This window comes from Martes martes (genome assembly GCF_963455335.1).
Source record: "Martes martes genome assembly, chromosome: 17".
Taxonomy (NCBI): domain Eukaryota; kingdom Metazoa; phylum Chordata; class Mammalia; order Carnivora; family Mustelidae; genus Martes; species Martes martes.
In genome coordinates this window covers 56,725,434-56,782,485 of record NC_137905.1, presented here as the reverse complement: position 1 = coordinate 56,782,485, position 57,052 = coordinate 56,725,434, and the positions used below count along the sequence as shown (strand labels likewise).

At 44.4% G+C, this 57,052-nt stretch overlaps 2 protein-coding genes across 2 annotated transcripts; both read right to left on the bottom strand.

The window, feature by feature from the left end:
• Positions 1 to 30,766: 30,766 nt before the first annotated feature.
• On the bottom strand, positions 30,767 to 34,575 carry NCR1 (natural cytotoxicity triggering receptor 1; the record flags this gene model as incomplete). Its single annotated transcript, XM_080828626.1, has 7 exons — positions 30,767 to 30,948; positions 31,072 to 31,119; positions 31,861 to 31,911; positions 32,180 to 32,458; positions 33,956 to 34,240; positions 34,423 to 34,458; positions 34,542 to 34,575. 7 exons carry the CDS (start codon positions 34,573 to 34,575, stop codon positions 30,767 to 30,769), a joined length of 915 nt encoding a protein of 304 aa, XP_080684752.1.
• A 10,902-nt stretch (positions 34,576 to 45,477) lies between these two features.
• On the bottom strand, positions 45,478 to 54,638 carry FCAR (Fc alpha receptor; the record flags this gene model as incomplete). The annotated part of the gene is given in 6 exon segments (XM_080828625.1): positions 45,478 to 45,530; positions 45,533 to 45,545; positions 45,549 to 45,706; positions 47,408 to 47,695; positions 50,250 to 50,534; positions 54,605 to 54,638. Coding segments are annotated over 6 exon segments (831 nt in total).
• Between the last annotated feature and the right edge of the window lie 2,414 nt (positions 54,639 to 57,052).

Sequence of the window (57,052 nt, the reverse complement as noted above, 5' to 3'; positions counted from 1 at the left end):
AAGGAGGGAGCCCAAGGACAAGGTCTAGTGAAAAAGAAAACCCAGGATGCGGACTCCAGTTGAGTCGAGGAGAGAGTCTTTGTCAGTGCCTGACTTAGGATTCTGAATTCCTCCTGAGCCTGGTGGGGTCAGGGCACACCTTGGGAGCCCCTGCAAGATGCCAGGTACTGCAATCAGCCCTTTAGCCTCGGCTCACGGAATCCTTACAATATTTCCAAGTGCTCTATTCTCCCTGTTTCAGATATTGGTACTAAAGCGCCAGAGAGGTCAGATAGACCTTTCAAGGTCACATGACGGCCAAGCGGCTGATGGACTCTGACCGGACAGAATGAATAGCTCCAGATTTTAATCACTCCACAAGGATGGTGGTTTCATTTCGGCACAGTTGTGGAGAACTAAGCGAATTACATCTTTGAGAGAAATCAGCAGTTTCTAGACACAGAGGGAGGGAGGGAGGGAGGGAGGGAGAGGACGAGGGTGTGAGAACCCAGCAAGCACCCAGGATAGGGGCACCCATCTGAGCTGGGCTCCTTCCGCTTCTGGCCACCTGGACTTCCACATGCCCTTCCCAGTGAGGAAGGGGTTGGGTCTAGGGTTAGGGTCAAGAACACCCCCTCCACTGTGCTCCGGAGGTGCAAGCCCACTCTACTTGCTTCTTTGTCACCAACTCCGTTCACAAAACCATGTTTCAGCCAAGGGCGGCCAAGGAACATTGCTGGCCAATGAAGTCCACTTAAGTCTTTTTGGTGGGGCTTTTAAGGATATCATTTCTGTCCTGATGAAAAAGGGGGCAGAAACAGCGGAGTGGCCTCTGACCTTTGTCCCTCCACCCTGCCAGGCATGTGGAGAGAGTCCCCGCAACTGGGAAGTGGCAAGAGGGAGGCTGGACCCTGTGGGGTTGGCCTGCAGCTCCTGCGTCTACTCCAGACCTTGGGGTGAGGGATGAAGTCAACGGGAGCATCCCAGGGGTCCACATCCTACTCTACAAACGGGAGACGTGTCCCACCGTCCACAGGCATCAAGCCTGCTGGACACAGCTAGTAATTCTGTTTGAATTGGGTTTGAAACAAATCCTGTTGGCCACTCAACGTTTTTATTCCCCCATATAAACATATGTTTCATTTTTTTTTAAAGATTTGAACAGACATTTCTCTTAAGGAAGAAGACATGCAAATGGCCAACAGACACATGAAAAAAGGTCCATCTTCAATAGCCGTCAGGGAGATTCAGATCAAAACCACAATGAGATACCACCTTACACCAGTTAGAATGGCAGAAAGATCTCATTTCTCTTAAGATAAAATTCACATAAAACTAACCACAGCCATTTTAAGTGAACAGTTCAGTGGTACTTAGTACACTCACAGGATTGTGTAACCACCACCTTGGATGAGTTCAGGCACTTTCATCCCCCCCAAAAGGACAACCCATACCCATTAAACAGTTGCTCCCCATTCTCCCCTCCCCGCAGCCCCTGGACACCACCGGTCTGCTTCCCGTCCCCATGGATTTACCTCTCCTGGAAAGTTCCCATAAATAGTCACGTTATGTACAAAAACGAACGGATTAAAGGCCTGAATGTAAGGGGGAAAAGCACCTCACATTTCAAGGTGTTTATGAGCTGCTTGAAGCCTTACAACAGCTTAAGAAAAAGGACATTTTTCTAGTGTTTCTTCCCATAGTAATAGACAACTATGATCCTCCCTCCCCACCTCCCTTCCCCCTGTAAAGGCCGAGAGCCACTGCTTGAGAACCTCAACACCTCGATCCACTCTCCTCCTGCTCTACCCCCCATGTCTTCAGAGTCCTTCTTGGCCCTACAGTCTCCTCAAATTTGACCCCAGGTCACATTTACCAACAAAGGTCATGGATCTTCCTTTTTCAAAAGGGATGATGGCAATGTCCCCCGCCCAAGTGCCATTTATAGGCCAATCAGGTCGGGTGTGTAGCATACAATTGAGCCCTGTTGAAAGAATTGGATGGGGTCATTGGGAAAAGAGGATCCTTCAAAATGCAGAGAGGGGTGGGCACCTGCGTGGCTCAGTGGGTTAAGCCTCTGCCTTTGGCTCCGGTCATGATCTCGGCGTCCTGGGGTCGAGCCCCACATCAGGATCTCTACTCAGCGGGGAGCCTGCTTCCCCCCCTCCCCCCGCCTGCCTCTCTGCCCACTTGTGATCTCTTTCTGTCAAATAAATAAATAAAATCATAAAAAAAAATAAGATGTGGAGAAGGGGAATTTACAGTGGTTATGTGCCAGTTCTCACCCTGCTGTCAAGTGTTGAAGCCAGTATTCTGCTCAAAGCAGTCTTATCCCAGAACCCATGATCTTGATTCCTCTGATTCAAATAGAGGCCACTCTAAAGGCTCCAGTAATTATACAGAAAAAATAAGGACAATTCAGAAGAGTAAAGCGAACCAGCTAAACACAGAATATTCCGTTAAGCCAGCAGACAGATTCAGCAAAGTGTGTCAAAACCTGATGAATTTTCAAGGCTGGTGATCATGATATAATACTCACTGTATGATTACGGTGGAAAGAGAAAAGTTATACTTGCAGTGGTGTTTACAATGGCTGCAACAGAGAGTCTTTTTTTAAAAATATTTTATTTATTTGACAAACAGAGATCACGAGCAGGCAGAGAGGCAGGCAGAGAGAGAGAAAGGGAAGCAGTCTCCTTGCTGAGCAGAGAGCCCTATGCGGGGCTCGATCCCAGGACCCTGAGACCATGACCGGAGCTGAAGGCAGAGGCTTAACCCACAGCACCACCCAGGTGCCCCTGGGTGGTAAGAGAATCTTACATGGAAATGGTATACATATACCCAAACATTCACAGCTGTATTTGCATTACAAAGCAATGGGGGGGCCTTACTGCCAGCCTTATCTTAGTCTTTAATTAGAATGCATTTTACCTGTAGGAGGACATACTTAATAGCAAAACAATTTGGCTACATTTTGGAGACTTGTCAGAGAAGGACCAAAAAATATCCTTCACATGTAGCAGACAAGATCTTAAGAAGATCAATTTCAGGAGACCAGTAGGACAAGCAGCTAGACTGCAATGAATAAAAGCATGCCTAAAATCCTTGGGGATATGGGTGTAGAACGCTACTTCTAGAGACTCAATTCGGGAGAGAGAAAACTTTGCACAGAGAGGAGTTTCACTTGAAATCTCAACAACCCTTCAAAGGTGTGACACCCAAACATTCAAAGGGAGGGAAGAGGAGTTTTTATTGTAGAGACTTAACAAGTTGAATAAAGAAACGGAGAAATGAAATAAGGAAGCAGGGTACTTACTCACCTCCCCTGCACTGGACCCCCTCTCCGGCTGAGTGCCACAGGTACAGAGAGCCTCCTATAAAGGCGTTCCTCCCACCCCAAGCTCTATGATTGGCTCTTGGGACCAACTGCAGAAAATTTCCTCCACCTAGCAGGTGGAGACCATTTCATGAAGGTGAGCCACGCCTTCTCCTAGACTAGAGGTTGACCCCACCTCCCTGGGGCATCATTTCAAAGTATCCATTCCTAGAGATTCTGATTTATGAATCAGATGGGGGCTGCTCAGATGTCAGGGTTCTTTAAAGATCCCCAGATGGTAACTGGGTGATGGACATTAAGGAGGCCACGTGATGTGATGAGTGCTGGGTGTTATAGGCAACTGATAAATTGAACACTACATCTGAAACTAATGATGTACTGTATGTTGGCTAATTGAATTTAAATTAAAAAAGAGCCCCAGATGATTGTAATTGCAGCCAATCTTGAAAAGCACTGCTCAGAGCCTTCAGCTGTGAATAGCTTCCCCTTCTGTCAAACCAGATATTTAAAAATTCACCCACATTTCATGTTAAATATAAGTGACACATAAATACAAAAAGTTCATCAATAGCCAAGTTCATCGGTTCTACACTGACAATATTAATTTTTGTAGATATGTAAATAAGACTTCAAAATGTTGGAGTTCAGAGTTTTCGTGTTTTAGAACAAATATATATCTACATATCTCTTTCACCTATCTGATCAAATTTGAAGAGTCTCCAGGCCAATACAATTTACTACACAACAAATGGAACACAATAAAATACTTTAATACAATAAAATAACAATATGCATGGATTATAAATCACATGTGTGATTTTAAATTTTCAAACAGACACATTAAAAAAAGGGAAAAGAACAAGGTAAAATTAATTTTTTTTAAAGATTTTATTTATTTATTTGACAGAGATCACAAGTAGGCATAGAGGCAGGCAGAGAGAGAGGGGGAAGCAGGCTCCCTGCTGAGCAGAGAGCCCGATGCGGGGCTCGATCCCAGGACCCTGAGATCACAACCCGAGCTGAAGGTAGAGGCTTTAATCCACTGAGCCACCCAGGCACCTCAAGGTAAAATTAATTTTTATGATACTTTACATCCAGTATATCCAAAATATTACTTCAACACATAGTCGATGTAAAAATAATCAGGATATTTTACATTCAACATTTTGTGCTAAGGCTTTGAAATCTGGTCTGTACTTCACACTCATAGCACATTTCAGTTTAGATGACCCACATTTCTGGTATTCAATAGCCACCTGTGGCTAGTGGCCACCATGGGTTAGGTCTAGACCCAAGGACAGAAAGTGACTGCTCATTTTAAAAAGGAGGATCAAGAGATTGAAAGGGTTGGTTTCCTGGCATGAGTTTATTTTTCCAAGGCTCTTGATTTATTTATCAAGAGTCCCTTAGTAAGAGGAGGTAAGGAGGTTTCCTAACTCTGTGCCTCAGTTTACTTATTTGTAAGATGGGGTTAACAACAGCAACTGGCTCAAAGGAGAGGAGTATTTTCACCACATTCCTCAGATGAGATAAGATACTGGCAAACATCCCCCTGACAGAAAAAACAAAAGGGTAAATTAATTTTTCTTCACTTCTGTAGACTTCTGTTGTACCTTGATCCTTCTCTTCCAGACTCACTAAGATACAGTAGGTTGGGAAGAACCACGGACAAGCTCCTATGTCCCAGAGACCCCATGGACTCAGCAATGCTGTTTTTTTTTTCTTTTTTAAAGATTTTATTTGTTTATTTGACAGACAGAGATCACAAGTAGGCAGAGAGGCAGGCAGAGAGAGAGAGGTAGAAAGCAGGCTTCCCGCTGAGCAGAGAGCCCGATGTGGGGCTCGATCCCAGGACCCTGGGATCATGACCTGAGCCGAAGGCAGAGGCCTTAACCCACTGAGCCACCCAGGTGCCCCCTCAGCAATGCTGTTTTATGAGGAAGAGACTTCTCTGGCAAGTGACACAGACCCCCAGGAAGTGTGAGAGTGACCCCACTCCCAACAGGGAGCACAGGCAATCCACATCCTCTTTCCTCCTTCTTCCTCCTCGGTGGGGAGGAGCCTCCCAGGATTACCAGACATCACGAAGACTTAATCATCTGAACTTCAAACTACACTCAGTCTAATCTGATTCCTATTTCCTGTTCCCAAATTCCATATCAGCTTTTCAATCTTTATATATAATGCAAGGGTTACCCCTTTATCACAAGATAAAGAACAAAAAAGAAAGAATTTCCAGTCCAAGCCCTGCTCTGAAATACTGCCAACTCAAATACCGTGAACCCATGCTTCTTAATTCTGAATTCCCTTCTTTATATACAAAGTGCAAGGAGTGATAATGAGTTTCTGAAAAGCTACAACCACACAGTATGCAAATGGGTCCAAATAGACCTTGCTAGAGGCAGTAGAGTAATTATTATCCCTCTCACACTCTGCTTCTGTCTCTATTCCCAACATAATGTCAGCATTGACTCTGTCCATGTTGTCAATGTTGAACCTAAAGATACGTGCATTCGGTTGAATCACAGCTTTCTTCTTGAGCGTTCTCACTGGCTGAATCTCCCTGAAGAGCTGGGCCATCTTTTCTCCTGGATAAACATGTAGTGATGATTTAAAATCTTCCCCCGTTATACCTCCATGATGCTATCTTTGCAAAAAACCCAAAATAATGTATAACCAATCTTTTATGAGTTTTCATTTCACTCCAGACAGGCACATTACACGGAGCAGGTTTGCATTGAGTCTTCACAAAAAGGTCGGTAGTTTGTGTTATCCCCAATTATGTGGTCATCCCTGTAATCATACTGTGGATCTATCCTTTTCCAGTTGGACTCCATCAGAACATCAGAACTACTGTGAGTGATGTGGAACACAGGCTTTATCACGGGGATTAGAATTTATGTACCTGTGGTTGTAGATCCAACTGGTAGTCACCCTGATGCCACTGAATGTCAGCCAGACTGGGTGTTGGAAACAAAAGCTGGATGTGGTGTGGAGCAGATCAAGGGCATGCTAGAACCTTCAAGAGAAATCAGTGTCAGTCTATCATCCCCTCCAACCTCAATGACCTTCAATAGTGATGGTGCAGGTGCCAGTGGGTATGGTCATGGGCTAACACCCATGGGTAAGCCATGGGTCCTATGAGACACGTGTGGGCAGCAACACAACAGACACCACACTTCCTACATGTACCACCTGAGGGCCAGCAAACCTGTGACTTCCCTTCCAACTTCTACATCTTGTGCCAATTTCTGTTGTCATCCCTGACCCAGAACAACGGAGGGAAGAAAATTCTAGGAAGCATAATTCGTGCTTAGCTAAACTGACGTGGTGCAAAGCCACCAGTCTGCTCCTCATCACCTTGGTTTCCAAACACAAGCCTTTTAACCATACTTCCTTCCCAAAAATGGCAACAGCAAAACCATGGTTTTACTTGATGTGATGATAATACTCTTCATACAACTAGACATGTGTGATCCCCTCTCAGGTAGAGGGGACAGAGGTCTTTAATCTGTCCACTGAGGTTCATTCCTTTCCTAGCTGAATCATGTTCTTCTTTCGATAACCTGTCAGGTAGATCACTGAGAAATGACATTAATGGCTAGTAAGCCTTGACTTCACAGTCAACGGGAAATTTGGTCAAGTCTCTCTCTCTCTCTCTCTCTCTTTTAAAAAATATTTATATATTTGAGAAAGAGAGTGCTTGATGTTATGGCAGCCAAACTTGTGCTACCATTTACTTAGGGATCACCTTTACCTACTTAAAATACTTCCACGTTTAAGCAACTTCATCATGCAAAGACTTATATTCTCTTTGACCTTGACCACCTCTTGCCAAAGTCCCTAACGCTGGCCCACACACCCCATAGCCACAGCTCTTATTTTATTTACTTCTGTGGCCTTTGTAGACAGTGATAGAACCATACATAGTTCTTCAATTTCAGAAATAGCCTGTGGCTAAGGAGAAGGGGTTTCCCCAAGGACTGAGAAGGGAATCCAATATTCCAACTCAGAGGAAGAGGAAGACAGGTCAAAATGGTTAGACAGGGTTTCCTTTCTCTAACACTAGGGGAAATATCCATATTCATATCAATTAATCAATCAATCCACCAACATCTTCTCTCTCTTTACACACACACACACACACATACACACACATCATGTATGTATCATTCATCTACATCTATCAAACTTTGTCACTCTTATATATCCATCCATCCATCCGTCCATCCATCCATCATCTATGTATCTAACAGTCATATCTATCTATCTATTCTATCTGTATCTATCATTCATCAATTCTATTATCTATCATCTATCAATCCTCTATCTATCTATCTCTCTATCTCTCTATTCATCTTCTGTCATTTGTCTATCATCTGTCATTGTTGTCTCCTAGAGCCACAAAGGGAGACTGTGAGCACAGCATTCACTTTTTTTCTAGTAGAACCATTTCCAGACACACTCCTTAGCATTTCTTTGCTCTCAAGTTGTTTTGGTCCCAACTTTTTGGACTACAGTCCCTAAGACTGAATTACTAAGTCCTTAAACACACTGTTTTTGTATGCCTTGAGGGCTAAGAATGATTTATACATTTTAAAGTGGTTGAGAAAAATAAAACAAAAATTAGTATTTTGTGACCCAGGAAACTGATTAGAAATTGAAATTCAGTGTCCATACACAAACTTTAAGTGGAACACAGCTGTGCTCATGTATTTATGCATTGTCTTCACTTGCTTTTTGTTGGAACAGCAGAACTATCTGCAAAGGAGACCAAATGTTCTGTAGGTTAGTGTTTGGCCTTTAGTGTTTGCTGATTCCTGACTTAGAACATGACAGTGATAGCTAGCAGAGTCTGAGAAGACATTTGGAGAAAACATCCTAGAAAAAGTTATGCATATGCACAATTCAATGATTTTTAGTAAATTTACCAGTTTATGCAACCATCATTACAATCTAGTTTTAGAACATTCTATCACTACCATCCAGTTTTAGAACATTCTATACCCCCAATAAGATTTCCAATTCCCCTTCATGGTTTATCCCATCAAAATATTCATTCATTCATTCATTCATCCATTCATTCACTCATTTTAATCCCAGTATAATTATCATACAGTGTTATATTAGTTTCAGGTGTACAATATAGTGATTCAACAATTCTACACACTACACAGTGCTCACCCCAGTAAGTGTGCTCTTAATCCCTTTGATCTATTTCCCCCCCTCCTCTCACCTACCTCAGTTTGTCCCACCTATTTATTTATTTATTATTTTCATTAGTCATCATTCAGTTAGCCAACATATAGTACATCATTAATTTCTGATGTAGTGTTCAACGATTCATTAGTTGCATATAACACCCAGGGCACATTCCAACACGTGCTTTCCTTAATATCCATCACCTAGTTACCCCATCCTCCTACCTCCTTCCCTTCTGTAACCCTGTTTGTTTCCCAGAGTCCACAGTCTCTCATAGTTTGTCTCCCTCTCTGATTTTTTCCCTTTCAGTTTTCCCTCCCTTCCTCTGCTCTATTCTTTATGTTCCACATAGGAGTGAAACCATATGGTAATTGTCTTTCTCGGCTTGGTGAGGTTGTGGAGAAGGGGGAATCCTCCTACACTATTGGTGGGAATGCAGGCTGGTACAGCTGCTCTGGTAAACAGTGTGGAGGTTCCTCAGGATGTTAAAAATAGAGCTACCCTATGACCCAGCAATTGCACTATTGGGTGTTTACCCCAAAGTTACAGATTTAGTGAAAAGAAGGGGCACATGCACCCCAACGTTCATAATAGCAATGCCCACATCAGCCACACTATGGAAGGAGCTGAGACGTTCTTCAACAGATGAATGGATAAAGAAGATGTGGTCCATATATACAATGGAGTATTACTCAGGAAGGATGAATACCCACCATTGGCATCAACATGGATGGAACTGGAGGGTATTATGCTAAATGAAATAAGCCAAGCAGAGTTTGTTCCATTTCTACCTCCATTTCCAGGAAATCTACCTTGGGTCTCTGCAGGTTTGACTCTCTTGGGAGTTCTCTACGGATGAACCTCATGGTAAGAGGTGTTCTGCATCTGGCTCCTTTCCCTTGGCATAGAGTTGTCAAGGTTCACCCATGTTGTAGGGGTTTCAGTACCTCCTTCCTTTTAATTTATTTTTTGTTGATTGATTGAGATGGAATTGACATATTACACCATGTAAGTTTAATGTGTGCAAGCCTGTTGACCTGATACATTTATTTTTAAGAAATGTTCGCTAATTTTTTTATTTGAGTGTAGTTGATGCACAATGTTACATTAGTTTCAGGTGTACAACATGGCGATCCCACAAGTCTAGAGGTTATGTTGTGCTCACCGCAGGTGCAGCTGGCATCTGTCCCATCACATCACTATTGCAGTATCATCGACTGTGTTCCTTATTCTGTGCCTTCTCTTCCTGTGACTTATTCATCCTGTAACTGGTAGCCTGCATCTCCTGCTCCCCTTCACCCGTTTGCCCATGCCCCACCCCCTCCGCCTGGCAACTGTCAGTTTGTTCTCTGTATTTACATTGACCTGATGCATTTATATATTACAATATGATTGCCACCAAAGCATTAGTTAACACCTCCACTGCGTGTGTGTGTTTGGTGAGAACATTTATTTTTTATTTATTTATTTATTTATTTGACAGACAGAGATCACAAGTAGGCAGAGAGGCAGGCAGACAGAGAGGGGGAAGCAGGCTCCCTGCTGAGCAGAGAGCCCGATGCGGGACTCGATCCCAGGACCCTGGGATCATGACCTGAGCCGAAGGCAGAGGCTTTAACCCGCTGAGCCACCCAGACACCCCGAGAACATTTATTTTTTTAAGATTTATTTATTTATTTGAGAGAGAGAAAGAGAGAGAGAGGATGCATATGAGTGGGGGGGAGGGGCGGAGGGAGAGAATCTCAAGCAGACTCCTTGCCTGATCTTATGACCCTGAGATCACGACCTGAACTGAAGCGAAGAGTTGGACGCTCCGCTAAGTCACCCAGGTGCCCCAAGTGAGAACATTTAATACCCACTGTCTTGGCAACTTTCAAGTACATAATACCATATTGTGTGTTTTTTGGGGGGGACAGTATGGGGCCCAATGTGGGGATTGATCTCATGACCCTAAGATCAAGACCCAAGCTGACAGTGAGGAGTCTGCTGAAGGATTCTCTCCCTCCGCCCCTCACCCACTTGCTCACGCCCTCGAAAATAAATAAAATCTTTAACAAAAGGAAAGAAAAAGAAACCTGAGCTGAAATCATGAGTCAGACACTCAGCCAGCTGAGACACCCACGTGCCCCCATAGTGCCATATAATTAACTGTCATCTCTATGCTATTAGATCCTCATTCATCTTACAACTGGAAGTTTGTACCCTTTGACCAACATCTCCCATTTCCCCCCCCACCAGCCCCTGGCCCCCACCACTCTAATCTACGTTTCTATGAGCTCACCTTTCTTAGATTCCACATAAAAGTGAGATCTTACAGCATTTGTCTTTCTCTGTCTGCCTTGCTTTACTTAAAGAAACACCCTCACAGTCCATCCACATTGTGGCAAGTGGCAGGGTCTGGAGAGCCCATTTAGAAGATGGTGGAGGCAATTTAAAGGGTGAGATTTCTTTCTCCCTCTGAGGATGACAGTCCTGCCTTGTGCGGAAGAGACTCATGGCTTGGCTCAGACAGGTTCTAATGGCACTGGGCATTCTGTTGAATTATTTTTGAATCGTGGTTTCTTATCAGTTCATGCAGTAGTCTATTCTGGACACACATTTCCTCTTTTACAAACTCAGCCAGCTCCGCAGGCACTGTCTGCCCCCCATAAAACTCACTCACTCCAACAGAAGTCTGCTTCAACCCAACCTTTTCCCCTGCTGCCCATCAACTTGGGGATGTTACTTAACATTTCTGTCTCAATTTCTTCATGCATAAATGAGGATGTTAAGAGCACATGTACCTCACAGAATTATAGGATGATTAAGTGAAAAATTGTAATGACTAGCTCATGGTGCATATTTCAGGGATGTATGTGGGATAATTTCTTTCTAGTTGATTTTCTGAATCCTAAAGTGCATGTGTGTGTGTGTGTGTGCGTGTGTGAATAAAAAGCACACACTTCGTGCATCTGGTTTGTTAGCTAGCTAGTTATTGGGCTTTGTTCTAGTTCAAGGCAGTGGTGGTCATGCCATACTATCTTGCTTTGAATCCTGGATCAGCAACTTATAATCCTCTAACTAAATGGACATTAGCTTTTTAAAAAGATTTTATTTTTTTAAATTTGAGATGCAGAGAGATAACATGAGCTGGGGGAGAGGGGCAGAGGGAGAGGAAGAGTGAGAAGCAGACTCCCCGCTGATCAGGGAGCCTGATGCAGGACTCGATCCCAGGACCCTGGGATCATGACCTGAGCCGAAGGCAGATGCTTAACTGACTGAGTCCCCCAGGTACCCCTGAGCATTACTTTTTAACGTCAGTTAAACTGAAACGTTAATCATACCTCCTTCAAAATTAATGCACATAAGAATTAATTCAAGATACAGATGTAGTGAAAAGAAGGGGCACATGCATCCCAATGTTCATAGCAGCCACGTCCAAAACAGCCAAACTGTGGAAGGAGTTGAGATGCTCTTCAGCGGACGAATGGATAAAGAAGATGTGGTCCACATGTACAATGGAATATCACTTAGCCATCAGAAAGGATGAATACCCCCCATTTGCATCAACATGGATGGGACTGGAGGGGATTATGTTGATTGAAGTAAGTCAAGCAGAGAAAGTTAAAATCATATGATTTCACTCATATGTGGAGCATAAGAAATAGCATGGAGGACATTAGGAGAAGGAAGGGAAAATAAAGGGGGAGAATCAGACTGGGAGACAAACCATGGGAGACTATGGACTCTGGGAAACAAACTAAGGGTTTTTGAGGGGAAGTAGGTGGGGGAATGGGTTGGCCCAGTGATGGGTACTAAGGAGGGCACAGGTTGCAGGGAGCATTGGGTGTTATACACAAACAATGAATCATGGAACACGGCATCAAAAACTAACAATATATTGTATGGTGACTAACATAACATAAAAAAACACAAACCAAAAAACAAAACAACCAAAAATAATTAATACAAAATAAGTCAAACGAATACACATTTAAATGTCAACATGAATCAACACCATCAACTGTAGAATGACTGTTGACCATTATGATGGATTTTGGTTAACAGACTATGGATGGATCTTAATATACTTGGTGTGAAGGCAGGAGGTGGCTAATTAGAGTTAATCAGTGATTCTCAACCAGGGGTGATATGACCTACCCCTCCAGGGGACATTTGACAATGTTTGGAGACATCTCTGGTTGTCAAAACAGGAGGGTGGTATTGACATCTAGGAAGAGGGGTCCAAAGGTGCTGGCAAACATCCCACAGAGGCGTGGGTTGGTCCCCTCAAAGGGGGCAAGGAATCACCCATCTCAAAATGTGGATGGTGTGGAAGTTGGAAACCATGATCCAGACGGTCTAGGACAGAGACTGCACATTAGAACTGCCTGGGGAGAGTGTGAAGCCCCCTGCTTCCCAGAAGGCCACCCCAGACCAATTCAATTAGGATCCCTGAAAGCGGCCCCAGGCAATTTCAATGTGGGTCCCGTTTTAAAGATTGAAAACCACCCCTTGGTATCATAGTGGGAGCCCTTCCACGCTGGAAAGGAAGATCTGCCCTACTCAGGGTCCCGCTGGCCAGTCGTGGAACGTGGGCCAAGAGAGAGTAACTCTTGTTGGAGATTTTGTTTGCATAGAATACCCTTGGGCTGCAAGGAAGCCGATCCCAAGAGAGGTGACTGCCAGTTCTAATTTTCTCTTAACTTATGATATTTTTCCTTCGCTTTATCTGAGTATGGTTGACACACAATACTATGTTAGTTTCAGGTGTATGACGGAGATCCACAAGTCATACACTACGCTGTGCTCGGACCGTATCGCTGACATAGTGCAGCCCTTGTACCTGTTTAAGTGAATAGCAGCGCTTGGTTGAGTCTCTACCACAGAACCCTGTAAGCTTAATGGGGTGGCCTGAGGATTTTCAAAGGGTTTTTGAGATCCCCCCGCTGAAGTCTCCGAGTATGAGAAAGCAGATTTGGAGCAGACAGATGCTAGTGATTCCAGGTGTAATTTTTTCGTACATTATTTGAAGTGTCCACTGAGGTGTTGCTATCCTGTGAAATCCACCCATTTTAAGGAAACAGTTTTTTTTTTAAAGATTTTATTTATTTATTTGACAGAGATCACAAGTAGGCAGAGAGACAGGCAGAGAGAGAGGAGAAAGCAGGCTCTCCATGGAGCAGAGAGCCCGATGTGGGGCTCGATCCCAGGACCCTGGGATCATGACCTGAGCCGAAGGCAGAGGCTTTAACCCACTGAGCCACCCAGGCGCCCCTAAGGAAACAGTTTTTTAAGGAGACTTACGGAGCTGTGCAACCGTACCCACAATCCAACGTGAGAACCTCTCCCTCACCGCAAAGAGCACCTTCATGCCCAGGTACAGTGTCCTTGTGTTGCCATGGTCACTGTGGACAGGGCAACCCACCTGGGAGCCTCGGTCTTCCCTCTGTAATCTGGGACGACATCCTTGATTCCAAAGACCGGTATGGTGTCAACCATTTCTATAGACTGAAGGACCACCGTGTGCTCATGCAATTTACGGGTATTTCCCCCCAAATACCTGTGGTGACAGCGTCAGGGGTGGGCTGCTGCTAATCATGCATGTGGCACCAGCAATTCTGCAGTTGCAGGGCACAGCCTTGCTTTACTCTGCATCCAGGACGGAGCCCCTCAGGCTAGGCAGGCTCAGGACAGGAAGCCTGGTCTTCCTCCTGTATCACTGACCCCTCCCTAAAAAAAGGCCTGCCCTCCAGGCTGGGGTCCGACCCACCCTGGGCCCATGGGGATTCGGCTCCTCAGCCAACCCACTGGCTGTTCTTTCTCCAAGGCTGCCTCTCAGGGGTTACTTTTATCTGACTCTGCACATTCCCAGCTTCCCAGCCGCTGACCCCCTAATTTTCCATGCTCATTCCTTCTGGAGGGGGGCAACCTCTCGCACAGTGGCAACACTGAGGGTGTGTCTGCTGCCGTGATCAGAGGGCATCTCACCCAGGGAAGGAGGCTCTGTTTTGGCAAGGCTCCCCCCGAGGCTTCCCCCTCCCCAAGTTCCCAGAAGATGCAGCTGACCTGAAGACCACACTTGGGGAGCCACGGCCCGAGGCCTCAGACGCACCACGAGAAGCACAGATAATAGAATTTACACGATCGGACTGTTGCAAGGATTAAATGGGATCTACGGAAGAGCCTGTAATGGTCCTCAGCAGACGGAAAATACTCAGACGTTAATGATCATCATAGCTCCTTAAAAAGACAGGGATTACAGAAACATGTGAAGGAAACCGTCCAGTCAGAGGGGTTCCATTTATAAGGTGAACATACAGTGCAGTCATATTTTGCCCTTTGTTGAATTCTGTCACTTTTTCTTGCATTAGAATACAATTTTATTTTAATTTAAATTCAATTAGCCAACATATAGTACATCCTTAGTTTTTGATGTAATGATCAATGAATGATTCATTAATTGCCTATAGCACCCCATGCTCATCGCAACACGTGCCCTCCTCAATGCCCATCACCCGGTTACCCCATTCCCTCCCCACCCACCTCTGTGACCCTCAGTTTGTTTCCTGGAGTCCAGAGTCTCTCATGGTTTGTCTCCCTCTCTGATTCTGTCACTTCTGAGTCAAAAAGCTATGCTAATTTCCTCTAAAGTTTTGGAAAATATGTTTGCATTTCTGTGCATGTACATATAAATCTCTAGCCGTTTATACACATTAATATCAGCCATCATAAGTTTTTAGAAAGATTTTATTTACTTGACAGAGAAAGAGCACACTCGTTACACAGGGGAGTAATGAGGCAGAGGGGGAAGCAGGCTCCTGGCTGAGCAGGGAGCCTGATGAGGGGCTCAGTCCCAGGACCCTGGGATCATGACCTCAGCTGAAGGCAGACACTCAGTGGGTGAACCGCCCAGGCGCCCCATATCATTAGGCTCCTAATTTGCATTTCCCTCAGGTCTAAAGGGGTTGAATGCCTTTTCTGTGTGCTTATTGGTCATTCCCTTTTTTGAGGTGCTTTTTCCAATTTTCTGATTTCTTTCCATGGAGTTTTATTTTGTTTTAACACACACTCGCTACAGTTCCTTACATGTGTTATGTTCCTTCTGAAAATATATATTTCAAAATATATGTATTTTGAGTGCATATCCTCCCAGCTTGTAGCTTGCTGCTGTCCTTTTAGCTTTCATGCTTCTTTCTTTCTTTTTTTGGATAAACCTAAGGTCCCCATTTATTTTATTTATTTATTTATTTATTTATTTATTTATTTGTTATTTTTGTTTTTTTTAAACTTAATTTTTTTCAGTGTTCCAAGATTCATTGTTTATGCACCACACCCAGTGCTCCATGCAATACATGCCCTCCTTAATGCCTACCACCAGACTCACCCATCCCCCCACCCTCTCCCCTCCCAAACCCTCAGTTTGTTTCTCAGAGTCCACAGTATCTCATGGTTCATCTCCCCCTCTGATTCCCCCCAACTCCCTCCTCCTCTCCATCTCCCCCTGTCCTCCATGTTATTTGGTATGCTCCACAAATAAGTGAAACCATATGATACTTGACTCTCTCTGCTTGACTTATTTCACTCAGCATAATCTCCTCCAATCCTGTCCATGTTGATACAAAAGTTGGGGATTTGTCCTTTCTGATGGAGGCATAATACTCCATAGTGTATATGGACCACATCTTCCTTATCCATTCATCTGTTGAAGGGCATCTTATAAGGTCCCCACTTAAAATCAAATTTGGGTGATCAGTTTTTACCTTTACAGTTGCTACATTACCTTGATTATTCCCAAGAATGGGGATACTCTGTATTTTTCATTTTTTATGAGCTTTATTGACTTACCTCTCACAACTGAGATTATAATCAGGCTCTGATTCATTGTGTGTGCTGTGAGGCAGGGATCCGAGTTTATTTTTTGTGGACACACAACTGATGGAGCACCGTCTATGGAGGACGACTCTTTCCTGTGGCTCTGTGCAGTACGATGCTGACCGTGCATCTCCAGTGAGCTGGTCATTCTGTCTCACGGGTTCTTTTTGTACCTTACACTGGTTTCCTGTCATCTGCTCTAAGTTATAGTAAATCTTCGCCAGGGTCAGTACTAGGGTAGAGGAAGTGTGTGTCACCATGTCTCCTCCCAGTCTGGGCCCTCATGTTTATCTTGGAGTGACTTCCAACTTTTTTTTTTTAATTTTTAATTTTTTAAATTTCTTTTCAGTGTACCAGAATTCATTGTTTATGCACCACACCCAGTGCTCCATGAAAAATGTGCCCTCCATAATACCCACCATCAGGCTCACCCAACCTCCCACCCCCTGCCCCTTCCAAGTCTTGTTTCTCTGCCAGTGGCTTTATATCTTTGCATTTCCACATAAACTTGAAACTTACATAGATGAATCTGTGTATTTTACATCTTTTCATTTCCACATAAACTTGAAACCTAACAAGTAGATAAATCTACAGAAACAGAATGTAGATTAGTGATAGACAGGCCCCAGCTAAGGGGGAATGGGCAGTGACTACTTCATGCGTCCGGGTATCTGTGTGGGTGATGGAAATGTTCTGGAACAAGACAGAGGTGATGGGTGCACAACACTGTGAATGTTTCCAAGGCCAGTGAATCGTACACTTTAAACTGGTTAAATATTTTATGCGTATCTTTACCATGATAAAAATGAAATAGACTAAAGATATTTCAAGTTCTCTTAATCTACAATAATATATGATCTACAAAGTACAGATAACCCCGTGGGTCAAGCTTTCCTCCGTGGGTTATTTTCCAAAGTGCACAAGTGGAAAAAAGATTGGATGACTGGAAGCTGGGGGAAACCAAGGGGGACTTCTGGTTAGAAAAGCCAGGTAGGTCAGCTCTGTCTCAGCAGGCTGGTGTTTGGTAGTGTGCAAGATAACTTCCTGTTCTTGGTGTTCTCATTGCCGGCCCTTTACAAACTGTATTTTCAAGGTCAGTTATAATCAGTGGCAACCCCACTTTGTCCCATCCCATATCACTACAGGTGAAGAGGAGTGGGACAGAAAGGCAGGGGAGGAATCTTCTATCCGGAAGACCTTTTGGCCAGGAGAGGGGATGAGTTTCACTACAACATCACCCAGAGAAGCCAAAGGTTCATATCTTTCTTGAATCCCCAAACACCCACACAGCTAATGCCACACACGGTGGTGCTGCACGGTCTGGCAGGCATGGGGAAGACCTCCGTGTTCGATGGACACGACCTGCTCAGGCTGAGCATGCACGAGTCTGACCTGTGCACTTTCTTGGACCGGGGCGTCCTCCAGAAGGACAGAGACACTGGGGGCTGCTACCGCTTCGTCCACCTGAGCGTCCAGCACTTCCTGGCCGCTGCGCTCTGCGTCCTGGGGAGTGAGGGCTCTCAAGATGCGGGGAGCCCCAGCTGGCACGCTGGGGGTGTGCAGAGGCTGCTCTCCAAGGAAGAAGGCCTCAAGAACCCCCAGCTGGCCCCCGTGGGGCGCTTCCTGTTCGGCCTCACCAATGAAAAGAGGGCCAGGGAGCTGGGGACCACCTTTGGCTGCCCAGTGTCCACGGAGTTCAAGCGGGAGCTGCTGGAATGCACAGTGCGGTCCCCTGAACACAGACCCTTCTCCTTGGTGACGGACATGAAGGAGGCCTTGTGTTGTCTCTATGAATCCCAGGAGGAGCAGCTTGTGAAGGAGGCCATGGCCCAGGTCACAGAGGTGTCCCTGCACTTGGAAGATACCTCGGACCTGGTGCATGCATCGTTCTGCCTCAAGCATTGTGACCTCTTGCAGAAAATGTGGCTGCGGGTAGAAAAGGGGGTGTTCCTGGAGAACGATACTGCATGGGGATCAGAGGCTCAGGCTGATGGGTAAGGACCTGCCCTGTTCACTTTTAGTGCCCCGGCTTCTGCCTCATGCCCTGTTCCTCTTCAGTTCCTCTGCACTTTTTAAATCAATTTCTAAAATTGGGTTGTATGAGATCTTTATATGTTTTGGATGCTAACCCCTGTCAGATGTATGATTTGCAAATATTTCCTCCCATTCTGCAGGCTGCCTTTTCATTTTGTTGGTGGTTTCCTTCGGCGAATAGTGTACCAATTCCTGTTACTTTTCCCGTACATGCTTTTCTGTAGATGCTCTGTCCCATCCCTTCCCTCTAGGTCACAGCACGACCGTGTCTCTCTCCATCTCTGGATCCATCTCTGCTCCGTGTTCAGTTCAAACAAGAACCTGCATTTCTTGGATGTGAGCCAAGCTTCCTACGTCACTCCTCAGTGAGGATTCTTTGTGAGCAAAATACCCGTGTCACCTGTCATCTCCAGAAAGTGGTGTAAGTAGACACTACTCCTGTAACAATGATTCCCAGGCTTTTTCTTTCTTTCTTTCTTTTTTTTTTTTTTAACACGGTAGCAGTATTTGGATGTTCAAGAAGCCTCTGACCCATCAGGAGCTCAGAATACAAAGAATCGAAATGGTTCCTAGTGGGCGAATCCAACATAGCATTGAGTTATTGTGACAAAATTCGGCCAAGCATCTGGATGTCTCCATGTATCTGCTATGGGCATATTTGAAACTCAGCCTGTGGAAAACATAGGTACATGCATATCAGAAGGAGAACTGGTGGGAACTCGGGAACTATTCCAGAGAGCACAGTTTTAAATACATGAATAAGAACATGTCGGCGACACAATGGTGAGTAATAACTAGTGTGTGGAACAGGTCTGAGAAAGGAGTCTGAGTAAGGTAGGTCGGCGCAGAAGCAAATCATGATGGAGCCATCTGGGCAGGTCACGGTTAGGTTTTAAAAGGTTAAGTTAACCCATGTCCAAGCGATAAACTCCGTAAGTTCTGTTGAAGATTACAGACACATTACTGAAATTCCCCCTACCTCCCCACACCAGCATGTCTTACAAAGCTTAATTAAGGCCCTGAAAACATGCTATTTGCTTGGAAGAAATAGCTATGCCCAACGTCAGTTGACTTGCTGATCTCAAAATGCCATGGGGCTTGTGCATCTGAAGCAATTAAATCTGACACACGTTGGTGCCAGAAAAGATGGCAATGTCTTCTGTATGACCTTGAAAGTTTACATTGCTCTGTAATCCTCGAGGCATTATGTGAGAAACAAGAAACAGAAGATACCTGTAATTTGTTCTGCTAAGTGTTTAGGACAATGTAAGCAGGGGTTCTGAAAGGTTGGCATCCCTCTTACTCTGACTCTGTGCCGAAAATTTCATTTGAAGCCTCTTTTGGATAAGCTGCAGGGAACAATCATTATCTGACAACGAAGGGTCATGGGTTATAAGACCAGCTGTGGGTTTAGGAAGAAGTGAGGGGTTGGGAGAAAATATCCACTCCCCCAACAGGGAATGTAGTGCCAGGTTTGGAGGTACAACGTAAAAACTGGTGAAGGTCCCTTCTGACTGGTGTGAGGTGGTATCTCATTGTGGTTTTGATTTGTATTTCCCTGATGCCGAGTGATGTGGAGCGCTTTCTCATGTGTCTGTTGGCCATCTGGATGTCTTCTTTGCCAAAACATCTGTTCATGTCCTCTGCCCATTTCTTGATTGGATTGTTTGTTCTTTGGGTGCTGAGTTTGATAAGTTCTTTATAGATTTTGGATACTAGCCCTTTATCTGATGTCATTTGTGAATATCTTCTCCCATTCTGTCGATTTTCTTTTGGTTTTATTAACTGTTTCCTTTGCTGTGCAAAAGCTTTTGATCTTGATGAAGTCCCAATAGTTCATTTTTGCCCTTGCTTCCCTTGCCTTTGGCGATGTTCCTAGGAAGAAGTTGTTGTGGCTGAGGTCAAAGAGGTTGCTGCCTGTGTTCTCCTCAAGGATTTTGATGGATTCCTGTCTCACATTGAGGTCCTTCATCCATTTTGAGTCTATTTTTGTGTGTGGTGTAAGGAAATGGTTCAGTTTCATTTTTCTGCATGTGGCTGTCCAGTTTTCCCAACACCATTTGTTGAAGAGACTGTCTTTATTCTTCCTTTCCTAATTTTTATTTATTTTATGCTGCTAGGGATTCAGTGGAAAAAAGACAGTCTCTTCAATAAATGGTGTTGGGAAAATTAGGCAGCTACATACAGAAGAGAGAACTCGAAGAATGAAACTCGACCACTCTCTTACACCGTACACAAAGATAAACTCAAAATGGATGAAAGACCTCAGTGTGAGGCAGGAATCCATCAAAATCCTAGAGGAGAACATAGGCAGTAACCTCGTCGACATTGGCCACAGCAACTTCTTTCAAGACACGTCTCCAAAGGCAAAGGAAATAAAAACGAAAATGAACTCTTGTGACTTCATCGTGATAAAAAGCTTCTGCACAGCCAACGGATTCAGAATTTTGGAAAAAAATTCAGCCTTTATCTCTTTCTGTATTGTCCCTCTTCCATGTTCTTGTACGTTCTCATTTCATCTTCCTTGTCTGTTAATCTCTCTCGTGCATTTTTCTCTGTGTCGTTTTGTGGGTTACACATCACACTAGTTAGTTGAAAGAGAACTAGTCGGCCAGAAGTTACAGGCCACAGATGAAAACAGGACTCTTATCACTACCTCAAGGGTGGCCTGGTGTGGCTTGCTTAGCCACTGGGTGGCACCAGGAACGACCCGGTTTCTTCTACTGGTTGGCACTGCAGTCTCATCAGGAGAAACATGTTCGCGCGCTCACGGCTGCATAGTATTTGGTGTTCCACTCAGGGAATATAGGCTTGCTGGGTTTTTGGATGACCCTGTTTGCCAGGATGTGGACAGGTGAGGATTTCAGGAAGGTGTGCGGTGAAGGAACTGAGTATGGCTCAGGGGAAGGGATCAGGTTCTCGGAGGTGGGGCTGAGGTCTTTATGTGGATACAAAGCATTAAAAAAAAGATACAAACATACAGGCAGTGGGTTGTGGTTAAGAATGTCTGGGTCAGACCTTATTTGGATATTGGGTATTTAAAATACACGTCTGTATTTAGGAGGACACGGGTTGTGATAAGCTTTGGGTGTTATATGCAACTAATGAATTGTTGAGCACTACATCAAAAACTCATAATGTACTATATGCTAATGGAACATAATGAAAAAATTAAAATACATGTGTGTTGAAACTCCGCAGGAGTCCCCCAGCCCCCAAAGTTCCTATCATTTTACCTATCAATAAATAAGGGGACCTAATGAGAGGGTTCAATGGTTTGATAAGACATAGCATCTAGGAAGCATGGACTTGAAGCCAATGTTCATCAGGTGGTAAAGTCTAGCTCCCTTTGTGCAGAAATTAAAAGGTCTTAGGGATTTGGGGGCAAAACAGCACAGAGTCTTAGTGGTTCTCAGCAGGAGTGACTTGCCATCCATGGGACACTGGGCAATGTTGGGAGATATTTGTCAGAACAAGGGGGTGTTCCTGGAATCTAATGGGCAGAGCCCAGTGATGTGCTAAACATCTACAACATGCAGGACAGACCCACAGCAAAGAATGGTCTGGCTCGAAATTTCAGTAGGGCTAAAATTAAGAAACTCTACAGTCTCTGCATCCATTACCACAGAAAATTTGACCTCAACCAGAGGACACTTGGCAATACCTAGAGACTTTTTTTTTTTTTACTCTGATAAAGCACACATAACATCAAATTTACCATTGTAATTTTTTAAAGTCTGAAGTTTAGCCACACTGAGTGTATTCAACACTATGCAAACATCCCCAGTATCTAGTTTCAGAATGTGTTCTTCACCCCAAAGGGAAGCCACATGCCCACTAATCTACTTTCTGTCCCTCTGTGTGTGACTGTCCCAGATTTTTTTGGCTGCACCTCGTTGCTTCTAGCGGACAGAGACCCAGGGTGCTGCTGACCATCCTACAAGGCACACCACAGCCCCACAAAAAAACCCCAAAACAACAGAAACAGGCTCATCAACACAGAAAACAAACTGGTGGTTGCCAGAGGGGAGGAGGGGTGTGGGGAATAATCAATCAAATCAATAAAAATAGGTGAAAGGGGTTAAAAGGTACAAACCTCCAGTTATAAAATACGTGTCATGGGGAAGAAAAGCACAGTATAGTGAATATAAACGATAATATCATAATAACATAGGGTGACTAGACTTAAGGTGAGCATTGTGTGTAGAATTGAATCATTATGCTTTACACCTGAAACTAATGAAACATGGCCAACTATATGTCAATAATGATGATTAAAAAAATTCCATCATTCTGGGGCTGAACACCCTACAGCAGGTGGACAGCTGCACGGCTTCCTGCCTGATCCTGTGTCTTCAGGCCACTGCGCCCTGCTGGGGGAAAAAACCCCTAGGGGGAGGAGTCTACCCTTCCTTCTCTCTACCGTCCACAGGGCAGGTGCCGGAGACCTCAACCCCCTGGGGTTAGTGGGTCCCACTCTCCACATCTGTGCCGCCACGAGACGCTCCCCACCGCAATCGCCCCTTACCAGTTCAGCCCTGCCGGTGCACGTGGGCTGGGGACTGGCCATCGCGCCTCCTGAACTCTCCTACCCTGCTGAGCCTGGGGAGTCCAGAAAGAAAGTGCCGGGCCATCCTGTGCCCAGGATGGGACAGAATCCCTGCAGGTGTGGGTGATCTTACTTGGGCTTGTCGTCCAGCGCTGTGTCCAGGCCCAGGGGCCCCGAGTCGGAGAATCTTGCCCCCCACCTCATGCCTACTTGACCTTCTTCTTGGTTAGCAGAGGGTGGCTGGGGAAGACAGATGTGGGGTTTTCAGCTTCCTTCTCCCATAAAAAGCCTCAGGATAGAAGATGGCCTGGAGCCCTGAATACAGGAAGACTCCGTGCTGGAACCGGCTTCCCAGGCACACTCGCCGGCCCTTCTCTCGCGGGTCTTCCCGATTCCGTGACTGCAGGTGCGCGGTCTGCAATCGCGAGCAGGTGGTTGGGGTCAATCCGTGACAGGCTCCGGGGAGCCAGGAGTGGAACATTCCATCGTGGATCAAGGTGGGGGGAACCAGAAGTGGAAGGATCCACCAGAGATCCAGGGGGGAACCAGAAGAGGAACGATCCACCATAGACGGGGGGGGGGGGGGGTTTGGTAGGGGAGGGGGGAACCAGAAGAGGAACGATCCACTATAGACCCATGGGGGAACCAGAAGTGGAATGATCCACCATAGACCGGGGGGGGGCGGTAGGGGAGGGGGGAACCAGAAGTGGAACAATCCACCATAGACCCATGGGGGAACCAGAAGTGGAATGATCCACCATAAACTCAGGGGGGAACCAGAAGTGGAAGGATCCACCAGAGATCCAGGGGGGAACCAGAAGTGGAACAATCCACCATAGACCCAGCAGGGAGCCAGAAATGGACCGATCTACCACGGGGGGGAGGGGTAGGGGAGGGGGGGAACCAGAAGTGGAACAATCCACCATAGACCCAGCGGGGAGCCAGAACTGGAACAATCCATCATAGACCCGGGGTGGGGGGAGAAGTGGAACAATCCACGATAGAGCAAGTGGGGAGCCCTCACACTTGGGTAGAGAAAAATCTGCAGTGTCCAGAGGACAGGCACAACAATGCACACCTCAGAGATGGGTCCAGATAGACTAGGGAAATACCCTTCTTCCTGCAGAGACAGAGGACCCTGGACAGAGCTCAGAACCAGGAGAAGACGATGATGGGTGATGGGTGACTGGAACCGGCAGGGGCAGGGCTGGCTGGACTCTGCAGCAGATTCATTGCCCAACAGCCCATTCGACATGTCTGTCTGTCTCTCCCTCAGAGCTTGCTGACGTCCAGCTCTGACGCTTAGACTAGCCTCCTGGATCTCTCCCCAGACCCTGTGGTCCTCAGCGTGGGGTGATCCTTCTCCCACCCCCGTGATGTCCAGAGACATTTCTGGTTGTCAGCACTGGGGGAGGGGGAGCTACTGGTGTCCGAGGAGTAGAGACAAGATGCTGTTAAACATCCTGCAATGCTCCAACCACAAACAATTGTCTGGCCCCAAATCTCAGTAGTGCTGAGGTTGAGAAGTGCTGGCTGAGATGATTCTCTGCCAGAAAGCAAGAACCACCTTCCACCCCTCAATTTGGAGTAGATGTAGGGTTCCAATTCTAGGGCAATTCCCCAGACTCAGCACTGAGTAAGACATCTCTGTTTTTTAGAGAACTGGCATTAGGTTTCATGTCTAACCTGGCCTTGCTGACCCAGTCACCCCCCTTCCCGGAGCTCACCCGCTCTAGCCATGCTGGACACCGCTATTTTCCCAAGCACGCCCCCTTTGGCCTCCCTTCCTGTTCCCTCTGCCTGGGGGGTTGGTAGGGGCTCACATGGTCACCAGCTGTCCCCAGGCCGCACCTCATGCCACTCACTACTCCCAGTGCCCTCTTTATATCCTTCTAGGCCTGAGGTTCTTAACCAGGGGTGATTTTATCTCCAAAGGGACATTTAGCAACATCCAGAGTCAAGGTTAAGGGGGTGCACTTGGCATCTCTTGGATAGAGACTGAATTGTAACCCCCTCCCCCAGTTGCATAGGTTGAAGCCTTTGCTACTGGGACTGTATTTGGTTCTAGGGCTTTTAAGGATCATAATTTATTTTTTTTAAGATTTTATTTGTCAGAGAGAGAGAGAATGCACATAAGCAGGCAGACTGGCAGGCAGAGGTGGAGAGAGAAGCGGGCTCTCTGCTGAGCAAGGATCCTGATGTGGGGACTCAATCCCAGGACCCTTGGGATCGTGACCTGAGCTGAAGCCATCGGCTTAACTGACTGAGCCACCCAGGCGTCCCGGATCATGAGGTTTTAATGAGGCCGTACTGGTGGGCTCCTGATCTTATAGGATTGGTGGTCTTTTCAGCATCTGTGCCCGCACTGAGGAAAGGCCATCTCCCCAGCAGGAAGTAATCCTTATTGAGGAGCTGAATTGTCGGGCACCGTGATCTTGGACTTGCCAGTCTCAGGACTATGAGAAAATAAATTTCTGTTGTTTAAGCCACCCAGTCTATGGTATTTTGTTACAGCAATTGAGCTGAGAGAGGCAATTCCCCCACAATACAAGATCATCTGGCCCCAGAAGAGAGGAGTGCAGAGGCTCCCCTAACACACTGCATTTGAGGGTCTCAGACATAGATGTGCAAGCAGAGATGTCCCAGTGGGTGTCTGATTGGCAGGCAGCTGACTGTCCTAGTGCTTCACACTAGCCACGATGTACATAATAGTTACATTAAGTTGATTGTAAAGTTAAACAACTATTACAGTGTGGACATATGATGTATGCGTGTATGTGAGGAAATAGCTAATCTAAAGACAAAGACGTTTGGTGGAAAGATTGAGGACCTTGTGTTGGGGTTTTTGAGGTCTTTTAAATGGAATAGAGGAAGAGAGGTCAAAGGCATTTACCAACAATGACACATAAATCAAAGTGTGAGTTGCAGTTGATACCATATATCAGAAGAACACTGTGATATGAATGTAGCTGAGGAAATTATACCTCCAATATATAACATGTACTATATATATTTTAAAAAACTTATGATGTATTATATGTTGGCTAACTCGACGTAATGAAAAATAAAACATTAAAATAAATTTAAAAAAAGACAATCTTTTAAAAATGTTTATTTATTTTTGTAGATCCCATGCCCTGCATGGAGCCCAATGCAGGGCTTGAACTCACAGCCCTGAGATCAAGTCCGGAGCTGATATGGTGATGGGCATTAAGGAGGGCATGTGTTGGGATAAGTACTTGGGGTTATATGTAAGTGATGAACCACTAAATTCTCCCGAAATCAATACTACACTACACGTTAGCTTGAATTAACTAACTTGAATTAAAAAACAACAACAACCAGTCAGGCACTTAACTGACTGAGCCACCCAGGTGCCCCTAAAAATATTTATATATAAGATCTTTACCTGATTGAACTTCCAAAAGGCAAATGGCCAAAGGGACAGTTGTTACGAGAAATAATAAAAATATCTGGGCGCCTGGGTGGCTCAGTGGGTTAAAGCCTCTGCCTTCGGCTCAGGTCATGATCCCGGGGTCCTGGGATCGAGTCCCGCATCGGGCTCTCTGCTCGGCAGGGAGCCTGCTTCCTCCTCTCTCTCTCTGCCTGCCTCTCTCTGCCTCCTTGTAATCTGTCAAATAAATAAATCTTTAAAAAAAAAAAAAGAAATAATAAAAATATCGATCTCTACCCACAAGTATGTAAATGACAAATGTTCCATTACCTGCTAATTTGTACGGCACTTCTTCCCGGCAGTGATCAGAGCACAAGCATAGGTATAGAAAAGAGAGCAAAGCTGGGAGTTTTCCAAATGAGAAGAACAACTTTGGTGGTAGGAGGATGATGAGTCCAGGTTGGTTGGAAGAACCTGATAAAATAATCCAAAGTTCCAAAAAAAAAAAAATCCCAAAAAACTAGGGTTCAGAGAGACGGACTTGACTTGGGCATCCGTCTTAGAGAAATTGAAACCATGGCATTAAATGAGATCTACCCAGCTTGTGTCCAGAGAAAGGCAGGTCTACCATGGGAACCACAAGCTCTGGTGGTGGAAACCCTGCAAAACTGATAGTGCAGGATAGTCAGAAAACGAGCGGAGGAGGCCAGCTGAAGCCGACTGTTTCAGGGAGGAAGTGGTCATACAACCAACACAGGCACAAAGGTGAGACGAGGCTGAGAAGCATCCACTGTGAGTTCTAGGAAGCCATAAATGTTTATCACAAAAACACCTTCAGCGGAAATGTGTGTGGGGGGAGAAACCACCTCCTGGTGGGCTGACACCTGAGTGTGAGAGACAAAGCAGAAAACTGGTCTTCAGAGCCGTGGACCAGCCGTGGACCTCCAGTAAGAGTAGAGGGGATGAAGGTTTCCCCACATACCTGTCCGTGTTCTAAACCTTGAGGTCCCATTCGTAACTCAAAGGTATTTTCTAACTGGGACAATGAATATCTACAAAAAATTATAGCAATGTGCTTACTCAGTGTAAGACATTAAAAATATTCCCCATAATATTGGTAATAAGAAAAGGATTCTTGCTATCCATTAATGTGCTAGAGGTTCTAGCCGGATAGTAAGACAATAAAAAAGAAATCAATTTTACAAAAAAATCCTGAGCATTTTTTAAAGCTAGAAATAATCTAAAACTGTTAAAATTAAGATGTGAACTCTGCAAGACCACTGAGTACACATTCGGTAAACAAGATCCAGTTTTATTTTTATAACACCAGCACAAACAATGGCGGTAAAATTATTTAAAGAATGATACCACTTGCAAAATAAAAGTCACGTACCTAGGGATCTATCTGGGGCTGATAAAACTGGAGGATCTATCTCACGGAAATCTAACAAAAGATGTGCACATTCTGTACATAGAGGACTGCATGATATTATTTAAAGAAATCAGAGAACATATAAACACACAGTGAAATATAACACATTTAGGGTGCAAGCTTTTATGGACTGAAAGATTGAAGAGATGATAATTCCCCCCTAAATTGATCTGTGGCTTTAGTACAATTTCATGCACAACCCAGACTGGTCTTCCGTGACAACTGACATCTTAAAGTTAATATTGAAATCTAAAGGGCCCAGAATAACGTAAGCAATCCTGAGAAATAACAAAACCAACAAATATTACCAGTCTCAGGACCAGGACCCATCACCCATCGCTGGACCTCCCTCTGGGTTATCAATACCAGTCACCCCCTGGCTGTCAACTCCAAAACCAGGTGACATTCTCAACTGTGCTGTTTCTCCATGGTTTTGTTTTCTCCTGCGTATTCCCTCCTCTCTGTCACTGGAAGGGTCTTTATGCAGTGCACAAGTCATCCTATTACAGCCATGATCAAAACGCTCAATGAGCTCCCTTAGCCTGAAGGAAGAAATGGGCATTTAAGATGTGGCTTCCTTGGCTGTGCTTGGCGTGGTGCACCCGGCGCCACCCAGGCTCAAAGCTCTACTTACACGGCGTGCTTTCACCGTCTGTCCTGCCTGTGAGTCTCAGCGTGAATGGGTGCAGACACCTGCCACCGTCATCCCCATTCCTCATCTGTATGCCCGCCTCAATGTCTCTACAGAATGGAGTTTTGCATAAAAGAAGCTCCACTATCATCCTGTAGTTCTTCGATCCCAACTTAAACCCTTTCACTGCATTTACTCACTCTCTTGAAGATCTGCTCTCCTGGACAATCAGCCCAGGGATGTGGTCCTTTCACCAGTGCCCAGCACATAGTAGGGTCTTGTCAAAGAGACTGCTGCTGCCTATCACAACTCTGTCACGGCCGTCCTCACTCCATTGGTCATAGGAATGCCACTATTTATCTTATCACAGAGACGCCTGAAATAAAAGCTATCTTTCTTAGCCTCCCTTGTATCCAAGTGGGGCAAGCTATTAGGTTCTAACCACTGAGAAATAAATGGAAGTGTTTTTGAGTGTTTCCAATAAATCTCCATGACAAACAATTGGTCAGTACTTCCTCCGCCTTTCCCTCCTCCGTCCCTCCCCATGCTTCATTTTGCTGTCTGGAATACAAACTGGGTTAACATTTCAAGAAGAGTAATGTTCTACTTAACCACCTGGTCTACTCCTGTTGGCCAGTTTTGGAAGACTTTGAGTGAGGGGAACAGCCTTGTGTGGAAAAGACCCCCCCCACCTCTCTGAGGAGGCTCTCAGGCCCCTGCACTTACATCTGGAGACCCAAAATCCTTCTACCTTACACCCCCCCCCCCCCCGCCTTGAAACTGTAGGTTTCCTACCACAGGTTAGAATATGGAAAATCTGGGATGTCATAAACACACTCCGAAGAAGTCCGTCATGTCTTGGGATAAAGAACGTTATGATTTAGTATCAACAGATGTCCTTGGTCCGTGAACACCTAGCAGATGAAGAACAGAAAGCAGGATGTTCAGTGCTGGCCCACTGGTTTTGAGGTAGCAACTGGTATGGGTTTCAGTTCCCTGTAGTACTCAGGATAGTCACAGCTGCCGTGCTTTGGGTTAACTTCCATGGGTCAGAGCCTATGCTGGTTTCTTGACATTCTTTATCTCGTTAAACAAGCATGTCACCCCTTTGAGGTTGGAATTAATGTTCTCTGATGCGTAACAGAAAACTCAGATTTAGAGAATGGATTTGAGCTGTGTGAGGCATCGGAGTCTTGACGGGGGAAGGGACCCACATCGTGGTTATACTAATGGGTTGATCCAGTAGAAGTTCTCAAGGAACAAAGGGTCCAGACAGCATTTCGAGGACAATAGTCAGGAGTCTCAAGGGCTAAGTTGCACTACTGCCCCATCTGTGTACCGACTGACCTGACATATATTTCTGGAGAGCTCTCTTAGTGGCAGGAGCTGTGAGCACAGTCATCAGACCCAGCACAGACTTAATTCACACACGTTCACAGTAGAGATGGGAAAATGGACATGTATGCAATGTTAGAGTCCCGGGGCTGTTATAGATGAACAGAAGGTGCTTTGGGAGCATGGAGGTGATATCTGATGTTGAGATGGAGGGTTTGGGAGCTTTCTTGGGGGAGACCCGAGGAAGAAGGCAAAGTCTGGGTAAAGAAGCAAGGAAGACAGAAGCCTGCAGTGGTGTAGGACGGAGGGATTGGGGCAAGGCTGAGACCCAGCCAGGACACATTCAGCCATACGTGTGCTCACAGTCTGTATCTCCTTTGACCTGTTGGTGCCTCACTGGCCCCTGTTGCTTTTGATAAATGCCTATTCTGTACAGGTTATTATTATTATTTTCTGTACTGGTTATTATTATTATTTTCTGTACTGGTTATTATTATTATTTTCTGTACTGGTTATCATTATTATTTTCTGTACTGGTTATCATTATTATTTTCTGTACTGGTCATTATTATTATTTTCTGTACTGGTCATTATTATTATTTTCTGCACTGGTTATTATTATTTTTTTCTGTACTGGTTATTAAATATCTTGAATGACATATTGCGGCAACGGAAAGAAGAACTAGGGATGAAGACCAAAGCAGGAAGGAAATATCTGTGGCCATGCTGTTAACAAAGGAGACATTCTGGGGGGAAAACCAGGGTGCTTAAAACTTTGGTTCGCATCAGGCAGGCACAAAAATGCTTACACCCCGGGAGAGACAAGAGGGTCTGTCTGGAGGGAAATTTAGCTCTTTTGTCCCACCCTGCCCAACTCCTCCTGGAAGATTTGCCAGGCTCCATGCAGCTGTCCCTCAGTGTCCTGCAGGGAGCCCCCCTTCGTGGCTACAACACAGAGCTCGCTCAGCTCAGGGTCAAGGCCAGCGTTCAGCTCTACCTGGGACCAGCACATCTCTTGGTCATTCGTTCAGGCGTCTCTGTGTTCTGAACCTTCTCCTGCGTTCCTGACTTGAAGCTTTCTCTTGTGCCCTCTTCCTCCAAAGCCAGTCTTCAGCCAGGAGCCACACGAGTGCCACCAGGACCAGGAAAGCCAGAATGATCCGAAGGAGATTCTGGGCAGTGTGATCCCAGGGGGCAAGGTCTGGGGTCAGAGAACAGACTGATGACTGGCAGGAATGGGTGGACACACCTCGCCCCGCCTCCCTCCCTCTCCCCATTCTAGATCACACTCCTTCACAGTCCGCAGCGCCTGCTGCTTGCCTACCTTGCTGGAATTCTGCCTCTGTGGTTACCGAGTCAAGATCCCAACGGTCTGCGGATGAAAGGGAAGTATAGCAGTGAGAAAAAGAGAGAGCGTTGGCCACCAGGCCACCTCTCCTTCCTAGGATGGACCCCATGGCCTTGTGCAGCTTTTCCAGGTCCACACCCCACCCTCCAGGTCCTAGTGGCTTCATCTGTCTGGTGAGAAGACCCAAAGGACAGGTGAACCTGCGGGGAATTCAGCTCCAGAACCTCATGCCAGGCACGTTTTCCTTCTGGCCATCAGCTTCCTCATCACCTCGGTCAACATGGCTTCTTCCTCACACGTTGGACGACTCACAGTCTCCCCATTTTCTTCCAGGCTCTAAGCCCACTCCCCATCCCCACTAACACGCATGCAAGGTCACTCCCGGTGCAGGGAATTACTCCTGGGGCTCGCCCTCCCGCTGCCATACGCAGTGGCCACTCCCTCTCTCTGGAACGTTCTTTTTTCAGGTAGCCACAGAACGAATGTCCTCAGTTCTTCAGGTATTCGCTCCGCTGTGAGGCCGATTCAGACAGTTCTAATATTGCCACCTGCCCTCTCGGTCACCCTGACCCCATTTGTTCTGCTCTGTCTTTCCTCCATACCACTGTTTGCTCCCCCTGTGCTATATGCTGGGCTTATTTCTCTGACTTTGACTCACGGTCTGTTTCCCACTGGGATACAAGTGCCGCAAAAGCAACATGTTCTTAGTGTCACTGGAAGGCTCGAATCACCGCCCCCCCAAGTTTAGCGGTAACTGTTACTCACCAGAAAAAGAGGTGTGCTCTGTGGGTGCAAGGTTGGTGTCCCCCAAATCTTCTAGTAGTGGAAACAAAGAAAACCATAAGGGTTTTGGGTTTCCTCCAGTCTTCCCACCGAGTCCTTGTGTCTTCCCCCTCCTTGTTCCTCTGGCCTTCTTCCTCAGGAACAATCAGATGGGCCTCCCCAAAATGCATGTGGGGGAGGGCACTGCAGGGAGGTGCCTGCTGCCTCTTCCCACCCATCCCTTTGCTGTCTTCCTCATCACTGGTTGGGGTTCACTTGGGGTTCTGGAGAGGACGTGGGGGAAATCTGGGGGTTTCCTCACCTGTGACCTGGAGCTTCACAGGTTCACTGGGGAAGGACCATGCATGGTTGTTATAAGAGCCAAAACATCTGTACACCCCTCTGTGGGCTGTGGTCACAGGACCTATGGGGAACTCCACCTGGGTGTTCCCGTATCTGTGCTGAGGGTGAGGGGATCTTCCCTCCTTGAGCAGAAAGAACTTGTTTGTTGCAGTGCCTAGCCGACAGTAGAAGCTCACGTTCTCTCCAGAGGTCACCTCAGGCCCAGGATGGACAGAGAGGGTGGGTGTGTCATACAATTCTGTAGGGGGAGGAGACAGGTAGTTTAAGAGAGTCTTTATCCCACCTCCTATGTGTCCTTTCCTCCTTGGCCTTAAGACTGGGATGTCACTCCCCAGAATCTCTGTCTCCTCTGCTTTGGTCATGGACACGCCCTCGCTGATCTCACCCTTCAAGACTGAGACACTCATTCCTCTAGCCTTCTCTCTGTGAGGATTGCCTGACATCAGTGGTTCTCACAGTTCTCACAGAGATCCTTGGGGCCAGTGACATCACCATGAGCTGGAAGCTTATTAGAAATGCAGATTCCCAGGATCCACCCCAGACCCACTGCATCAGAAACTCAGGGGTAAGGCAGCCAACTGTGTTTTAAAAATTGTTATTGTTTTCCATTGCTATGACATACATGACACATAAAATTTACCATCTTAACCAATTGTATGGGGACAATTCAGTGGTGTTGACTACATTCACATTGTCATGCAACCATCACCACCATCCATCTCCAGGACTCTCTTCATCTTACAGAACTGAAACTGTCCCTGCTACTTAGCGCCCTCTCTCCATCCCCATCCCTCAGCCCCTGGCACCCCACATTCTGCCTTCTGTCTCTACGAATTTGACCATCCTAAGTCCCACATGGAAGTGACCCCTACAGTATTTGTCCTTCTGTGACTGACTTATCTCACTTGGCATAATGCCCTCAAGGTCTGTCCATGACATAACAGGTGTTTGAGTCTCCTTCCTTTGTAAGGCTGAATAATATTCCCTCGTGTGGGTAGACCACATTTTGTTTATCCATTCCTTTGTCAGTAGACACTGGGCTTGTTGCTAGCTTTTGGCTATTGTGAACAATGCTTTCATGAACCTGGGAGCACTAGAGACATCCGTGTTTTCCAGATGATTGTGATACCTGCTTGAGTTTGAGAGCCACATCCCTCAGCTGAAGGCAACCCCTGTACCTGAGACTGCCTTCCCTCCCAACCTCATTCCACGCTGTCTGTTTCCATATCATTTACTCCTCAGGTGCCCATGATGGACTGATTTGTCCTGACTTAGACTCATGGTCTGTCTTCCCCCCGCTAGGGTACAAGTGCCACAAAAGCATGGATGTTTGAATGGAACCTCCTCCCCAGGAGGGGCTGACACTGGTGGGTACAGAACCCCTAGCCTCATCTTGAGATCTTGAGACCATGCAGAAGGACCATCCCAAGTCCAGAACTCCGTTGCTCGGCTGAGGTGTCTGCTGAAACTGCACCGTGGTCAGCTCCTGCCTTTTGCCTGGCCAGTTCCCCTCACTCCTCATCACCGGGGTCACTTTTGAGGATGCCCCCCAGCCCCCCCCCCGGCCCCATGCACACACACATCCATCTCAGGGCCTCTCACCTGGAGAACCTGACCTATGACCAATCTGCCTCTAGGTCACAGACAACCACAAAGAGAGGCTGAATGACACCAAAGGTGATTAATAAATACATGACGACCCTCCCCGGATTCAGGCCGAGGATGGGACAGTTACCTGTGACCACCAGATCCAGAGGGTCACTAGGGTTTGACCAGAGCTTCTTGCTTCGGTAAATGCACTTGTATTGCCCTGCAGTGAGTGGGGTCATGGCTGGGATGTGGAACATGGCTATGTTCCTCCTTCCAAGTTGCTTTGGGTTCTGCTGAAGAAAGAGGTGTCCCTCGAAATACAGCTGGTACTTCACAGCCTCAGGAGTCCCCTGGCAGAAGATAAGCGCCTGCTTTCCCTTCGGAATCATGAAATCTGGCTTGGCCCAGATGATGGGTTTTGAAAGATTCTCTGGAAGGGAATCAGAGGTTGGAGTTCCAGATATAGCCCCTTCCCACCCAAATGTCCACCCGTTGCTGGCACCAAGACTTCCTGGAAAGCCAGAGGCTCTGCTCTCTCCTCTGGTGGCCCCTACGTGCACACTTCGTCTGGGTCTAGTAGAGAGACTCTGGGGCTCTGAGGGACGGACTCACGCTTCTCGGTGCTGACGGTCTGGCTCAGGAACAGCCCTGGAAGATAGGAACAGTGAGACAGGCTGCCCCATCCACACCCAGACCCCTGGATGCCATCTCTCTCATGTGCAAGAACTCACCGAGGTAGAGCAGGGCAGTGAGTGTAGAGGTCATAGCACTGATCCTACCAGCCGAATGTGGAGCAGCTGGGTGGAGACTGAGTCCAGTAGGGCAGGAAGGTGCACAGGATGTGGTGGGTGAAGCCCAGCACTAATCACCATGGGGCTTTCACACGGACTTCTTACAAGAAGATTCACAGTCTTCCTTCTACCTCTGACCACGAGGCATAAAGACAGGTCATGATCCCCATGACACATCTGATCATCTCTGTGCTCTAACCAGATCCTCTGACAATTGTCTGCCCCACCTGAAACTCATATTAGGGTCCTCTTCTAATAGGTCAAAATTTGACCTATTTTGAAATGTGGACATTATGCCCAGGAAAGGGATAGGGTAGTGTACAGAGCAGAAACCTTAGAATTATTTTTAAATATATGTGTTTAATCTTGGCTCCCCTTTGTTTGGTATGCATATGCTTGGGTCAGTGGGTTGGCTTCAACAGAATGAAACGATAACACTATCTTTTCCAAGGATTTGTTACAATGTTTCAACAAAATGCATAAAGAAGAGGTGGTCCATACACACAATGGAATATTACTCACCCATCAGAAAGGATGAATACTCACCATTTACATTGACACGGAGGGGACTGAAGGAGGTTATACTGAGTGAAATAAGTCAAACAGAGAAAGTCAATTACCATATGGTTTCACTTATTTGTGGAACATAAGGAATAGCATGGAGGACATTAGGAGAATGAAGGGAAAAATGAAGGGGGGGAACTGGAGGGGAGACGAACCATGAGGCACTATGGACCCTAGGAAACTGAGGGCTTTAAAGGGGAGGGAGTGGGGGATGAGTGAGCCTGGTGATAGGTATTAAGGAGGGCATGTATTGCACAGAACACAGGGTGTTATATGCAAACAATGAATCATGGAACACGACATCAAATACCAATTATGTACTGTATGGCAACTAATGTAACATAATTAAAAAAAAACATAACAACAACAAATTGAACTTGAAACAAAATGTTGTTTCTTACATAAGTATATTCCTTTAGTCTGTTATAAAACAGAAATTAAATATTAAATCTTAATTATTTGAATATATTGTAAAACTCAAAATGTGTTTTTAGGGGCGTCTGGGTGGCTCAGTGGGTTAAAGCCTCTGCCTTCGGCTCAGGTCATGATCCCAGGGTCTTGGGATCAAGCCCTGAATCGGGCTCTCTGCTCCGCAGGGAGCCTGCTTCCCCCTCTCTCTCTGCCTGCCTCTCTGCCTACTTGTGATCTCTGTCTGTCAAATAAATAAATAAAATCTTTAAAAAATGTTTTTTTATCCTCAAAGGGTCTAAACAATTATTGAAAATGAAATATAATGCCAATTTATATTCTGCCTTACATTCTATGAGGAAATCTCCCCCAACCTGTTACCTTTGTTCTTATTTCTTGATTTTGTGGTTGAATATATTCCACCCGCTTTCTTATTTACATTTAGTAAAACCCACTCATTTCCTGTTCAGTTCTATATGAGTTTTGATAAATGTATATAGTCATGTAACCAACACCTAAGTCAAAATATAGGACAGATTTGCCCTCGTATTAATGGTATTGTTAGTGTTTGTTCTTGTGTGTCTGACTTATCTCACTTAGCGAATGCCCTGTGGGTTTATTTCTGTTGTTGCAAATGATAGGGTTTCTATTCCATTCGTTTTTGTTGCCTCCAATCCTTGGCTCCAAATTCCAGAACCCCTCTTCTCCAGCCAGCCAACAACCCTCCCCACGCCCCCCACCTGTCTAGATGGTCTCCACCAGAATGTCCTTCTATTTTGAGAGAGGGCATCGTTCTCATGTATCTATAGCATCTTTCTCAGAAACCAGGCTGGAGAAGAAAAGCTCAAGTGAGATGGTCACTTTTGATTGAGATCATAGCTTGTGCATCTACTCCTGGGAGTAGATTTTAGACCTAAAATCAGAAGCTCTGCTCTCCCAGTATAAAGGGCCATAGACTGGATTGGTACTGTCTTGTCCTCCCCATTAAGACTCACCAAGGATACAGCAGGGGGTTTCTTCCAGCTGAATTCCTGTATGCATCATTTAGGAAACTTAGCCTCAATAAGCTTACAGGAAATATGGGTGCAGAAGAAGTAGTGGGTGAGGGCCCAAGGCCACCCACTGGTGTTTTTTTAATGTTGACCACATTTCTAGAGAGAGGGCACACCCAATGCATGTGAGAAACCTGGTTATAAGCTATGGTTTTGTTGTGTTTTGTTTTATGTTTCTTTGTTTTTTGTTTTTAAAATCACATTTGACCTATGGAAACATGTAGATACCAAACCACGGAGGAGGAAGGCAGTGGTTCAAAGGAGACAATGAGGCAGGCTTGCCTGTAGATGACCAAGGTGTCTCTGGGCCAAGAGGGCATCTTGTCTCACTTCTCTCCCATAATACATCTTAATTTACTCATCATTGTCAGCCTAAAGCTCATTCATAGCATGAAGGTAAGGTTCCTAGTGAGCGGGTTCCTACGTCAGGAAAGAGCTGGTTGTCCTTTGGGGATAAAGTGACCAGGGGCAGAGAAGTAGTTCTCTTGGTATGGTGAGAAAGATCTGCTACTTATCCCTTCAGAGAGTTTGAGGGTCTATTCAAGAGGCTGGTTGCCTGATAACATGTTCCTGTGAGACTGTTTTAAAAGTTGGAGAAGATCCTTGGAATTCAAGTCAGCCTCCTGGCACCAGAAAGGATCAGGCTAGAATCTTTATGGCATGGCCCTAATTGGGGTTGGGTCTGTACTTTATTGTCTATGTTGATAGCCGCTAGCTCTGTTACAAAACGTCCTTCCTCTGTATTTTTCTTCTGTTGCAGATTCCTCCTCCTAGTCATTTTGGTGAGAGATGACTGGACAGATGTAGCTGGATGTATCGACCGTGGTGCAGTCAAGGTACACCCTGGAACGCTTCTGAGCAATCAGGATTCCCCACCCAAACGAGAGAAAAAAGAAAAGAAAAAGAAAAAAGAGAGAGAGAGAGAGAGACAGGAAAAAAAAGGAAGATAAAAGAGAAGATTCAGCCCAAATGGGACCCAAGGTAAGATTTATGAAGTATACAAACAAAAACAGACAAACAAAAAGACTGATAAAATTATATGACAAGAGAAAAATATATATAAATATATAAATAAATACATATATTTATTTATATATTTATACTTATATTTATATAATATATACTTATATATATTATATTTATGTATATTTTATTTGTATATATTATATATTTATATATATAATATATGTCATATATATAATATATATGACAAGGAAAAAATATATAAATATATATAAAATATATGTATTTTTAATATATATATTTATATATTTTTATCTTGTCATATAATTTTATCAGTCTTTTTGTTTATATATATATATATATATATATATAAAAGCAAAAGAAGTAAGAACCTTGTCAAAAAGAACTCCAAGTATAAGATTTATATACTATCAAAAAACAAAAAAAGATTTATATACTATCAGGACAAACACAAATACACAGAAACACTGGTGGAAGAAAAAGATGGGAGCGTGGTTATAGATTCTCAGTGTGGGCGAGGAAGGTTATTTTGATTCTTCCTGGATGTATCTTGATATCTTTGTTAAAGGACTCAACTTTCCTAAGATAAAGGGGGATTAAAAATTGGTTTACCTATAGGGGTAGCATTGATTGGAGAAAGGGGGTTACCTTGAAGTTTAACTCTATATGAATATTAGAAAATAAAAATAAAAAAGGAATAAACTGGACTAAACTAAACTAAAAATTAAAAAAAAATTTAAAAAATAGAAAAGCAAAAGTATCATATGGTTTCAGTTATTTGTGGAGCATAACAAATAATATAGAGGACAAGGGTAGATGGAGAGGAGAAGGGAGTTGAGGGAAATTGGAAGGGGAGATGAACCATGAGAGACTATGGACTCTGAAAAACAACCCGAGGGTTTTGAAGGGGCGGGGGGTGGGAGGTTGGGGGAACCAGGTGGTGGGTATTGGGGAGGGCACGGATTGCATGGAGCACTGGGTGTGGTGAAAAAACAATGAATACTGTTACGCTGAAAATAAATAAAAATTAAAAAATAAATAAATAAAAAAACTACTGAATACTCAAAAAAAAAAAAAAAGAAAAACACAGTTGTATGTATCAAAAAGTTCAGGTTAGAAGTTTATCATGGAATTTGATGTACTGGACATCTCACTGTGATGGTAAATAGGTTAAAAAATTATCTATATAAAAAAAGAAAAAAAAATGAACCAGAATAGTGGGAATGAGTTAAAAATAAAAGTTGTATCTATGAAGTAGTGGTGGTTGTTCTCTTGTAGTCTTTTTTTTTTTTTTTTTTCTTTCCTGGTTTGTTTTCTGGGGGAGGGGCCTGCCACGTGGGTTTTCAGTCAATGGTGTTCCCTGAGTTAAGTCCTCCCGCCCCCCTCAAGGGGGTGGGCTCTGAGGAAACCGTTTTTTCAGGCTTTTGTTCTCTGGAGGTTTTATGTTTGTTCACTTCTTTTCTCTCGCCTTGACAGCTTCTGATGGTTTTTGGAGGTTTAGAGGAAAGCAAACTGCACCCCGACCCCCCTCTCAGAGAGAAGCCTCAGTCTGCTCCCCTATGGGGGCTGCAGAGCCCATATAAATTCCCCCCTTGGCCACTGGCAGAGCAGGTTCCAAGTCACGGTCCCTAGGGACGCAGGATCTCCTGCTTGTACGCAAAACCACGGCAGCGGTGGCTGTCTGGGCAGCTCCAGACCGCCAGAGAGGTTCCAAGCATCGATTGCACGCTGAGATTTTCCCACTGGCCGGGGCTGGGAGTGCCTGGACCTTTCCGGGTCTAAGACGCCGGGCTTGCGAGCACCTCTCCCAGGGGAGTGTGTGGGGTGCGCGCGTCTCAGGCTGATAGCAAGGTGCGCATTCTGCCATCTGGCACGGCTCCCAGCCCCTCACAGGAGCCGGACTCCACGCGTTCTCGGGCGCGCTGGCGGCTCAGGGACCAAGACCTGGTTTCTCCGCTGCACTCTCTCTGGCTCAGCGCCAGGGGAGTCTGTCCTGGGTCCTGGGAATTAAGCCCCTGTCCCTAGGCGCCCCGATTCCCACAATCCCCCGCCCCCCTCAATCCTTTGCTCTTTTTGAGTGCTTTCAACCAGGCTCCAAGTTAATGCTGGTCCCCAGATGCAGGGCACTCTCGTATTGGGGTATTCCTTTCCAATCGGTCACCTCTGGTGGCTCCCTCCCCCTTTTGTTTATCTTCCATATCAGTCCAATGTTCCCACTCCGCTTTACCTGCCCACTGGCGTCTTCTGCCCCTGTAGAGATCCAGACGTGTATAATTCTGATCTCAGGCTGATTTCATGGGTGATCGGAGTTCTTTAGTAGGTAATCAGCCTACTTTAGGGTACAGGTTGAAACGGTGCCTCCTCCTACTTCCCCGCCATCTTGTCTCCCCCGGGTCTGTACTTTAGAGAATGGGTCTAATCTTGCTTCCCTTGTGGCTTTCTTCTCTAACTACTATTTTATTTTTTTATTATTATTTTTAATTTTTTATTTATTTTCAGCATAACAGTATTCATTGTTTTTGCACCACCCCCAGTGCTCCATGCAATCCGTGCCCTCCCTAACACCCACTACCTGGTTCCCCCAACCTCCCACCCCCCACCCCTTCAAAACCCTCAGGTTGTTTTTCAGAGTCCATAGTCTCTCATGGTTCACCTCCCCTTCCAATTTCCCTCAACTCCCTTCTCCTCTCCATCTCCCCATGTCCTCCATGTTATTTGTTATGCTCCACAAATAAGTGAAACCATATGATACTTGACTCTCTCCGCTTGACTTATTTCACTCAGCATAATCTCTTCCAGTCCCGTCCATGTTGCTACAAAAGTTGGGGATTCCTCCTTTCTGATGGAGGCATAATACTCCATAGTGTATATGGACCACATCTTCCCTATCCATTCATCCGTTGAAGGGCATCTTGGTTCTTTCCACAGTTTGGCGACCGTGGCCATTGCTGCTATAAACATTGGGGTACAGATGGCCCTTCTTTTCACTCCATCTGTATCTTTGGGGTCAATACCCAGTAGTGCAATTGCAGGGTCATAGGGAAGCTCTATTTTTAATTTCCTGAGGAATCTCCACACTGTTCTCCAAAGTGGCTGCACCAGTTTGCATTCCCACCAACAGTGTAAGAGGGTTCCCCTTTCTCCACATCCTCTCCGACACACGTTGTTTCCTGTCTTGCTAATTTTGTCCATTCTAACTGGTGTAAGGTGGTATCTCAATGTGGTTTTGATTTGAATCTCCCTGATGGCTAGTGATGATGAACATTTTTTCACGTGTCTGACAGCCATTTGTATGTCTTCATTGGAGAAGTGTCTGTTCATATCTTCTGCCCATTTTTTTTGATATGATTATCTGTTTTGTGTGTGTTGAGTTTGAGGAGTTCTTTATAGATCCTGGATATCAACCCTTTGCCTGTACTGTCATTTGCAAATATCTTCTCCCATTCCGTGGGTTTCCTCTTTGTTTTGTTGACTGTTTCCTTTGCTGTGCAGAAGCTTTTGATCTTGATGAAGTCCCAAAAGTTCATTTTCATTTTTGTTTCCTTTGCCTTTGGAGACATATCTTGAAAGAAGTTGCTGTGGCTGATATCGAAGAGGTTACTGCCTAAGTTCTCCTCTAGGATTCTGATGGATTCCTGTCTCACTTTGAGGTCTTTTATCCATTTCGAGTTTATTTTTGTGTACGGCGTAAGAGAATGGTCGAGTTTCATTCTTCTACATATAGCTGTCCAGTTTTCCCAGCACCATTTATTGAAGAGACTGTCCTTTTTTCCACCATGTATTTTTTCCTGCTTTGTTGAAGATTATTTGACCATAGAGTTGAGGGTCCATATCTGGGCTCTCTACTCTGTTCCACTGGTCTATGTATCTGTTTTTATGCCAGTACCATGCTGTCTTGATGATCACAGCTTTGTAGTAAAGCTTGAAATCAGAGAAATTAGAGAATCGATTCCACTCACTATAGCACCAACAACCGTAAGATACCTGGGAATAAACCTAACCAAAGAGGTAAAGGATCTGTACTCAAGGAACTACAGAACACTCATGAAAGAAATTGAAGAAGACACAAAAAGATGGAAGACCATTCCATGCTCTTGGATCAGAAGAATAAACATTGTTCAAATGTCTATACTGCCTAAAGCAATCTATACTTTTAATGCCATTCCGATAAAAATTCCACCGGTATTTTTCAAAGAGCTGGAGCAAATAATCCTAAAATTTGTATGGAATCAGAAGAGACCCCGAATGGCTAAGGAAATGTTGAAAAACAAAAAATAAAACTGGCGGCATCTAACTACTATTTTAATAACTTACATAGGTATATGACAGTTAGATATCTCAAGTCCCTTAGTATTGCTAATTCTTTCATTATATATTGGGGTTTCTTTGTTTTCTTATGAAGTTTACAATTTTTAATTGCTGGTCATTCACAGTGAGTTTTCCTACCTATGGGATTCCAATGTATATTGTTGTGTGTACTTGTGGTGAAAGTGTTGCCTTCTATTTGATTCTTCTGGAGGGCCCAGGTGTCTCAGCAGGCTGTAATCAATCTTACATTCACTTATGGTTTTGGTCCTACATGGCTCAGAAGTGGAATTTAACCTCACACTCTCGTGGAAGATATCAGGTTTCTGATTTTTCTTAAGTCTGCATCCAGACTTGCAGACAGGCAGGTTTGCATGTCATTTTCTGAGATGTGATAGGAGCAATTCTAGAGCCACTTTTTCTAAGGGGGAAGTCCTTCCAAAGACTTGACTTTGTCCACATGTTTTTCTTTTTCTTTTTTTAAAATTGTAATTTATTTATTTTTATTTTTATTTATTTTATTTTTTATTAATTTCTTTTCAGCATAACAAAATTCATTGTTTATGCACCACACCCAGTGCTCCATGCCATACGTGCCCTCCATAATACCCACCACCTGGCTCCCCCAACCTCCCACCCCCTGCCCCTTAAAAACCCTCAGATTGTTTTTCAGAATCCATAGTCTCTCATGTTTTTCTTGAGCCCATTTCTGTCTTAAGATCACACTTCTGGGACTACCTCTGTTTAGAGACTGTAAGCCATGTTGGAGATGATGGATTTCAAGCCATCACTCAATCTCTTAAAGAGTGAGCAACTCTGAGGATGTCACTAACAATTTATTCGCTTGGTACTTGAAAAAAAACTTCATTGAGATATGATTTACATACCATACAATTTACCTATTTATATAATTCAATGGTTTTCAGTATATTCACAGAATTGCTCAACCATTACCACCATGTAATTTTAAAATTTTTTCACCACCACAAAAAGAAACCCAATGCCCACTGACCATCATTGCCTGTTACCTCCCCCTCCCACCCCCCCAGTTCTGCAGGATCCAGGCAGCCAGTAATCTACTTTAAGTTTCTACAGACCAAAACGAACTTTTCACAAATTGTGGTAAAAAAATATGTAACTTTTTTTTTTTTTACCATTTTAACTATTAATTTTTTTTATTGTAACAAAAAACGCATAACATGAAATTTATCATCTTCAGCAATTATACATTAGTGTGCAGACATTCACATTGTTGCTCCAGAACTTTTCATCTTTCAAAACTAAACTCTATACCCCAAAAGACAGTTGCTCCTTGACCGACATAGGGTTTCATTTTAACCATTTTTAGTGTATGGTTCAGTGGCGTTAAGCACATTTACATTGTTGGGAGACCATCGCCGCCATCTGTCTCCAGAAATTTCTCAGCATCCCAAACTGAAACTCTGTATCCATATATTTGTATCATTATTCAAATCATAACATTTTTAAAAGTTTTTTTTTTTTCAGGTAATCTCTGCACTCAGTGTGGGGCTCAAATTCACAACCCCGAGATCAAGAGTCCCATGCTTTACCAACTGAGACAGCAGGTGTCCATCAAATCTTATCATTTGTGAGCATGTTTGCTCATGTGACAGGTGGATTGAATAAAATAAAATTCACATTGGGTTGCATTATGCTCCTGCAAAGAAGTGACTAGAAGTCCCCATACTCTGTCCCTAAGCCAAGCCTTACACCTAACCTAAGTCAACCCAATATATGAACTGTGTAGGCCAATGCACTCACCATTCAGTGCCTGGAATAAAAAAGACAGACTGGAATTTATTTTTACTATATTAAGGGAGAGTTATGCTGGTATGCTGGCCAGATGGGATGTCTCTGAGACTCTGAGCAGAGCCTATAGATGATCCTAGGCATGGTTTTTGGGACTCTCTGGGCCTCTTGGGGTTTGGAATTATTGTCAAATATGTTTATTTAAAGGGGACTTTTGAGTGGCTATCACTCACTGGAGTGCTTACTGGAGTAAACCTGTTTCTGATTGGCTGACATATAGAAGCAAGGAGCTGAGGGGTTGAATGGCCAAGGTGTTTTCCCTGAGGCGAGTGGTCATTGTTGATGGGTGAAAACCCAGTTCTGGTGGCTCCTTGTCACCATGGCTACAGGATAATATAGTATTTTCCTAGGATGGGAGGATCTTTTTATTCCCAGGGTTACAGCATGCTTTTCCAAACAAGCCCCTGGTGTGGATAAAACCATTTGTGTGAGGTTAATCTTTTCCCTCTGTCAGGATCAACCCCGCTTTCATCTCTTGGGTCCAAATCCTGGCTCTGATGTAAAGTCTCTGATTTGCCCTCGTCTGAAACTATGGCACTTCCTTGTAGTTTAACTGGCCCAATCTCTAACATTTCCTTCATCAACTTACTTATTCATAATCTCAGTAAATATTTCTGATATTTTGTGCCATGTAGACCTCATGAGAAATGCTACAAAGAGACGAATCAACAGACTAAGCAGTATATTGAAAATTCCCGGAGGAGATGCTTGTTTGGGTTGTTTTCGCCAGTCTATTGACTTTGCACTGGAGGCATGAGACATTTTGAAATGTTTCATATGTACAATGGAATATTACTCAGCCATCAAAAAGAATGAAATCTTGCTATTTGCAATGATATGGATGGAACTAAAGGGTATTGTACTAAGTGAAATAAGTTAGAGAAAGACAAATATCATATGACTTCACTCACATGTGGAACTTAAGATACAAAGCAGATAAACACAGGAGAAGGGAAGGAAAAATAAAATAAGACAAAATCAGAGAGGGAGACAAACCATAGAGACTCTTAACTATAGGAAACAAACTGAAGGTTGCTGGAGGAGAACGGGGGGTGGGAATGGGGTAACTGGGTGATGGGCATTAAGGAGGGCACTTGATGTAATCAGCACTGGGTATTATATGCAACTGGTGAATCACTAAACTCTACCTTTGAAACTAATGATACACTATATGTTAATTAATTTATTTTAAACAAATAAATAAAAAGAAAAAAAGAAACGTTAGTTTCAAAAGAACAGGAGTCTTCTTAACTATGGGGAAAGCATGTGTTAGTACACAAATGTCAGTGTAGGGAAAACTAGAAGTATACATGTCATGGAATATATGGTATGTTGAATGGACATTATTAATAATAAATTAGTAGCATTAATAATTTATGGAATTCTAAGTGTTAAGGTCTTACCTAGAAGGCAGTGAGGATATCTAGTTTTGCTGATAAATTCAAGACAGAGTGAAATTTTGAGCCAGACCTTCTGTAGAGGCTGGGAGAAAAACAGTCAGCAATGAGAACTGAGAATAAATTGCATGATTTTTTATCACAGGAATGTGTTAAGCCAAGACTATACCAAGAATTTTATCACCAACATCTAGAAAGGTGGTGTACAACTATATCGGATATGTATAAGAAAATGCCATTGGTTTGAAAATGGATCCAAAATTGTTAGTGCCTCTTTCTCTCTTTTGTTCTCCCAGTAGCTCTGCAGAACTCCCCAAGTGCCGACTCATTTCGAATTCAGTGATAAGTGTCTACCTTGTGGCTGTTTGGAGTTTGTCCAAAGGTCCACATGTCTGGCATTTCTGTTAACTCCAGCTCAGCTCAGGAAAATCTGGTCTGTCTTCCTTGTTTAGAGTCTGATGGCTGTGCCAATTTTCAACCAGTATGGCCAAGAGAGCCACAAGGACCAGCGCTGCCACACTCATTCGGATCAAATTTCCCATTGTGTAATCTTGTTTCATTATATCTGCGGATGCAATTCAAAGGAGATAGCAATCATTGGTCATGTTCCATTTTCTCCCAACCCAGAAGCCTTGAAAAGGAGATCATTTCCCTATTTCTTTTATTTTTTAATTTTTTTATTGTGTTATGTTAGTCACCATACGGTACATCATTGCAGTCAGAACCCCTCCTCAATGAGATCATGCATTCACGAGCACCACACCTAATCTTTGAACCTGGGTCAAAGGGGAGTCCTGTGAACAGGAATGAGGTGCTTAGGGGAAGTTGTGTTTGCTTTTCATTCCCTCTTCATTTCCCTCGAAGTCTAGTCATATCCTTGCAACACCTCCATACACTTGGAAGGCTTCATTTTTTCCTCCACACTTTCTTCACCCCACATAACACCCTGTGTTCCTCTTTCATACATGACAAAGGATACAGCACTGTTGATATCTGGGAAGTAGCTCGGAGAAAATTCTCAGATACTCTTAGGTAAATTGCATCTCCACTATTGTGTGATTGTTCAGTAGACATTGCTGTTCTCTGAATCTTTAAAAAATTTTTTTTCATTTGTTATATGGAATTTCTGGGCCCATGTTTCTTTCAAAGATGTAATAAAATACTGTGAAATGACAATGCTCAGAAATCATAGTAACTCTTGTTAAAATTCAGAAAGTAATTTCAAATGGATTTGGAATTTCAAATTAGTTCCTACTTACAAAATGCAAAATATTTTGAGTCTGAGTGGATAATAGAGGCTAGTATTGTCCAGACACTGGGATAGATGATTTCTAAGACAAAATACAATGACTATCAGCTCTAAAGAAAAAGACTAATAAATTCACTCCTCCTCCATTGATGCCCAGTTATCCATGCACTGTTAAATGAAAAGAGCACTCGAGCCTGTATGATCTTACAGTACCATGACCATTATACGTGCTCGGCTTGTACAGTGACTGGACAAGGTGGGCACAGGAGATGACTGTGGTTGGCTTGCTCAGCAGTCAGCACTTGCTTTCTTTTTCTGTAACTTGTCTTCTCCTGCTTAGTAGAGGGATGCAACCACTGTGATAATGGGGCTCATGTTAGAGTTTTTAGAGTTCTTCCCATCAGCCATAAGCTTCCAGCCAATCACTCAGAGCAGACACTAGTACAGAAGGTCAGTTCAAGGGTTTCCAGATGCAACTAAGGATGTGAAGAGAGATGGGTTAGTCTTTGAAGTGCTGCCTGAGGTCTATTGTCTCAACAATACCCCTTAACATGATTCTGAACTTTGGCTGCTCCATTCTCAACAGACCATGTGGGAGATGAACCATGAGAGACTGTGGACTCTGGGAAATAAACTGAGGGTTTTAGAAGGGAGGGGAGTGAGGGGATGTGTGAGCCTGGTGATGGGTATTAAGGAGGGCATGGATTGCATGGAGCACTGGGTGTTATATGCATACAATGGGTACTGCATCAAATACTTATGCATCAAATACTAATGATATACTGTATGGTGACTAACAGAACACAATAAAAAAAAGGCAAAGAAAAAAAGATAAAGGGCACCATCTGGAGAGCTCTAGGAGATGATGTGAAACTCTAATGGGGTGTGGGTTAAAGTCTTTCTCTCTTCACAGTCTCTACTGCCCCACTGTTCTTTCTCAGTGATTCTCTTTGTATTCCTGCCTGAGGCCAAGGCCCCGGGGGAGGAGGACACAGGGCTGGGCTGGGGTGCACCTACCTGTGACCTCAAGCCTCAGGGCGTCACTGGGGGCTGACCACACATAAGGGCTTCCACTGTACCAACCATAGCACCTGTAGTTTCCTGAGAAGCTTTGGTTCACAGGACCTAGAATGAAGTCACCTTGGTGTCCCCCAGTTTTGTTCTGTGACAGGGCAGCTCCTCCTTCCTTGGTCAGTGAAAATCCATCAAATGGGATGTGTGCTGAACTGCACCGCAGGGAGATATTCTTCCCTAGCATCACCACAGTACCCTGGTCAGCAGCGAGGAGGGGTTTGTTGTAGGAGCCTGAAAGAGAAGAGAGTGAGCTCTTAGCAAGATTTTTCTTCCTTTCCCGATTATACCCACCACTCCTATTGGAGCCATGGTAAGAGAAGGGAACACGCTGATGGTCCCTGACCCAAAGGAGTGGGAGCTGGGAACATCCCATTTCCCTGCCCCAGGACCCATACTCTGTCCCAAATTATTGCAGACAGAGCTGAGCAAACGAGCAGCCTCTGGGGCTTGGATGAGACGCCATCTTCAAGAGATAGAGATCTTGTTTCTAGAGCCATAAGACCCATGTGATTCTATTCCAAGTACAGCATGTGGGGTTCCCCCCCACACCACCAAGCAATCCTGAGACACCCAGGGCATATCCCATAATTCAACTTAATTTTGACACTATCTATCTGGAGACAACATCAGATCCCGCAGGTTAAGGGCTCAGTCCTGAGACTGCTCCCACTTCAGACACCAATCACAAGCCCCCTGTGTCACCTGTGGTCCTGACAGAATGGCTGTAAATCAGAAGTTCCCACAACGCCTTCTTTGGGTTCATTTGATTTACCAGAGCTTCTTACAGGCTCAGGAAATCAGCTTACTTGCTAGATCCCTGGTTTGTTGTCAAGGATACAATCAGGGACAGCCAGATGGTAGGGATGCATAAGGCCAGGTGCCCTCTTCAGGTGTGCTGCTCTACCACGTGCTCCCCAACCTGGAAGCTCTCTGAACCCTGACCTTTTGGGTTCTATGGAGGCTTCATTACCTAGGTATGGTTGATTAATTCTTTGGCCATTAGCCATTGGTTCAACCTCCAGCCCCTCCCTGCTCCCTTGAGGTGGGGTTAAGTGGGATGGAAAGTTCTAACATTGTAGTCACATGACTGGTTCTCCTGGCAACCAGCCTCTGTCCCTACTGTGGGGTCCAATAGTCACCTCATTAACATAACCTCAACTACGGTGGGAAGGGGTTTGTTAGGAATGTCAAAACATCTTTACCGTTCTTAATCATTCAGGAGATTCCAAGGGATTTAAGAGCTCTGTGCCAGAACAGGAGCAAAGACCAAATATATAGTTATTATTATAAATCCCAATACCACAAGCCATATTTGGGGAAAGTGGGGGATAGTATCCAAAGAGTTTGAGGAGCTGCGTCAGAGGCTGAGAGAGGCAACATTGTGTAAAAAGAACGTTAACAGGTGAAAAGACCGGGAAATTCAGAATGAACACTTCTAGAAACAAACTATTCTAGAAACACAGGGTCAAGCCACCCTGAGGACAGAGAGCTTAACATCTAGGGCTGGACCTGTCAGGGGAGCATAACTTCCCCCTCCTTAGGCACAGGCTGCCTTTACTGATTTCTTCCCATACAGGAAGGGTCAGGGAGAGAGACCTGCATGTGCTCTCTCAGCCAGGTGCTCAGACTCAGCACCAACAGCTGTGTTCATGTGTATGGTGTGTACCATAATGTGATGTGGTGAAAATGGCACTGTGCTTCTGTGGTCTTCCTCCAAGATGCCCAGGACCCCTGTCTCACCACGAGAGAAACATCAGACAACTTCCAATAGTGGGACATCCTACGAAATGCCTGACCAGCCCTCCTCAAAGCTGCCACAGCCAAGAGGAGCCCAAGGAGATATGACGACTGCATGCAGTGTGGGATGGGATCCTAGGGCAGATGAAGGATGCTGCATAAAAGCTAAGAAAATCTTTTTTACATTTTATTTTAATTAATGAATTAAATTATGTTACATTAGTCACCGTACAGTACATCATTAGTTCTTGATGTAGTGTTCCATGATTCATTGTTTGTATATAACACCCAGTGCTCATCACAACACGTGCCCTCCTCAATACCTATCACCAGGCTCACCCATCCCCGACCCCCTTCCCTCTAAAACCTTCAGTTTGTTTCCTGGAGTCCATAGTCTCTCATGGTTCATCTTTCTCTCTGATTCCCCACCCCTCCTTCATTTTTCCCTTCCTTCTCCTAATGTCCTCCATGCTCTTCCTTATGTTCCACAAGTAAGGGAAACCATATGATAATTCACTTTCTCTGCTTGACTTTTTTCACTCAGCATAATCTCCTCCAGTCCCATCCATGTTGATGCAAAAGTTGGGTATTCATCCTTTCTGATGGCTGAGTGATATTCCATTGTGTATATGGAACTCTTTTAAATTTTTATTTAAATTCAATTAGCCAACATATACTACATCATTAGTTTCAGATGTACTGATCAATAATTCATCAATTGCCTGCCACACCTAGTGCCCATCACATCAGGCACCCTCCTTCATGCCTCCTTCATGCATCCTCCATCCCCCATCCTTATTAAGGAAACCTAAATAAACTGCACTCTGGCACATGCTAAGCTATCCAGAGTGGTTCATTAATGGTAAGAAAAGTGCCATACCAACAGAGTGTCAACAAAAGGGGAGAGTGGGTGATAGGTATATGGGGCTGCTCTGTCCTATCTTCTCAATTTTTTCTGAAACCTGAAAACCTGTTCTAAAAGTCAAGTCTATGAAAAAATAAGAAAGAAAAAACACCCGAGGACTGGAGACCCTGGATGTGTCCTCACCTGTCACCACCAGCTCCAAGACTTTACTGTGCTCCGACCAATGGTCCCGTTTCCTATACTGGCACTGATAATGCCCTGCAGTGTTTGGATTCATGTGTTTAATGAGGAATTCAGCCTCATTCTGAAATCCCAGTTTCTTCTCTACCACCTCGAATGTGGAATTTCTCAGGATTTCCAGTTGGTACAAGTAAGACTCAGGTGTCCCCCAACACAGGATCTTCACAGACTCATTCCAGGGAATCACAGAACCAGGTGTGGCAGATATGACAGGAGTAGGAAAATCCCCTAGAAGAAAATAGAGCCCAGACTCAGGGGGTCTGCTGTGGAGAAACCATACTTCTTTCCTTATCTGTGGGCAGAATACAAATAAATTAAGGTATGAAGGACCTGCAATTCTTTCTTTTTAAAAATCTTTCTTTTGGTATTTTCTAAATGTAGTAAAATATACATAATGTAAAATTCACTACTTCAACTTTTTTTTTTTTAAATTTTTAGGTAATCACCACACTCACCGTGGGACTTGAACTCCTGACCAAGATTGAGAATCACATGCTTACTGACTAAGCCAGCCAGGCACCAACCCAACCCCCCATGTTAACCATTTTTTTAAGTGAACAGTTCAATGGCATTAATTACATTCATTGTATTGTGAAAACATGACCTCTATTTTCAGAATTTTTTCATGACTCCAGATGGAACCTCTATAATCATTAAGCAGAAACTCCCCTCTCCCTCTTTCTTCAGCCACCAGTAATAGCTGATCTACTTTCTACTTTCAAGGCACTCCATATCAGTGGAATAATACAATATTTGTCTTTCCATGTCTGGCTTATTTCATTGAGGATAATATCCTGAATAAGGTTCACAAATGTTGTGGCATGTGTCAGAATACCCTTTGTTTGAATGGCTGAATAACATTGCATTGTCTGTGTAGACCACATTTTGATTATCCACACCGGCCAATGGATATCCGGGTTGTTTCCATCTTTGGCTATGGTGAATAATGCTGATCTGAGCATTGGTGTACGGGCATCTATGCGAGTCCCTACTTTCAATTCCTTTGGTTATATACATAGGAATGGAACTGGTGGGTCATATGATAATTCTGTTTCTCCTTTTGAGGAAACAAACTTCTTCCTTTTCATGTTAATTTTATTTTTGAGATAAAATTCACGTAGTGTATAATGAACCACTTTTAAAGAGTATGATTTGGTGGCATTTAGTTCATTCACAATGTTGTCCAACCATCACCTCTACCTTGTTGCATTTTTATCACCCCAGAGGAGATTTTGTACACACTAAGAGGTCACTTCCCACTCTTTCTTCCCACAGCCCCTCCCTTAGCAACCGTGAGTCTGCCACAAAGTCTGAGTAGTGTTTTGTTGCCATGGAAATCCTCCTCAACAACTCACAACCTGCTCGTTCCTTTGTCGAGGTAGATCATCTATTTTAGACTTGATAGTGATGTGCCCCACTGCAGCTCTGTGAAGGAGGAAACACTCTGCCACGCTCAGGAGGATTGCCATCAAGGATGACCAAACTACTCCCTGTGGCCATGGAAGGTGTTGACTGTATTTACCAAAAATTGCAGGATTTCCTGTTATTCAGTACTATTCATTCACCAATACAACTGTGCTTTTTTTCTTCCAAAGTATATGGAGCGATGTCTCCATTAATGCAGACACAGAGTTCATTTAATACCATGACCTAAACCAATGGTTCTCCACTGGGGGCAATTTTGCCTCCCAGGGGACAATTTGGCAATGCCTGGGGACATTTTTGGTTGTCAGAAATGGGACAGGAAGCACTGTTGGCATCTACTGGGTAAAGGCCAGGGGTCTTACAATGCACAGGACTTCCTTCCCAACAAAGGACTATCTGCCCCTAAATGTCGGTAAGTCTGAGGTTGACAAACCCTGATCTACACAACTGGGGTAAGACCTTTAAGGGAATGATGATGTGGGAAATGTCAGAAAACCCAAAAGACTCCACCCCCAAACTACTAGAACTCATACAGCAATTCAGTAATGTGGCAGGATACAAAGTCAATGTACATAAATCAGTGACTTTCTTATACACTAACAATGAAAATACAGAAAGGGAAATTAGAGAATCGATTCCATTTACTATAGCACCAAGAACCATAAGATACCTGGGAATAAACTTAACCAAAGAGGTAAAGGATCTGTACTCGGGGAACTACAGAACACTCATGAAAGAAATTGAAGAAGACACAAAAAGATGGAAGACCATTCCATGCTCTTGGATCAGAAGAATAAACATTGTTCAAATGTCTATACTGCCTAGAGCAATCTATACTTTTAACGCCATTCTGATCAAATTTCCACCGGTATTTTTCAAAGAGCTGGAGCAAATAATCCTAAAATTTGTATGGAATCAGAAAAGACCCTGAATCACTAAGGAAATGTTGAAAAAGAAAAACAAAACTGGCGGCATCACGTTGCCTGATTTCAAGCTTTACTACAAAGCTGTGATCACCAAGACAGCATGGTACTGGCATAAAAACAGACACATAGACCAGTGGAACAGAGTAGAGAGCCCAGATATGGACCCTCAACTCTATGGTCAAATAATCTTCGACAAAGCAGGAAAGAATATACAGTGGAAAAAAGACAGTCTCTTCAATAAATGGTGCTGGGAAAATTGGACAGCTATATACAGAATGAAACTGGACCATTCTCTTACACCGTACACAAAGATAAACTTGAAGTGGATACAAGACCTCAATGTGAGACAGGAATCCATCAGAATCCTAGAGGAGAACATAGGCAGAAACCCCTTCGATATCAGCCACAGCAACTTCTTTCAAAATATGTCCCCAAAGGCAAAGGAAACAAAAGCGAAAATGAACTTTTGGGACTTCATCAAGATCAAAAGCTTCTGCACAGCAAAGGAAACAGTCAACAAAACAAAGAGGCAACCCACGGACTGGGAGAAGATATTTGCAAATGACAGTACAGACAGAAGATTGATATCCAGGATCTATAAAGAACTTCTCAAACTCAATACTAATTTTTAAAAAAATACACAAGTCTATAATCACAGGTCATGACACACAGTTTGCAGTGCAGAGATGTAGATCTTGGAAGTCTGATAATAGTGTAAGGGTTCAGCTGATACGAGGATGAGTAGCAGTTGACTAGGCAATGTGGATGGGCAGATCAGGAGCATTGTGGATAGAAGGGACGATGGGAGAAGGGTTAATAAAGTACAAATAAGTGAGGGACAAATTAAAGTACGTTCTGCATGGGTGCGGAGCAGAGTTTCAGTGGGAGAGCAGAAGATGGGTTGGAGGAGCAAATGCAGCTTGTGCGGGCAGTGCTTGGGAGAACCAGTCACATCAGTAGATTTATCTGAAGTTTGACCCCTGAGGGGTTGGAGGGAGATAAAGATACCTGTGCTTTAAACACTCAAGTAATCCAGTCTACAGTCTTTGGAAGGAGCTAGAAGAGGGAAGACACAGATGGACAAGACAGGAGTGGAGGGGACAACATACACTCATACTTGAGAGCTACTTGGTGTCCAGTACAGAGACAGCTTGTGAGGGTGGGACTAAGGTAACATCCCATTAGATGAAGCAAAGTGGTTAGAGTGGAGAGAATTAGATTGTGAAAACAAGCAGGTCTGACACAGGGACAGATATTGGGCAATCACCAATGGTTCCCAACTTCCTCACCCCTGCAGTTGTGAACAGTCAGTTAAATATGTGTCTTTGACATTGGGGAAGACAGTCTAAGGGAAGAAAACACTAAATCCAGGTCTGAGTACGATGTGTTTGGAGAGGGGAACACAGCAGAGATGCCTGGGATGGGGAATAAAATTGGAATTTGCTTGGGTTTTTGACTGCTCTTCCAACCCTTCTGTCCCAAGACATAAGGTAGCTGGGAGAGAGTTAGCCGAACACTTACCTTCCTGTGCCCAAATCTTCTGGCTCTGACAGAACACTGGAAGAGAGAGATTCATGAGAGATCAGTTCTCTGGTTTCCATCTTTATTTCAAGTCACCCTGCTTAATGGCATGCAGGGTGTAATTTTTTTCTTCCACAGCAAGCATCGCTTTGAGGCTCATCTTTCAGTTTTATCTTCTAGAATCCAGGCCCTGAGGCTCTCATCTATAGGAATTCTGGACCCCTCATGGATCTCTAGACAGCATTACATGGGTTGAATAGGTCCCATAAGCTACTTGGATTTGGGCAGACACAGTTATAGATACCTGGGCAAAGGCCAACTCTCTAATATGGAGGTTAGAATCTTCTGAGTCCTCATAGTAAGAGGGACATTGACTGTTTTGGGGCTCCCCCCTTCCCCTGGACCCACTTGCTTTTGAGGACTCACCAAGATAGAGAAGGATGGTGTCTCTGGGGTCCATGATTCTGAAACAGCCTCGGCCCAGTTAGTCTCTTGTTGGTGTACATTTGCAGAATGAGAGATCTTTGTAGACAGTAAGATAGGTCAGCAGGAAGTATGAGGTCAGAGTCTCTGGTCAGAGAATTTCTCCATCTATTGCCCCACAAATAATGGTTCCTTCCCAAGAACTTAGTTCTGGATAGCTCTTGGGTGGGGCCTGAGAGGAAACCAATCTTACTCCTTATGTTTCCTATGAGAAGTGAGTGTTTTTCTCATCTGATGTCTATTGGGGCTCAAATCCTTCTTTAAACCAGAGCCCACATCCACGTGGAGAGGCCTGGGACAGAGTGTCAGATGGTGCCATACAGACAGAGATTCGTCTTCATTGGACCATTAGCCAAAAGCCACATGTCCTTGCCTGTTATGGACCCATGTGCCCTCTCTGGAATTCAGGGACTAAGTATATCCATCTGGGCTTGATCAGGAAGACAATATACTCTTACACAGTGGATTTTCTTTATGCCAGCATGCAGAGGAATTTTCTCAGGAGCTATTCATCATCTGTAAGGAAAGAAAGTCTTATACCTATACCTATTCTTATCTATATATCTAGATACAGACACTGGATAGATAGATATTTAGCTGTAAGATGGGATGGGAAGTCAAATATTCCAAATCAAATTCTCTAACATTTGCCACATTTTCATTATAATACATACACTCTTGCCTTCCAATACACCAAATGCCCAAAGTCTTGAGCTTCTCCCATCTTTTGGAAGGCACCACCAACAGTCGGATTTTAAAAACAGTGAAAATGAGTCTTCAAAAGAAATGACTTTGCCAAAGACCCTGCAGCTAAGAAGGAGCAAAACAAAATTTAATTGTTAAACATCCAAAAAATATTTATCTCTGAAGCATGTCTTGGACTCTCCAGGGGAGATGCTAAGGTTATTTGATCACTTCATCCTGGGATGAGATGATCATGACCAAAATGTTACATTCCAATGATCGCTAGAGCGTGGATTTGTCTATTTGCTTGTAGGAACATAGTGACTTACCCTTGAGGGAAGGGTCGACTTGAAAAGACCTGAGGGGGGGCGCCTGGGTGGCTCAGTGGGTTAAAGCCTCTGCCTTCAGCTCAGGTCATGATCCCAGGGCACTGGGATCGAGCCCCGCATCGGGCTCTCAGCTCAGCGGGGAGCCTGCTTCCCCCTCTCTCTGCCTGCCTCTCTGCCTATTTCTGATCTCTGTCTGTTAAATAAATAAATAAAATCTTAAAAAAAAAAAAAGAAAAGAAAAGAACCGAGGGATCTACTTTGAGAAATGGTGAATGTTGCTTTTCTTAGTATATACTGATATGTGAATATTTTATATTGTATGTCAGAGAATAAATAGAGTGTTGCTATCTATCTATAATATCTATTTATATCTAGATATACATATAACTATACTATCTATCTATATAACTATGTCATATATCTATTTATCTATATATATAGTGATAATATATATCTATCACTGTCTAATAAAATATGCCTTTGTCATTGAAAAAAAATGAGCTTACTTCAGGATATGTCACATTTCCCAGCTGCTAGTGTTTTGAAATGGTGACCAGCATTGTATCCTAGACAAAGGTTTTTTCAGCTTTAGCACTGTTGACATTTGGGGCTGGAGAAGGATTCTCTGCTCCCTGTGTGTGTGGAGGAGGCCATCCTGGACACTGAGGGTGTTGAGCAGCATCCCTGACCTCTGCATGGTAGATGCCAGTAGCAACCCCCTCCACAGTCATGACAACTAAAAATGTCTCCAGACATTGCCATAATGGTTCCTGGTGGGCAATACTGCCCCAACTGAGAACCAGTGTCCTGCACCATCTGCTGGCACATGCGGGCTGTGGAACGAGACCTTGTTCTGAGACATCACTTAGCTTCATACATCCCACAGCATCCCACCTCCCTTCCTTGAGGCATTTAGGTTCCACAGGATGTAGGCCCCACTTAGGGTCACAAAACATAGATCAGTCCAGTGGGAAGGCCTCTAGAGCACATTTCCAAGCACAAATCCTCAAAGTGTTCCTTTAACCTGCTGTTCCCTGAGGTCTAAACAAGTTCTTCCCAGAATCAAACCCATCCTAAACACCCTGTTTTTTCCTCCCAACTACCCTGAAGGAATCTCTTGCTTCTCTACCAAGGAGGAAGACACTGTAGTCTGGAGGAAAAACTTGCATTCTCACATTCATTCATAACACTTGAGAAGCTACATGGAGACTTAACCTCTCTTCCAAACTCTTGCCTTAACCCTACCATCCATGCTGAAACTCTGTTCAAAAAGCCACATCTAGGCGGGGGTTGCAGAAAACCTCAGTTGTCCATGTGATCATTATGGGTTCATGCATGCCCTGATGTCTGGGGAATTCCAGGTAACTCCACCATGTTT